The sequence below is a fragment of the Ursus americanus genome, chromosome 11, assembly GCF_024610735.1.
Source record: "Ursus americanus isolate L20-20 chromosome 11, mUrsAme1.1.p, whole genome shotgun sequence".
In the NCBI taxonomy this organism is placed as follows: domain Eukaryota; kingdom Metazoa; phylum Chordata; class Mammalia; order Carnivora; family Ursidae; genus Ursus; species Ursus americanus.
Genome location: NC_142137.1, coordinates 40,930,030 through 41,002,118, shown reverse-complemented (window position 1 = coordinate 41,002,118; position 72,089 = coordinate 40,930,030). Strand labels below are relative to the sequence as shown.

Below are 72,089 nucleotides of genomic sequence, written 5' to 3'. Positions count from 1 at the left end.
ATGGCAGCATGTTATCAGCTTCTAACATTCTTGGACTAGAATAAAAATGATGTAAGCCTGCAGGGAAAGTTCAGGACTGCTTTTTGCAGGTATGTAGCTGCTGCCTGGTGACTATAGGACATTGTAAGAATAACTCGGTGGTTCTTCGCTAGGGGCAGTATCACCCCCAGAGGGGTTTGTATTTGTGTGGGGGCCTTTTGGCACCATTGATATTTACTGGGTGGTAGCCAAGGATGCAAATGTCTTGCAGTGACTGGGACGATTTAGCTCTATAAGTATTGGTTTCGCCTCAAATATCTATTTTCCACTGAGAAGCAGGTTAGGTTTATAATTGTCCCAATGTTGCCTGAATAGGTGGGTCACAATCTAAAGTCTCTGACTCTTTGCTCAAGGAGATTCCATGTGAGAAAGATGGTTCTGTATTATTTGCTTGAGACTCCAGATCCTTATTATAAAAGGTGACAGTTGATTTCATTTAGGAATTTCAAATCTTAACAGCAAGAACCAGTCTGTTTAGGGCTTTGAACATTTCTACAAATCTAGTCAAAATAGAAAAAAAAAAGTATATTTGAGAGGTAATATACATTTAGTCAAAATCTCCTATATCCTAATAGATTTAGAAAGCCCTATCTCTGAATACCTCTTCAGCGCTTACTATCTGTGTGACCTTAACCAACATACTTACTCCTATACCTGCATTTTCCTATCTGTAGGAGGACTACTATAGTACCATGTAGTTGATGAGAAAATTAGTTTAATGCTTAAGTCTTACCACAATATCTTGGTGCTTAAAAAGTGGTAGCTAATAGGGGCGCCTGGGTGGCACAGCGGTTAAGCATCTGCCTTCGGCTCAGGGTGTGATCCCGGCGTTAAAGGATTGAGCCCCACATCAGGCTCCTCCAGTATGAGCCTGCTTCTTCCTCTCCCACTCCCCCTGCTTGTGTTCCCTCTCTCGCTGGCTGTCTCTATTTTGTCAAATAAATAAATAAAATCTTTTAAAAAAAAAAGTGGTAGCTAATAATAATAAATAATTACTAATATCAGTAATAGTGTAATTATTCAGAGTATGAAAAAAAATGAACTCTATTACCTGAGTCCAATTGAATTCCATTCAGCATCTTCAATAAAATAAATAAAATATGTCTTGATGAGTTGGTAAACAAGTTAATCCTCTTTGTTAATAAATGTATGAAATGTGTGTGGAGGAAGAAATGTGGTAAAAAGGAAATTATTTTTGTTTCTGGTCCTATTTCTTCTCCTTATTGACTGTATGGCTCTTTTCCATCCAGGTCTCATTGCCTTAACTTTAAAAGCGGTATTCACCACTTCAAGGGCTTAAGAGTCAATTATTCAATATTATACTATCCATTAAAACCCCCTACTGTGAGTTTTGTTGCTGTGAGCTTTCATTTAGAAGAACTATTGTGTAATTAGCAGCATCTTGGTATAATTCAGTTTTGGAGGGTGAGAACATTGAAACCAAGGGGCTTTGCTCTATTCATTCATCATGTACATCTGTGTACAAGAAAGAGCTATACTATGTTGAAGTACAAATATCCCTAGGAAAAAAATACAGTGCTTGACAAGATGACTTTTTGAATTCATATAAGACAAATAATGGCCCTATGTCATTTCTTCCTATCAATTCCAGATGCATGCAAAAATTTACCAGACTTTCCAGTAGTTGCTTTGTTGCTCTTGTCTCCAGTGAATCTATAAGATCTATTGTTCTCTTAAAACAATACTCTGTTGCCCAATCTCCCTTGTACAGTTGAAATTTTCAGGTGCAGTGGTTATTGGTGTGTTGGGGGGGGTTTCTCAGCCCCTGTTAAATGGTAATGTATTTTTAAATTCTCAAAGGGAAAATTAGCAGATGCAGATTTAGTTTTTAGTTGTACTTAAAGAGATTAGCTAGAAACTTCTTTAAATAAACATGGAGAATGACTGAGAAAGGGCAGCTTTCAATTTACATTCTAAAAGCCTTTTCTCATTGGGGCCTTGGACTTGAGAGTTCGCCCCCTTCTACCACTGCCTCATTTATAGCTTGTGTTCTTGATTCATTGGAATAGTATGTATGTTCTTTTCTCCATAAATATAAATGTAGGACTCCAATTGATTTAATAAACCATTTGTAAAGCAATGAAAAGCTGAAAAATTGGGAAATATTTTGGGGGAATATTGTCTGATTAAATGAATTATCCAAAAAGATACATAAACTATTAATGTTTATAGTAGTTAATTATACATAGTATTAAACGTTATTATAAATATCACATTATAATTATGTATTATACTTATATATTTAGACTTAATAATTTTGCATGATTAATCATTTAAATAATTTTACATTAAGGGGAAAAGTTATCAGTCAATGAATTCAAGTGATCAGAAAATAGAACTTTATTGTCTATATGAACATGATTCCTCTGGAAGTAGAAAAGTATAGGACAATGTTCTCAATACACTCCACTTCTGTTCCTAGAGTCGTATTTGCATTCTGAAACACTGGGGCAAACAGCCAAGGCATTGGGGAAGTGGGGTCAGCAATTTGGTCCTTATCATTGTTTGCCTGTTTGTGCAAGCATAAACCCACTGTCCCCTCTGGTATTTAGTGCTTGCAGTCATCTCTGAGCTATCTTTACTTCTATCTTCAGGGTCCCTTCAGGCCCTGGCACAAATGAGATTTGAGCAGTCTGATTAAAGTGCTAAAACTCTTAATCAGTTCATTATTAAGTAACTCTGTGATCATCGTGGTATAGCTGCCACTTTTGATGTTAAAGGTGACTGAAGAAATTGTGACTGTGAGCAAGAATGAAACGGCCTGATTGTAGTAGGTGCCGAAGCGTAAGACCGCTGAGAAGACTCAGAACCATTTGGGAAGAGTATTTTAAAGTTAGATTGTGCAGAAATAGAGCCAGAACAGACTGATCATTATTGTTGTGATTACCTTATCTTACATAGAGGCTAGTGTAGTCCGGGAAATAGGAGTTTCATTCATTTTTCTAAAAGTTCCCAAGACAATAAAAATGATACATATACAATTGGTAAGAAGAGGTTTTCATCAAACTTCCAGATCCCAACTCATATTTAAAAAAACTTGTGCAATTCCTGTGATCCTTGTGTTTTCAATCCCTGGGAACAGCCCTTCAGAAACTCATAGAGATGTAAAATGCTTCAAAAGGGCAGAACATTCAGAACATGAGCAGGGAAATTATGACTTGACAGGTGACAAGGATTGTGAGAAACAAGTTTGCCTTTTTTCATTCCCTTCCTGGTTATCTCTCCTGTCACATGAGAAAGAAATGAAACACCAGAAAGAATCACGTTATCATCAATTCATTGGTTACTGTCATTGGTTAAGCATTAATTTAATAGTCCATCTTTCATATAAGAGGTACTCCGCATTCATGGTGCTTGCATTTTGAGCTGTTTCCCACGCATGTCACGTTGCAGGAGGTTTCTTGGTCACTATGGGGGTCTGCTCCTCTAACGCAGGAGTTTTCAATCTTCATATTCTTATTGTAGAACCCTTTGTTTAAAAGCCCAAGATGTAAACCAGATGAAACCAGAGCTGGTCTGTAGTGGGCTCATGAAAGGGCTCATCATATTGCTCTTTTGATTCTCCGAGAGCTCTAAAGACCCTTGCTCTATAGCAATTCTAACTTCTTTATTAAAACAAAATATAGGAACAACACAGGTTTTCCCTGGAAGGAGAATCTCCAAGTGAGGAGGCAAAGCTGATTGAGTTGCTCAGCATCTGCTTCCTTTGTTTTCATATTTGTCTTAGGACTTGCACACTCCAGACCCGCTCCTATCTTCATGGTGTGCTCCTAATAAGCAGCTGGCCCTGGGCTCCTCAACACAGTCATGATAAGGTGGTAGTGATTTCCTACTGTTAAACAGCAAGGAGTTACTCTATCACACTGTAAGTCCAAGAAGGATAGAAACAGGTCTGTTTTGTTAAGGGTTGCATACCCTGGGTATAATGCTGTGCCTGGCACATACTGGGCATTCAGTAAGTATTTGTGGATTAAATGAATGAGGGGATGAATAAGTAACCAGGGGAAGCACAGAGAGTTCAGAAAATATAAAGAGTGCAATCAAAGAAGTCTATAACTTTCTAAAGCTGTGATAGCAGTTTTGCTAGTAGGCTAATGAACTTGTCTCATCTCATTCTCCATTTTGAGTCAAATGGCCCCAAGGGGCCAGTAAAACTTTCCCTGAGCTCTCATGACTCATGTCTTAGCCTCTTTCACTAAGTATCTTCTTAAAACTATCTTGTGGGTATATTTTATATACTCTTCCTTATGGTGTGCCTGGATATGCCCATGATTAAGGCAAAGGGAACCTGATGGTTTACCTCAGCTAATGGAGGGCTGTCCTTTGTCCTTTTATTTGTTTGTTCTGCCTAAGAATTACTCGAAATGATCTCATCTATCAGATTAAGTTCATCCCTTATACATAGTGGATGAGCTTTACTCTTGTAGTCTTTAGTATATAACCATATCTAAATACAATTCATATAACAAAGAATGGTATATAGAAAGTAGTAGGAACAAAATGATGCCCTGATACCACAGAAAGGACTCCAAATGAGACAAGGGTGTTTGGAGGGTAGAGTAAGTTAAGTAATGGCCACCAAAGATGTTAGGTCCTAATCCCTGGAACCTATAAATGTTTTACCTTCTAAGGGAAAAAAAAGGTCTTTATAGATGTGATTAAGTTGAGGATTTTGAGGTAGGGAGATTATCCCAACTAATCAGGGTGGACCCTAAATGTAATCACATGTGCTCTTCTAAGAGAGAGGCAGAAGGAGATTTGACACAGATGGTAGAGAAGAAGATGAACATACAGAAGAGAAGGTAATGTGAAGACAGAGGCAGAGACTGGAGTGATGAGACCACAAGCCAAGGAGTACTGGCAGCCACCAGAAACTGGAAGAGTCAAGGAACCAGTTCTTTCTTCAGAGGCAGTGCATGGCCCTGCTTAAACCTTGCTCTTGGCCCAAAGACACTGATATTAGAGTTCTGGGTCGAAGAACTGTGACAGAATAAATTTTTATTGTTTAAAGCCACCAAGTTTGTGGTAATTTGTTACAGTTGTTGCATGAAACAAAGAGGGAAATGCATCCTTTTATGATTGAGTATTATATGTTCTTCAAGCCACTCAATGTAAGTGTTCTGGGCTTAGGAACATCTGATGCAGGGATCAGAATTGCCAGCTATTTCTTGTGTTTGAAAAATGTAGGCATTTTCTAAACCTTAGAGGATTAAGAGAAACTTTTGAGAGGCCAGACTACCCTAAAGAGCAATTCTAGCCTGTAAAAGTTGAAAGAAGAAAGGATGAGAGTAAATCTGAGGAGATTACTCTGAGGGCAAACTATGGGATTGAGGGCACATAGCTGGGATTATTCAGTGGACACACTTCATAATGAGTTAGGCAATTAGGTACCATTAGGGTAGTGGGGAAATAGATGAGGAGACTTAGATGTTAAATGAATTATGATATTTATAAATTAATTCTAGGGTTAGTGTTACCTTGCTACACAAGGCTTCTAACATTCACATGCAATGAGCCCTCATTGTCCTCACATAGGTAAGTACCCAGTGAATCTGTGAGAACCAAGAGCCAGTGCAGGAGGCACTTGTTAGTAAAGGGTAGTAAGTGAAAGACTCCAAAGATTGAAACCCCTGGTTGAAGAGCTCCTCTGTTGGTGAACCTGGAGGCATTAGCCCTTAAAGACCTCAGTTTGACTCAAGCCAGCCTTTTCTACTCTGAGCGAAGCGTGAGCAATTTCTGCTGCTTGTTAAATGTGCCCCGTTAGTTTGTAGACAGGAGTGGATAACTCCTCCCCTCACCAAATGTACCCCTCTACTTGGCCACAGGCCTTTGTGGCCCCTTTACCATGAGCTATTCCAATAGTATGTTCATGCATACATCTTCTTTCCAGTCTTTCTATGACTGGGAACCTTCTTTCCAAGACACCCAGCCTTAGCCTCAAAGCAGAACAAAGACATTGGGCTTTCTTTAGAATTGTGTTCTAGCCAGGCTTTTTGTATAAGTTATAGATATGGAAACTCCTCTAGAAGTTCTGGGTAGTGAGAAGTGCAGAATAGCTATCTTGACATTTTAAAGCCATCTGTGCATAAGCTTTAAATTCTCATTATGTCATGTAAAAAGGAGATTGTTCACACATAGGCAGTTATGATTTCTAACTGCTTTATGGTTCTGGAGTTCTGAAAAATTTGTATAAGCTTTTGAGATGGAAGCTCAATATTATTAGACTTCCCGAAAGACTGCACTTTTTTATAATTTCTATAGGGCCCTTCTGAATTTGTGGTAAGTTAGGACCCTCCAACTTGCTGTGTAACTTGCTAATTTTCTCACACAGTTGATCCTAAGTTTCTTATGCTTCTACTTTCCAGAAAAATGATTGTGGTGTTGTCACTGCAGTGCCGATGAGTGGGGCTTAGTCTTACCATGATCCTGTATATAATGTTTGATTTCCTCTTGCTTTTGAAGTGCATAAAATTACAGCTTCCAGCAATGTTTTAATATTTCTCTAAAGAAACAGTAAGGACATAAAACTAGTTAAACACACTAAAGCACTTATTTCCTCATTCATTCATTAGAGAAATATTTTCTTAGTGGCTACTCTTTGTTTGTCAGCCTGAGATATTTTTGCAGAAAAATGCAGTGAAACAATATGTCTATGTCAACCTGTGCTGTTAAGGAATTTATAGAATTTAAGATGTACTGTAAGATACTAGTATAAGTACCAAAACAGTAATAATTATTTATTGGGCTCTATATGTCAGGCAGAAGAATTAACACTAATGTATCTGTTCCTCACAGTAATCATCTAAGAGAGAGAGTAGTTTTCTGGTTTTAAAGGTGAGAAATCTCAACCCCAAGGCTCTTGGGTGAGTAAGTTCTGGAGCTGAAATTAAAACTAGGTGCTTTTTCTCTAGTGCATGGTCTATGCTCCATCACTGTGATAGAACACTCCTCACTGCACTCGGTAATCAAATACGAATGAAAACCATCAAGTTAATTAAGCTTCATTGTATGAGGGAGATATTGCTTTGGATGGAATTAGTCATTAATAATTTTGAGGAAGAGGTTAGCCTATAGCTTGGATAAGGTTAGGTTTGAGTGTGAAAGAAGGTGAGGGGGGTTCATAGGTTAAAGGTTACAGAGGTGAGAAAGAATGAGGATGGTCACGTAGGACTCAGTTACACTTGCTAGAACAGAGTGTGTATATTGGAAGTAGTGGGAAGTCAGGTCCCCTTTCCTACTAACATTTTATTATAAAACCTTCCTAATGCACAGAAATTGAAATAGTTGTACAGCAAACACTCATATACCACTACCTAAATTGTATGGTTAACATTTTGAGTATATTTGCTTTATCACACATGTGTCCATCTATATATCCCTCTTCCTACAAGTCAATCCATCTCATTTATTAATTCATTTCAAAGTAAGTTACAGATATCGGTATACTTCACCCCTAAACACTTCATCATGTATATCAGTAAAGTGGGTTCAATATTTATTTACTGTTATTTTTTGAAAGTAAAATTGATATATAATAAATGTCCAAATCTTAAGTGTACCATTAAATGTGTTTGACACATACATTTATAAAACAAACCTCTACCAAGATATATGACATTACTATCACTCCAAAAAGTTATCTTGTTTCTGTTGTTTGTTGGTTTTTCTAATTGCTGCCTCAGAGGCAACCCATATTCTGATACTTCTTGACCATAGATCGGTTTTTCTTTAATTTAGTATACTATCTTTGAGATTCATTTATTCTGTTGCATCAGTAGTTCCTTCCTTTTTATAGCTGAGTAGTATTCCATTGTATGAATTTACTGTAGCTTGTTTATCTTTTTGTCTATTGATGAACACCTGGGCTGTTTCTAGTCTGGGACTATTATGAATAAAAGATTCTATGAATATTCCTGTATACATTTTTCCTTCCTGAGAAGGAAATACTTAATAGTGAAATTGCTGGATCGTAAGGTAGATGTGAGTTTAGTCTTATGAGAAATTTACATAGCTCTTCACAATTTCCATTAAAAAATACATGAGAGCTCTGCTTACTCCATATTCTTGCTAACATTCAATATGGCAGGCAGAAACTAAACGGCAAAAATAAACAATGCCTCATAATTTAGGCATAATGTAATGATGACTTAGACTGAAACAAAGTCAGTGGGCATGGTAAATAAGAAAAGGTAAAAAACTTTATGAACAAGTAATTTAAAATATTTGGCATCTGGGGAGGGGTAAATGAAGAGACAAAATTATTCTGAAGTCGGTGTAGGGAAAATGGATTTACCATGAATTTGTATAGGTAAAGGGAGAATTTGTTTTGTGGTTATCTGTTTATTGGTTATTTGTGCTCACAGACCAGTAAAATAGCAATCTTCATTGGAAGATTGAAGGAATAACATTGGAATTAGATCATCTTCCCATATATTGTGCTATTTTTTGAAACTGACTTGTCGGACCAAGTAGACTTTGAGGGCAAGATGTCTGATTTTTCTTTCCTATTTCTCCTAGTATACTGCTTTGCACACAGTGGGTCAGAGGAAGTATTGTATAATACAATGTTCTTCAACTTTGTACATCATAAATATTTGCAGAATTTTAAACAAATATGTAGATACTAATGAACTTATAGATGAGGAGCTCAGATATTTATAATTTTAAAAGCCCACTGGATGATTATGAATCTCAGCCGGGATTGGAACAGTGGAAATAGCAGGATGTAATTTTTGGTTTAGACAAATTGGTTCACCTCTTTTGAGTCTCTGTTACCTCTTCTGAAAAATGGAAGCCTCTCTACATTATTGTAAAATTTAAAAAAGCTAATACATGAAAGCATTTGCATAGTTTCTAGCATGTGGTAGGCATCTAATAGATGTTAATTTCTTTTCCCATCTTTTAACTCCTAAAAATATAGTTATTATTAATATAATATCAACATATATATTATTATATTATTATGTTAATATTTAATTATATGTAGTTATGTGCTGTACCATGTTGTTTATTACACTATAATATGTTACTATATAGTACAACTATTGATGTACAGGCTTTTACATTTTTTGTACATTTATGTATACATTTCCATCTCTTTTTTATTCTGCTTATTCCTCTGTCATGCAGTCTCTGAGACCCAAACCACTAAAGTGACCTGTATCATTGTTACTCCTTCCCATTGTCAATCCTACCTCCTTTCTCCAGCTCTGTAGCTCTGTGTCTTTTCACAGAGATTCTAAGCCTCCTGACTATATCCCTCCCTCTCTGTGGAGTTAGAAGCAGGATATAAAGGCTGTTGTAGCCATATATTAGAGCAGTTCTTCAGTTCCCAACACAAATGCTATTTTCCAAAAGCACAAGAAGCAAACCCAGTTTAAAAATACTTAAGCTATCTAGAAAATATTTTGAAAAAAAATCACATTTTATTAAGATAGTTTTATATTTTGTTTAATTATAGGCACAGCAGAAGGAGAGTAACCTACTCCCTGCCTAACATCCCCTGATATATGTAGCAAATACAAAGAACATCTTATTTATATACAGTGTTGGTCAAATACTTGTTTTATATATTGCAATTAACCAAAGAAGTAAACATGTATTAGGCAGTTACTAGCACCAAGTCTTGTACCACTGATGGGAACAGTTTTAGACTTTACCCTTGAGGAGCTTAGAGTCTAGAAGGGGTGGCTAAATATGAGCATGTGTACTCTTTGTGTTCTGCTATTTTCTTTAATAAATGTTGATATCATATCAGGCTGATGTATTATATAGCAGTGTTTTTCAAACATTTATGTGCTTATGAATCTTCTGAGGATCTTGTGAAAAATGCTCATTCTTTTGACAGTGTAGTCCTGGATTCTTTGTATCTACCAAGTTTCTAGGTGGTGCCCATGCCACTTGTCTGAAGAGTGAGAACTGACTGGCAAAGGTCTAGGATAATCCATCAGGCTGTCATTTGAATGCAAGTTCTGCGACTCTTCAGTTGTGTCATTTTAGGCAAATTACTCATCCTCTCTGAAACTGTCCATCGAAGATAGAGAAAATAGTAGCTACTTCACAAGATTTTGGCAAATACTATTTAAATAACATATAAGTCTCTTACTGCAGAGCTTATGCTAGAGACTGTAATTATGAGCTCCCCTCCCTCAGTCTTTTTCAGATTCTTCAGGAATATTTAGAAAAAATATATTGGACTCGTAATCAGAATACCTGGGTTCAAATATTAGCTTTGCCATTTATCAGTTATGCAACTTGAGGCAAGTTAAATCACTCTTCAGAACTTCAATTTTGTTTTTCAAATATAAGGTTAATAACACCTTAATACAAGGGTGTAGAAAGGATTAAATGAGTGAAAGAATAAAGTTAATTTATAAAGTATATGTATAAGATATATTATTTCATGAAAGTTGAAAAGTATCTTTTTTCTTTTAAAATTCCGGCAACGTGGACTGAAAAAAAATTAGAAGAATTGGGCAATATTCTAGTGATATGATTCAATGGGGAAAGCCAAGGTGTTTGATTCTGACACAATTCCCTGATGTCTTCCTCAACAGCAAATATATTTTGGTTTGAAATAGCTACGTGATTTCCTCCATATTGCACTTTGTAGTGTAAACACAGGCTCAAGATGCAATGAGAGCATTAAACAATTCTAGCCTCATATAAAGTGACAACTTGTTAATTAGTACCAATATTGGGAACCATGTTTACAGGCCAAATTTCATGAATAACAAAAACACTGAATGTACTTTTAATTTAGTTTCACAGCTGTACAGTATTTTAAAAATGTAGATGTAAGTGAAGGCTCTCTCTAACTTTATATCTTAATTAAATAGCACAGTTGATTTAATTTATCAAAAAATTGTAGAGCTGCCCATTAGGAATATGGAAAATAAAGAATTTGTATTTTAAAGGGAATGCAACTGAATATTCACTACTTGCATATTTATTTTTCAGAACTAGTATGGTGGCATTAACTCAAAATATAACAAAACCAAACCTTGTTTTAAGAAAATTGTTGAATTCATGTTAGTTTGATAAAAAAATAATATCTCAAACTACTTTTTATTAAAAACTTGTGTATATAAGTTGTGTAAGAAAACTGTGTTTAAGGTATTTTGGGTTTAAATTCATGTTTACGAGCTGCTGTAATGCATTATTTTAAAATAATGCGTTAGTATTTAGAACTTCACAGTGAACACGTAACACACAGATTTTGCTCTTCAATGACATTTGGCGATCTCTATGAGAATTACCTTAACATATTGTGTTCTGCCTTTGCCCTGGTATGCCTAGAGCAGGTGCTGTTAATCTAAATTCTTTGGAAGGGAAAACTGTCCTTATTGATTACATGTGGCTAAAAATGTGATCTGGGAAGCTTTGTCATTCAAGGGGTGCCTGTCTCCACCCTAATCTGTGTCTTGATTATGTGGTTCTCTTCCCAGCAGCTCCCTTCCTTGGCTGGTCTGCTTCACACTGCACAGATGTTTCTCCTATTGCTGCTACATAGTGATTTTTCAAGCAGCTTCATAGACAGATATTTCCAGATGTGTCCCCCCACTTCTCTGGATAGACCTTTTCTCCTTACAAAGAGCAGATCGCACTGCTGCTCAGGCTTTTGATCTGTTGACTATAGAAAAAACAAACAGCACTCTATTGATGTTGTGTTTTGGGGAGCTTTGGCAATAGCACACACAATAAGTGTCCTCTTCACTCTTTGAAACACTACTGGCAGATGTTTTCCATGGACTTCTCCACCCAGCAGTTTTTATTCTCACACCAGCTCCTCCTTCCAGGGGGAGAATGGATTAATGTGGTTCAGTCTCTGTTTTCTATTTTTATTTACTTTAATACTATCTATACCTGCACTTTAACAGCCAAATTTAGTTCTTACCAAGTAAAGATGTAGTTAGTATCTCATATCAATAATTAGGTAAGTAATTTTAGGAAATATGTACTTACCAACAAAGAGAAATTTCAATTTCAGTTACTTAACACTTTTATTTGCCCTTAGAAGAAAATTTTTATTTGAGATTGTCTTAGTGCGTGAATATTTGTTTCTTCATTCATTTACCCTGCTATCTGCTCATCCATTCATATGTGACTATTCAGTACCTGATAGTTGAAGACCTGATAGCTAACAGACATTGAGGATACAGAGAGAGAAGAGATACAGTCCTTGAGCTCAGGAAGCTCATGCCCCAGTTGTGGAGGCCAATATGAGACATGTAATATAAGTTGTTTGAGAGCAATCTAAATGGAATTCTGAAAGGATAAAAGGAAGGTAGATGAGGCACCTTTAGGACTTCAACCAAATTTAGGACAAAGAATGAACTGTTGGTGATTCAGAAGGGCTGTTCTGTGTCATATGAACAATAGACATTTTACAAAACAATAGTAGGCAAGGGCATGTTTTCATTAACACTTTGAAATAGATAGTTAAGAAACATTGGGGAACACAATGTTTTACAGGGACAATAAAAATAAAAATGTGGGTATTATCCAATTACCCACAGAGATTGTTTGATTCTAAATATTAGGTAAGCAGAAACACTACCTTCCTGTTGCAAATTCCATTAAACGTTGGGTAATAAATAGGACAACTAATAAAAGTAAAATCTTTGGGGGAAAATGGTTCTGTACTCATCAAGGAAATTGCACCTGCATTTTTTGTTTTTGTTTTTGTCTGTTTGAGATATTTTATAAATGTGTACATGTACATTTACTGACAAAAGAGCAATTTTAATTTCAATTACAGTTGACCCTTGAGCACTCAACACAGGCTTGAATGGCACAGGTCCACTTATACAAGGATTTTTTACAGTATGGTATTATAAATGTATTTTCTCTTCTTTATGATTTTCCTAACACTTTCTTTTCTCTAGCTTACTTTATTATAAGAATACAGTATATAACATATATGTGTTAATCGACTATTTGTGTTATCAGTAAAGCTTCCGGTCAAGAGTAGGCTATTAGTAGTTAAGTTTTGGGGCAGTCCAAAGTTACACACCAATTTTTGACTATATAGGGTTTGTCACTCCTAATACCTACGTTGTTTAAGGGTCATATATACTGACTTAATAGTTTTGTTTTGTCTTATTAACTTTTTAATTATCTGTTTAAGATTTTTGATAAAATAAAGCTATGCCACTAAATTCTGTCAGATCACTTCCTATGATGAGGATTAACAGTATTGCATTTAAATGAAGAGGAAGAATAGACTCAGCAAAATGATAAGATCTAGTAATGTGAGGAGAGAAAAAATTAAATTTAATTGAGTTTGGCCTTTTAATCTGGTCTGCAAATGAATTTAAAACTAGAGGGTATTCTCACACTGGAAGCAGGCAATTAATGGGAAGTCCAAGAGGAAAAAATTTTGTTGGGTGTTTGGAAGGAACTGGAAGGTTCTTGAAATTATGACAGTAACCTCTGAAGCTACCACATAGGCCCTGCTGTGAGCCTGGTTCAGACAAAATTTTGGACCAGTAAGTAAAGACATGGGGCTTTAACTAAGGGTGGAACAAAATTTAACAGCTGAGCATTAATTAGGGCATAAGCCAAACTGCTGTAACAAAGACATATCAACAACACCGGTCAAAAGAAGTAGTTTATTCTCTTACACTTAAAGATCAGTGTAGATGGGTGATTAAACTAGTGGGTGGGGTCTGCCTTCTTTGACTTGTGTGCTCATGACTTACAACAAGTGCCCCTGGCAGTTCTTCAAATTTGCCTATCTAGGAAAAGTCATTTTATCTTTAAGGAAATTTCTCAAAAACTGTATATGTTATTTCCACTTACAACCTACTGGCATGTAATTGACTATGAGGACACATCTAGTTGCAAAGGAGATTATAAATCAAGGGTATAGCAGGGCATAAATGTTCTCAGCTCATATGACAAGAATTCTACTATAAAACTGATAAAGGAGAGAAAGAATGCTAGGAGATGGTCTTTGCTACAAAATAGTTAATATCCTCGTTATTAACACTGAAAGAAATGGCTTAAGAGTAAAGATAAAGTTTTCATCAGTCAAAGACTAGTATAGGAGTATTTTTAAAGGTTTCCTTTAACCTTCTGACTCTTGTATTATTTTATTTCCTTTCTTGGTTCCCTTTAGATAGTGAAAAATTATGAAATAAAACAAGGCAGGTTATAGGTCATCTCAGTTTCTGCTGAGTGGATATTAAGGAGGAAAGGGAAATTTTGTTGAGTGCCTACTGTGTTAGACTGTGTTACTGTTCCTCAATATTTTTTTCCTCATTGGTGAAAGATTATATTTCCCAATGTAATTGAAGTTAGGCTTTACCAAGTGATTTGTGTTGGCTAATAAATATTGAGTTATTATGTTCTTTGTAACTTACAGGCTGCAGCTTTCTGAGGCTGTTCTCCTATACTGTATTTTCTCTTTCCCCTCTGCCACTGCAACTGAAAATGCTATAGATAGGAGTTACTTTTCCAGCCTGGGTTCTAGAGTGAGAACAGTGACAATGCAAGCTACGGTGGATGTGTAACAAGAACAAGAAGTAAACCTTTGGTGTTTTAACCTACTGAGATTGTGGCTGCCTTACAGCATTACTTAGCTTGTCCTGATACAGCAGATTGGAAAGGCAGGAAGACTACACAAACCCCTGGGCACTGAGGAAGACAAATGGGAAAATAGGTATTTGATTTAGGAAGAGATATACTTCCCCAAGTTTAACCATCAGAAAACTCTTTTACTCCATTCTGACTTTTCTTCTCCAATCAGAAGTCTTTTTGTCTATAAAACATCAGATTTGAATGACCCAATATTTAATACCTGGAAGCTCCCCCTTAAACATGACTTCTATATTTTATCTCTGTAATATGTGAAACCATCCCCTTTAACAAAAAATATATATCCTGCCTCCTACTGTTCTGTTAATGCTATTTCTTCTTTTCTATTTCCTTGGTATCCACTTTCTATTTTCAACCAACAGAAATTATACCCATTCCCTCCTAGGTCCAGTTCAGTCTCTCTTCCCATCAGAGATGTTCCACACATCTTATCAACTAGATATGCTACCTTATTTATCTAAACTCAGTTTCATTTAGTGCTTTTGTCTGTGTTGGGATTCCCTAGTATAAAAGCCTGAGGCTAAAGAACTAATATTTTATTGGGAGGTGAAATTCCAGGTCAATAAAATGAGGGAATGTGGACCTGAGATAAGAAAAGATGGGAAAGGAGTCTAAGGTAATAGCTTATTGAGCTGTCTCCTGCTTTGTGAATATATAGAGGTGCCTGGTTGCTTGGTAAGTGAGGCATCTCCAGAAAATCCTTATAGGAAACCATGCTTTGTAACAGAAAGAGTGAGATGGCTTTTAGCTCTCCTTCTATCCCATCTCCTGTCTCTTATTAGTTGAAGTTTGCCCTCTTGGTAGTTGATTGCCCTACATTTGCAAACTGTGTCACTGGCCCTTTTGGGATTATGTTGGGACGGCCAATTTCATGCCCTTCAGTGTGGCCATTCTTCTAAATCTGATAAATGTGCATGAAGCATTTATAAATACAATATATGTTTGGCTTTAAACAAAATCCTGCAAAGTTCAAAAGACTGAAATAATTTAGGCTATGTTCTTTAACTCACTGTATGTGAATACTGTAAAATATTTGCCCCAATTATTAAAGTTCTAGGTTATTTTCTTATTTCATGAGCAATTTTTGCTGCATGTCCTTGTACATCTCAATTATCTAATAGTTTTCAGCTCACCTGTATTTCTTTAATGTAAGACCATTATGACCAAGAATGCTTCATATATATATTTTATACTACAATATAGTACTATTTGTATAGTATTTATATAGTATATATAATATATAATATTGAGAGTATTGTATATAATATTGAGATTTCTGTGGTTTGCATTTTATTATACTGTAATATATGTTTATATTATCTGTATGTAGTATATATAGCATGTACATGTATAAATATTTTATGTATATACATATATGTTATATATAAAATGATATTCTATTGAGATTTCTGAGGTTGTTTGTTGTCAATAACCTAGTCATGAACTAGCCTCTCCTGATTGATAGAGCTAGTATTCCAAATTTTGTTAATCTCTGTAAGAATTAATTTTTCTTTGATATAATTTTGCCTGTATGAACCAAGAGTTCTCTTTGTGGGAAGGTTTTAATTTAAAGATTCAATCAGTTCACTGAAGATCTACTAACAATTACTAAAGATTGCTTTAGGCCTTGTCAGTTTTCTATTTCTTCCTCTGTCAGTTTTTATAGGTTGTTTTTACCTAAGATTTTGTCCATCTCATCTAAATTTTCAAAATTGTTGGCCTAAAGTTGTTCATAATATCTGGAAAATCTGATATTAGTTCTTTGTTTTTTTTTTCTTTCTCTTTTTAAAAATTAATCTCAGTAGAAGTTTATCAGTTTTATTGTTTTCAAATAACCAGCTTTGACTTTGTTGATTTTTTTTATTGATTTCTCCTTTATTAATTTCTCCTATTATTTTTGCATTTGTTTTGCTGCTATTTTTCTAATCTCTTGGGAGAAAGTATTGGCTTATTCATTTTCAGTATCTTCTATAAACGACACACTTGGGGCTATATATTTCTCTAGAAGCAATGCTTTAGCTGCATTTCATAAGTTAATGAGACTTTTATTGAATGTCAAAAATAAACCATAATACTGACCTTCATAGTGTTGAGTCATTGAGCAAACACTAGCAACTACATCTCTTCCCAAATCATTTTTTAAAAGTTATAATTGTACACAATAAAACTCATCCTGTTTAGATGTACAGTTCTGTGTTTTTTCTCAAATGTATATAGTCACATAAGCATCACTCCAATAAAGATTTAGAACATTTCCATTACTTCAAAAAGTTTTTGGAGCCATTTGACATAGTTTCAGTCCCTATACTAAATTATATTTTATCTTGATATTCAGGTTCCCTTCACAATCTTGCTCCTCTTATTTTGTCACAGTTTGAGTGCAAATCAATTAGAGATTAGCCCTTCTACCCTTTCTAGGTATTGTTGATTTAAATGGTAGATCTTGCTAGAAAACAATGTTATTTCACTCATGTATTTTCAACAGATTTTTCTATCAAGATGCTGATGCAAAAAGAATTGAGACCTCATTGTCAATATTAAGAACAGAACTAATGATAATGTATTTTCCAAATCACAAAGGAAACTTTCTTTCCTAAAATTAAAATATGGTAAATTTGCATTATTGTGGGCCGCAATTTCCTCCAAGGCAACATGTCTCTTCAATATTTCAAAGTACACTGGGAAATCATAACGTAGGCTAAAGATTTTATGCCACTTATGAAAGAAGAGGAAGACACAAAGAAATGGAAAAACATTCCATGCTCATGGATTAGAAGAACAAATATTGCTAAAATGTCTGTGCTACCAAAAGCAATCTACACATTCAGTGCAATCCCTATCAAAATAACACCAGCATTTTTTACAGAGCTGGAACAAACAGTACCGCATTTCTTTTAATGGGTGAATCATATTTCGTTATTTGAATACACTATATTTTGCTTATCCATTATCAGTTGTTCATCAGTCGGACATTTGGTTTTATTTTCCATTTTGGCTATTATGAATAATTATGCTATGAACATTCATGCACAAGTTTTTGTATGAAGGTAAGTGTACAGTTTTCTTGACAAGAATTCTGGGGCCAGAATTGCTAGATCATATGGTAATTCTAAATTTAACTTTTAGAAGAAATGTTAAATTGTTTTCCATAACAACTGCAACATTTTGCGTTACTACTAGCAGTGTATAGAGTTCCAGTTTCTCCACAGTCTCACCAAGACTTCTTATATTCCCTCCCTCCCCCCTCCCTCCCTCCCTCCCTCCCTCCCTCCCTTCCTTCCTTCCTTCCTTCCTTCCTTCCTTCCTTCCTTCTTTCCTCCCTCCCTCCCTCCCTTCCTCGCTCCCTCCCTCTCTTCCTTCCTTCCTTCTTTCTTTCCTTCCTTCCTTCCTTCCTTCCTTCCTTCCTTCCTTCCTTCCTCTCTTCCTTTCTCCCTCCCATCCTTCCTCCCTCCCTTTCTTTCTTCCTTCCTTCCTTCCTTCCTTCCTTCCTTCCTTCCTTCCTTCCTTCCTCCTTTCCTCCCTCCCTTCCTTCCTTCCTTCCTTCCTTCCTTCCTTCCTTCCTTCCTTGTATGAAGTGGTATCTCTTGTAGTTTTGATTTGCATTTCCCTAATGACTAATGATGTTGAACATCTTATCATATGCTTGTTAGCCATTTATCTATCTTTGGAGAAATGTCTATTCAAGTGTTTTGCCTTTTTTAAAAAATGGGTTATTTGACATTTTATTGTTGACTTCTAATAGTTCTTTATATACCCCGATTAGTAAGTCTTTTCAGATACATAATCAGCAAGTGTAGTCTCCCAAATTGTGGGTTGTATTTTTACTTTCCTTATAGTATCCTTTAATACAAAGAGTTTCAATTTTGCTGAAGTCTAATTTATCTATTTTGTGTTTGGTTGCTTGTTTTTTCTTTTTAATTTTTGGTATCATAGCTAAGAAACTTTACTAATCCCAGGTTGCAAAGATTTTTATCTATGTTTTATTCTAGAAGTTTTATACTTTTAGCTCTTACACTTAGGTCTTTGATAGATTTTGAGTTAATTTTTGCATATGATTGGAGATAACCAAATCCATTCTTCTGCATGGGGACATGTAGTTGTTACAGCATCATTTGTTGAAAAGACTATTCTTTTCCCCCATTAAATAGTTTTGACATCCTCCTGGCAAATCAGTTAGCCATAGACACCAGGGTTTATTTCTGGACTCTCAATTCTATTCCAGTGGCCTATAGTCTAGCCTTATGGCAGTCAGTGCCACACTTTCTTGATTGGTGTAGCTTTGTAATAGATTTGAAATTAAAAATTATGAGTTCTTCAATTTTATTCTTTTCCAAGATTATTTTGGCTATTCTGGGTCCCTTGTATGTCTATATGAATTTTAGGATCAGCTAGTCCGTGTCTGAAGAAAAGCAATTGGAATTTGGTAAAGGATAGCTATGAATCTGAAGATCTATTTGAGGAGTATTGTAGTTTTAACAATATTAAGTCTTCAATCTAAGAACACAAGATGTCTTTCTATTTATTTAAGATTGTCTTTAATTTCTTTTTTGTTATTTGATTCAAGTATTTGCAGTAATTTTTTAAAATTTTTTATTATGTTATGTTAGTCACCATACAGTACATCCTTAGTTTTTGATGTAGTGTTCCATGATTCATTGTTTGCATATAACACCCAGTGCTCCATGCAATATGTGCCCTCCTTAATACCCATCACTGTCCTATCCCAATCCCCCATCCCCCTCCCCTCTGAAGCCCTCAGTTTGTTTCCCAGAGTCCATAGTCTCTCGTGCTTCATTCCCCCTTCTGTTACCCCCCCTTCATTCTTCCCTTCCTTCTTCTACCGATCTCCCTGCTATTTCTTATGTTCCATAAAGGAGTGAAACCATATGATAACTGTCTTTCTCTGCTTGGCTTATTTCACTTAGCATAATCTCCTCCAGTCCCGTCCATGTTGCTGCAAATGTTCGGTAATCGTTCTTTCTGATGGCTGAGAAATATTCCATTGTATATATGGACCACATCTTCTTTATCCATTCATCTGTTGAAGGGCATCTTGGCTTCTTCCACATTTTAGCTATTGTGGACAGTGCTGCTATGAACATTGGGGTGCATATGGCCCTTCTCTTCACTACATCTGTATCTTTGGGGTAAATACCCAGTAGTGCAATTGCTGGATCATAGGGCAGCTCTATTTTTAACTTTTTGAGGGACCTCCACACTGTTTTCCAAAGTAGCTGTACCAACTTGCATTCCCACCAACAGTGTAAGAGAGTTCCCCTTTCTCTGCATCCTCTCCAACATTTGTTGTTTCTTGCCTTGTGAATTTTTGCCATTCTAACTGACGTAAGGTGGTATCTCAAGGTGGTTTTGATTTGAATTTCCCAGATGGCTAATGATTTTGAAATGTTTTCATGTGTTAGCCATTTGTATGTCTTCATTGGAAAAGTGTCTGTTCATATCTTCTGCCCATTTTTTTGATTTGATTATTTGTTTCTCGTATATTGAGTTTGAGAAGTTCTTTATAGATCTTGGATACCAGTCTTTTTTCTGTAGTGTCATTTGCAAATATATTCTCCCATTCCGTGGGTTGCCTCTTAGTTTTTTTGACTGTTTCCTTGGCTGTGCAGAAGCTTTTTATCTTGATGAAGTACCACAAGTTCATTTTTTCTTTTGTCTCCCTTGCCTTTGGAGATGTGTCATGAAAGACACATGACAGCTGTGTGTCATGTGGCCGATGTCAAAGAGCTTGCAGCCTATGTTCTCCTCTATGATTTTGTTGGATTCCTGTCTCACATCAAGGTCTTCCATCCATTTGGAGTTGATCTTTGTGTATGGTGTGAGAGAGTGGTCAAGTTTCATTCTTTTGCATATAGCTGTCCAATTTTTCCAGCACCATTTATTGAAGAGACTGTCTTTTTTCCACTGCATTTTTTTTTTCTGCTTTGTCAAAGATTAGTTGCCCATAGAGCCAAGGGTCCATTTCTGGGGTCTCTATTCTGTTCCATTGATCTATGTGTCTGTTTTTCTGCCAGTACCATGCTCTCTTTGTGATCACAGCGCTGTAGTATAGCTCGAAATCCGGCAACGTGATGCCCCCAGTTTTGTTTTCCCTTTTCAACATTTCCTCAGTGATTCAGGGCCTTTTCTGGTTCCACACAAATTTAAGGGCTGTTTGTTCCAGCTCTTTGAAAAATGTCATTGGTATTTTGATCGGGATGGCATTGAAAGTGTAGATTGCTCTGGGTAACATAGACATTTTAACTATGTTAATTCTTCCGTTCCATGAGCATTGAATGTTTTTCCATCTTTTTGTGTCTTCTTCAATGTCTTCCAAGAGTGATCTGTAGTTTCTAGAATATAGATCCTTTACCTCTCTGGTCAAGTTAATTTTGGATATCGTATGATTTTTTGGTGCTATTGTAAATGGAATGGATACCCTAATTTCTCTTTCTTCATTCTCATTGTTCATGTATAGAAATGCAACTGATTTCTGAGCAGTGATTTTGTATCCTGCCACATTACTGAATTGCTCTATAAGTTCTAGTAATTTGGGGGTGGAGTCTTTTGGGTTTTCCATACAGAGTATCATGCCATCTGTGAAGAGAGACAGTTTGACTTCTTCTCTGCCAATTTGAATACCTTTGATCCCTTTTTGTTGTTTGATTGCTGGTGCAAGGACTTCTAGTACTATGTTGAATAATAATGGCAAGAGTGGGCATCCTTGTTGTGTTCCTGATCTTAAGGGAAGGGCTTTGAGCTTTTCCCCATTGAGAATGATATTCGCTGTAGGCTTTTCATAGATGGTTTTTATGAAATTGAGGAATGTACCCTCTATCCCTACACTCTGAAGGGTTTTTATCAGGAAAGGATGCTGTATTTTGTCAGATGCTTTTCCTGCATCAATTGAGAGGATCATATGGTTCTTGAGTCTTTTCTTGTTGATGTGATCTATCACACTGTTCGATTTGCAAATGTTGAACCACCCTTGCACCCCAGGGATGAATCCCACTTGGTCGTGATGGATAAGCCTTTTAATGTACTGTTGGATCCTATTAGCTAGGATCTTGTTGAGAATTTTGGCATCCATATTCATCAGGGAAATCAGTCTGTAATTCTCCTTTTTGATGGGGTCTTTGCCTGGTTTGGGGATCAAGGTAATACTGGCCTCACAGAATGAGTTTGGTAGTTGCAAAAAGTAGAAACAGAAGGAAAAATACCACACTCTTTAATTTCTTTTAATAACATAGTGTAGTTTTCAGTGTACAAGTTTTTAATTGCTTCTCTTAAATTTATCCCTAAGTGTTTTATTCTTTTGATGCTATTGTAAATGAAATTGTTTTCTTAATTTCATTTTTGGAATATTCATTGAAGTGTATAGAAATACAACTTATTTATGTGTGTTGATCTTATATATGTGTGTGTGTATTGGCTTGCAAAAAGCCATGTTGAACTCTTCTATCTATTTAACACTTGCTGTGTTGTGTATCTGTTTGTGGATTCTTTAGAGCTTTTAATGTATGAGATTATGTCATTAACAAATAGAAATAGCTTTACTTCTTTTTTCCAATCTGGATGCCTTTATTTGTTTTTCTTCCTAATTGCCCTGGTTACAACATCCTATACAATGTTGAATGAAAGTGGGGAGAGTGGACATCCATGTCTTGTTCTTGATATTGGGGGAAAGATTTCAGTCTTTTACTGGTAAGTATGAGTTTATCTGTAGTTTCTTGATGGATGCCTTTTATCAGGGTGAGGAAGTTCCCTTCTATTTGTAGCTTATTTAGTGTTTTTATTATGAAACACTGTTAGGTTTTGTCAAATGCTTTTTATGCATCTATTGAAATGATTATGCATTTTCTACTTTTATTCTATTAATATGGCATATCACATTAATTTTTAATATATGAACCAACCTTGCATTCCTAGGATAAACCCAACCTGGTTATGTTACATAATCCTTTTTAGATGTTGCTGGGTTAGTTTGCTAGTGGTTTTTTTTTTTTTTTTTTTTTTTTTTTTTTTTTTGTACCTACATTCATAAGGATTTTAGTCTGTAATTTTCTTTCCTTGTTCATACCTTCATCTGATTTTTGTGGCTTTGTAGAATGAGTTAGCTAGTATTTCTGCCTTCTATTTTTGGGAGGATCTTGTGCAGGATTGGTGTTGATCCTCTAAGTATTTGGCAGACTTCACCAATGAAACCATCTTGTTTTTTGTTTTTTGGCTTTTGTGTGTGTGTGTGAAGTTTTTTGGTTACTGACTCACTCTCCTTACTTGTTATAGGTCCATTTTTCTAATTCTTATTCAATAAGTTTTGGTAGTTTATGTTTGCCTAAAATTTTCTCATTTCATTTAGGTAATCTAACTTACTGGCATATAATTGTTCTTAATATTCAGTTATAATCCCCTTTATCTCTGTAGGGTTAGTGGAAATGTACTCTCCTTAATACCTAATTTTAGTAATTTGAATCTTCTTTCTTTTTTCCTGGTTAATTTATTGAACAGTTTATCAATTTTTTTGATCTCATCAAAGAATCATGTTTTTGTTTTATTGATTTTCTCTATTGTTTTTCTGTTCTCTGTTTTGTTTATTTCTACTCTTTTTCCTTTATGATTTTCTTCCATATGCTTGCTTTGGGTTTAATTTGCTTTTTCTTTTTTTTCTTATTTCTTAAGGGTTAGTTTATTTATTTGAATCTTTCTTCCTTTTTGATGTAGACATTACAGCTATGAATTTCCCTCTGAGCATTGGTTTCCTATAAATCATAAGTTTTGGTAGGCATTTGCAGTCATCATCAAGTATTTTATACTCCCCTTATGGTTTTTCTTTTGACCCACTGGTTACTTAGAAGTATGTTTAATTTCCACATATTTGTGAATTTCCCAAGTTTCTGTCTGTTATTGATTTCTAATTTCATTTCATTATGGTCAGAGAACACATTTTGTATGCTTTCATCCTTTCATATTTATTGAGACTTGGTATGTGAACTAGCATATCATCTATTCTAGATAATATTCCATGTGCTTAAAAATAATGAGTATTCTGCTGTTATGGGTGATGTATTCTATAGATGTCTGTTAGGTTAGTTGAGTTCTAGTGTTGTTCAAGTTTTATATTTCTTTCTAATCCTTTGCCTAGTCATTCTGTTCATTACTGAAAGTAGCACATTTAAGTCTCCAACTATTATTGTTGAATTTTCTATTTCTCCTTTCAATTCAGTTACTTTTTCCTTCAGGTATGTTGGGTGTCTGCTGTTAGGTACATGTGTGCTTGTAATTGTTACATATATATCTTCTTGGTTGACCCTTTTATCATGATAAAATGTCTTTCTCTGTCCCTGTTAATTCTTGATTTAAAATCTATTTCATCTGCTGTAAGTATAGTTAGTCACCCCAGTTTTCTTTTGGTTGTTGTTTGCTTGGTACAGTAGTCCCCCCTTATCCTTGCGGAATATGTTCCAAGACCCCTAGTGAATACCTGAAACCATGAATAGTAGTACCAAGTCCTATATGTACTATGTTTTTTCCCTACACAAACATACCTATGATAAAATTTAACTTAGAAATTAGGCACAGTAAGAGACTAACAACAATAACTAATAATAAAATAGAATAATTATAACAGTATACTGTAATAAAAGTTATGTGAATGTGGGCTTTCACTCAAAATATCTCACTACACTATGCTCACCCTTCTTTTTCTTGTAATGATATGAGCTAACAAAATGTCTATGTGATGAGATGAAGTGAGGTGAGTGATGTAGGCACTGTGACACAGTGTTAGGCTACTGTTGACCTTCTGATGATATATCAGAAGGAAAATCATCTACTTCTGGATCACGTTGGTTGTGGGTAACTAAAACTGTGGAAGGTGACACTGCAGATAAGGGGGTCTACTATATGTCTTTTTTGCATTCTTTTACTTTCTTTGTGTCTTTGTGTGGTTTTGAATCCAGAGTGAGTCTCTTGTTGACAGAATAGAATTAGATCATCCCCTCTACCCCCATTTTGCCAATCTCTACCTTTTGATTAAAGAGTTTAATCCACTTACATTTAATCTAATTATCGATAAGGTAAAATTTACATCTGTCATTTTGCTATTTATTTTCTATGTATATTGTCTCCCTCCTCATTTCTTCCATAACTGTCTTCTTTTGTGTCAAGTAGATAAATGTTTTCTAGTATGAGATTTTAATTATTTTGTTGCTTCTTTGACAATATATTTTTGAATTATTTTCTTAGCGGCTTAGATGTTACTATAACTTTTAATTTATTATAATCTAGTTCAGATTAATTCCAATATAATTTTGATAGTGTTTCAAAAACTTTGTTCCTATATAGTTCTGTTTCCCCACTTTTTAATGCTGTATAGTCATGTATCTCTACATTGTGTGTTTATCAACTTAGGTTTATAATTATTCCATTTTTCAGGTTTTTTTAGACCACAGGAAAAAAAGGAGTTACAAACAAAAATACATTTATACTATCTCTTATATTTATCTATGTAGTTAACTTTATTTGTGTTTTTTATTTCTTCATGTGAATTTGACTTGTAGTTTAATGTCCTTCACAACTTGAAGTGGAATTAATAACAAAAATCATGTGGTCATTATGTCTGACTTCATAATGCCAAAAACTCAAATTTAACCATGTTGGAAAATATTCATAATGTATTATTAACTGAGAAAAAGTTAATTATAAATTGGCATGTGTGTCATGATCTTATTTATGTAAAAAGTATATATATTCTGCACACACACAGAATAATTAAAAACAGACAAGAAATCTGTGTGCCAAATTGTTAACAATATTTATCTCTGCATAGTGGAATTAGTAATGATTTTTAAATTTTAAATGGTGATTTTTATTTTTTCTAAAATTTTTTCTATAAATATATATAATATGTAAAAAGAAAACAGTACTGTTGAATATTCCTTGATAATTTCTTATTCCTCAGTAAGACATTCATAGGGAGTTAAGTAAGCATAATGTTGAAAAGAATTTGTTCTGGCAATTTAGAGTAGGATCTTAAACAATTGATTTCCTAACCAGGACCCAACTAGAGTGTAAGCTCTTTAATAGTTCTCTATAGAGCCTGAAATCTACACAGTGTTAAATATACATGAACATGACATAAATACTTGCTCAGGATATGTATCAATGACTCAATAACTCAGTGATTGAATGTATGAATAAACAAATGAAAATGATTGTAGTCTTTATATGCCTTTCTTTTTCTGGAGCTACCTGGGAGAAATTACTTATTAGAACTTTATTTGAGACTCCTTAGTTGCAATTCTGGAATGAATGATTTACTGTTTATAAAACCATATGAGATACTAGGTGAAAAGTCCCACATAAATGTGATATATTATTTTATTCATTGTAACTTTTAGAATAATCTGAAAGACTCATAACATATCATTATTGCCAAAAGCAGCTGACAAACCTTGTTAGCTTGGTGTATTTGCTTTTAACAAATCAAAGTGAAATTGGGAGAAAAAAATCATATCCAAAATTATTACATATAAACTGAGACTTACCAGACTTACCAGGCCCAATGAATAATATTTGCTTTCATTTAAAAATTATATAATCCAACCATAGAATGTTTACATAGGAAAATTAAATATAGTTATTATTAATTTATATCATGGGGCCATGATTAATGTTTTTTCTGCCCCAAGACTTTATTTTTTTTCCTTCTTTTCTCAAACATGTTTGGCATTTAGAAGTTTTAAAGTAATTTCCCCCTTTGGCTTCACCTGGGGTCTCTGCTGTCCCAGAACCTCCTCCTGACCTCAGTGTTGTGTTTTCATTTAAAATAGGGCATGTCTATAAATGTCAGCAATACAGAGCAATTAGAAGTTTGAAAAGGGCTGTAACATAAACCAGCATTATAGTGAAATGGATATTGCCTTAAGCTGCCTGCAATTCGCTTGCTGTTGGAAAGACAATATCCTGCCATTCTCCCATGGTGGCCTTCAATTGAACACATTTGGCTGAGGATTGACCCATTATTAAGATAAGTCTCTGCCTGGTTTGAAACAATGAAGAAACACAGAGAGAGTGAAGCCAGCAAATTGGGCTAGTAGTCAGCCAGCACTGGGCAGAAATGTGACACCGAATTAGAGCTTAATAGCTGTCTCTGGTGCTATCTGTGAAATCCAATGCTGTCCTGGTTCCCCCTGAATTGGATGGTAGGTGCATGCTGTTTGGGCTTGCCCAAAGTTTTCAGGGTTTTGAAGGAATTGCTGTCTATATATTTAGGCATGTGCTTTTGTTATTTTCATTTTTAATACCACTGTGAGCAGCAACTACAAAAATCCAGCACTTCTGACATTAAATTAATTTTATTCATTTTCATTTCCTCTGCTGCTAAGAATCCAGATCACAAACTGCTTTTTGCAGTTAGAAAATGGGATATGTTTTTAGATAAGGCATATCATATTGTTCCAATTTACCCACTTCCAAAGATGCTCGACCTTTGTGCACTCATAGTGCTTTCTTTTGCTAGCTTGAGGCCTTTTGACACACTGTCAACTGGGCTCTGGCTCGCCCCATGTGACCTCAGAGCAAACTTTCCAACAAGATAAGGTTGCTGTTGAATGTGTCTCTTGGGCTTCCAAACTTGGTCCTGCCTGTTCTGGTGTTTAGAGGGATAACAAAATGCAAAAGAGCACCAAGCTAACATGTATTCCTTTCAAGACTCGATCTACCCTTTGTTGGGATTTTTTTTTTTTAAGACCACATGAGGTTTGGTGGTAAGGTAAGGAGAAAGTTGGGGAGACAACCTACAAAATTGCCTATTCTTTTGCTGTTATGGTGAGTCATTTTAATTAAATGTATCTCTGGTGAGGTGTTTCCATGATCCTGCCTTTTAGTTCCTAACAACATTTCATCTCGTCAAACTCAGCTTTGTAAAACTCATATGCAAAGCTGAACTGAAATGAGGGAATGTAATTGAGTGGGAGGGAAACCTATATCACTGGTCTGCTTGTAAAAAATCATTTCTGTGCTGGCTATGAGCTATAGTTTTGGCTGTCTTAGGAAAGACTTTTAAAAATCCTTGCTGTCAACAGGCTTTTGAGGTTTTCCAGACTCCAGGGAAAGTTAAATAGACCATGAAACATGTAAGAAAGTATGCCCAGGACATGAGAATTGGGAGAAACTAGAATGGTCCACAAAGGAAGTTGGCTGGGTCTCTCTTGCTGGAAGTTTAGTAACATTTGAGGACCTGCATCATTTTGCTTGAGATGGCTTTAGGGGACATGGATGCTAGAGTGCCTAAAATATTAAATGCCAACTGTTTCTAGGAAAGTATGTGGATTAAACACCATTCCACGGGCAAGGTCACCACTCTAGTCCACATTCAATGTAAATAAATGCTTTGTTTTCACTCTCTTGGCATGTTTTTCTGTATAACTACGTACAATTGTTTCTGAACAGATGTATAATGCTCCTTTATAGTGAGTACAGTATTTCTACTTCTCACTAAATGAAGAAATTGACTTCAGAGACACCTAGAATGATACTTATGACAGACTTCATAAACCAAGATAGTCCCTGCCTCACTGAGACCATAGAAATCACTAAAATGCTAAAATTGGAATCACCCACATTGCATTGCTTTCATTATACACCTAGTTCTCAGTAGTCTGTTATTTTTTTACATATGCCTTGTCAACTCCAACTTCAACATGACAGCCTTTCTAAAATTCTCTGCAACATTTGAAAACTCTCTAACCCAGCTTTACTTTCCTCCCTTGAATCAATGGCCTCAATTTCATGGACAAAGAACATAGAATACACTCAGAACTTCCTCAAAATTTTGGCTCCAAAACAATCTATATCTCTATCCATCCTTTCTTCCTCTCAAAAGAAAGGTAGATTTCTCCTCTGATAATTTACAAGTAAACTTCCACTTGGGTATTTGCTTCTTTCCAATTCCTAGGTCTTGTTCATCAATGGCTTCCTTTTTTCCTTACATGTCTAGAAGGGTATGTGAATTCTTCTTACTTCACATTCTTGCCACACTTGGTACTTTTGTCTTTTAAAGTTTTAGTCATTTTGGTATCTAATGGTTATCTCATTGTATTTTCAGTTTGCATTTTCCTGAATATTAGTAAAGTTAAACACTTTAACAATGTCTATTGGTCACTTGGATGTTATCTTTTTGAAGTACCTGTTCTTTGAAGTAACTTTCTTTTCTCTGGTATTCCAAAACATTATATGTAGTCCTTACCATTGTTTCCTCTATACTTTTTTGTATCTTACACATCTTAAGCTCTTATTCTGGCTGTTCTTTTCCTGATCTTTCTTTCAGGCTATTAATTGTCTCTTTAATTGTGTCAATCTGTTGGCAAAGCCACCTATTATATTCTTAATTTTGTTTATTGAGTTTCTGAGTTTTAGAATTTCTATCTGGATGCTTTTAATATTTTCAAGTTCTTTCATCAATTTCTATTTTGTCTTTTATCTCTTAGACAGCATTTGAAGTTATTTTAAAATGTCTGTCCGTGAGTGCCATTTTCTGAATCCCCTGTGGGTCTTTTTCTGTTGTTTGCTTTTTCTTTTTTATTGCTGTTTTGCTTTTGATCATATTGCCTTGTCTTCTAGTATGACTGGTTATTTTGATTATGTGGAGGATCTCAAATTTAAGTATTTTGTAGATATAACCTGAAGGCTAGGACAATGTTATCATGTCACAAAAAGGATCTAAATTTGCATGTGTTTTTGCCAAGAGCTTATGCTCTGGAGGATGCCTGGTGATATTAAGGGTGAAACACCATTAATAAATTTCTTTAATCTAATTTAAGAGACAGGTGATTCAGAGAAACTGCAGTGCTCTGAGAATGGTCAATTTTTGGTTTACTCTTATACCTAGAGGGCAGCTTTGTAAGGTCCCAGACTGAAGTGTAAAGGATCACTGAAGCCATTTCCATTGGTAGACTCTGGACTCAACTTTAGTTCTTTTAGACCTGTGAGGTTGTCAAAAGCACAGCCCAAACTCTCAGAAGCTTTCTTTGTAATTGTCAAACTCTCCCAGGATAAAGTAACCCTAAATTCTGTGCTTACTTTCATGGGCCTCTCTCCTTATTTTAGATCTGTTACTGTCATGTTGGTTCTCTGATTTATTTAAGGATGTGATTCTTTGGTTTTTAAAATACTTTATGTAGATTTTCTGATTTTTTTAGTGAAATACAAATGGCTTCATCTCCCATTAGTGGGAATACCTTACTGTTACCTTACTGCTTTTGATATTGCTATTTCTTGGTTTTATCATCTAAAAATTTCTTGGAAGGCTCCTTTTCTTCTGCACCACCTCTGTGCCTCTCCAGAACTATGTCTATGGTCTTCCTTTTGAAATCTTTCCAAGTCTTTTCATCTAGTCATAGGCTTTCAATTACCAGACCAACTGTATGGAGCCCAAATCTGTATCTTTTTTTTTTTTTAAGATTTTATTTATTTATTTGACAGAGATAGAGACAGCCAGCGAGAGAGGAAACACAAGCAGGGGGAGTGGGAGAGGAAGAAGCAGGCTCATAGTGGAGGAGCCTGATGTGGGGCTCGATCCCATAATGTCGGGATCATGCCCTGAGCCGAAGGCAGACGCTTAACCGCTGTGCCACCCAGGCGCCCCCCCAATCTGTATCCTTATCTCAAAAGAAAAAGAGTGAAACACTCTATCTCCACTAGCTCACTAGACGTGTCCACCTAAATAACTTGAAGACAGCTCAGTCTTTAATGTGTAATCAACATTTTTATTAGGCCTATTCCTATCCCTGTCTAGGACTTAATCATGCTGCTATATTACTTAATTTTTGGATAGCGTCATCAACAAATGCTATCATCTCTTAATAATATCACCATTTTTCCAAATTTGGATCCTCTCTTATTCTTTCTCTGACTTTCTGCTCCCAATGTAATTAATCATTAAATCATACTGATTTTTCTTCCTAATACTTCTCTAGTCATCCACCCTTTTTTTAAAACCTTACAGACACATAGGTCAGTTCCTCTGACAACAGTGATGCTGCACTGTTTAGTGAATGATCTAAGGTAAATTAATTAACAACTCTGTGTTTCTGTTTCACTATCTACAAAATAGGCAAGATAATAGTAATACCTACCCTTCCCTTTGCAATGTAACTTTGCAGTATCTATCAGCAACAGATGAGATTAATTTTCCCATCTTGAAATCAGGGCTGGACTGTGACCTGCTTGGTCAATAGAGTGAAGAAGATATTGTGTGTATCAGGTCTTAAGAGGCACTTAATGCTACTGGTCTCTGAAAACTTGCCCAACTATTATGTGAACAAGACTGAGCCAGTCTTCTGGGAACAGAGACACAATGTAAGTTAGAGACAAACCTTCCTGACTGAGGCCATCATAGATCAGCCAGTCCCCAGCCAACCTGGCAATTGACTAAAGAGTATGTGTAATGCTAGCCAAATCAGAAGAACTACCAATTTAGTGACTTGTGTGCTAAACAAATGATTGTTATTTTAAAGTACAGAAAAAGTCAATTGATAACACTATTTCATAGGGTTATAGTGAAGATTAAATGAGTTAATATGTATAAAGTGCTTAAAACTTTGTCTACTACACAGTAAGCATTATTAATTTTATTTATTTATTTATTTATTTATTTATTTGGCTCCATGCCCAGTGTGGACCCCAACACAGGGCCTGAACTCATGACCCTGAGATCAAGACCTGAGCTGAGATCAAGAGTTGGATGCTTAACCAACTGAGACATCCAGGTGCCCCCACAGTAAGCATTATTTAATGCTAGTTATTATTATTTCTTTGCCTCTCTATCCCCTCTGCTATGACTTTTGATTCCCGTCACCTATTACTTATTGTTTCTTTTGCTGCTAATCTCTTTCCCCTCAAGTCCACCCTCCACAATTGCCTCTTGAATGCTCTTCTAAAACACAAGTTCAATCATGCCCATTTCCTCTCTAAAACTGAACTTAACCTTTGGTAGTTCCATTTAAGCCCAAACTTCTCTGTTTAGTTATATGAAGCCTGTCCAATTTTATCTTTTTATATATTACCTTGATTCATTTATGTTTTTATCAATGCCTGTATTGTTATATTGATTACTAGTAAAATAACTAAAAGTAAGGCAGAAAATGTTTTTTACAGCATAAAGATAATTACTTTGTAGTTGAGTCAGTGTGGTGTTTGTGGTGAATTTGGCTAATACCAGATGGAAGATCCAGAATAAAACAATAATCCCAATATTTATCATGTTAAAATAAGATTTGCATTATCACACATAAACTAATCCACCATAAACTAATCCACCATAAAATTCTATCCGTAAATTGTTGATGTTAGATTTATTTGCACTATAAATATAACACCTAGTTCATCAGCATGGTCAGGTAATGAAATGTTCTACTTCAGGAGTTTACAGATGCAGCTCCCCTCACTGATACCAGATTGTTACATAGGATAAAAGCTGGGGAGTTTTAAAAAATATGAATATTCCAGTGCCATCCCAAACTACTGAATATGAATTTTTATTGGTACAATTAAGGAATTTGTGTGATTTTGAGGAACTTTTGGCTCATAGACCTCTGTTATAGCTAAGGAAAATTTTTAGTTATTTTGGAGTTAATTGAAAACTCTTTAGGGCACAAGAAGGTTAAAGAATATGTGAGACTGGAATATATATGGGACTTGAATTCTCTTTCAAGAATGAGAGATTGTATGTTGATTATTTTTGTATTTTACCTACTGTAGATATGATAGTTGTTAATTAACCACAGTACTGTTTGTTAGAAGAGTAGAAACACAATGTTTTCCATAGTGAATTTTATTTTGATTAGACTAAGCAAGATTTTGAATATGGTTCCTGATTTTTTTAAAAATTTGGATTCCTTTTAGAAATTCATAGTTGATAAAATTAGAAAGTGTTCTCCAACCATTATAAAATCATTTGAAACCTAGAGCCTTATTTTGTTATCTTACTAGAGGTCAATCTGGTTTTGCTTTATCTAACTTAGAATTAAAAAATACCTGCAAACTCTGTGTATAACTGAAATCCTTATTTTCTAAAGCTTTTCCAATATTTTATATGAACATGATTTCTTTTATTTTGAGGTCAAATGGTAAAGTGATTATAGGCTAACTTCGATATGTAGCAAGCTATCAAGTTATACTACAGAATAATGTTAGAAATAGGTTCAAAATTGAATCTAATATATAGTTGTCAAATTTTTGTTATGAATTGCCTCTGCCTATTAATATAAGCCAACATGCCCAAAACATGCATAGGTGATTACAGAGGAAGCCTCTGGACCCTGCATAGGCCAAGGCTAAAATTTTGACTCTAACTTAGTTCTTCCATATTTTAACTGGAGATATTGAAAGTGCCCAACAGGGGGGACCAATTTGTTGGTGGAGGAGATCCTGAACTCACCTTCTCTCACAGACACCAAATCCATAGCTATAGGTAGATCATTTCCCTCTGAAAAAGATCTGAAAACTAGATGAACTGCCCTACACAACAAAGGCTAAAAGGGCCACATTGTGATGGGAGGAGAAGCAGAGATGTGGTCTCACAAAAAAATCCCAATCCCCATGTAGCAATACACAGTAGAGAGGGATTTCACCAAATATACCTCTCCTGGTGGAGTGAAAGGTTAGTACAACAGATCAGGCACCCTGGCCCCAGGGATCTGCCCCAAAAAGATGAGCTGCCAGAATGTCATTGGAAGGTCAATGGAGCTGATGTCCAGGGGTCCCAAAGTGCCATAGGAAACTGGGATTCTCCTCTTGGAAGATTCATGTATGGTCTTACTCACCCCAAGACCCAGAAAAAAACAGCACTTTGAAAAGTGCCTGTATTATATGTGAAGGCGATTCATTTGCTGATCTGGGGGCATTGACTAAAGGGAAGATGGACTTTGGAGATGTTCCCTGGAGATAGAGTCAAGGGGGGATGCCATTGTTGCATTCTCCACACAGTTTGCTAACACAGGTGTGCAAGCTTGGACACAGTGCCTTTCACTGCCTTGCTGGGATGGGCAAAGGTGAGTGGTGGTGGCACTTGCTGAGAACAGAGAGCATGGGTGGTTTCAGTACTTCTCTGCTCCCTGGCTTGGATGGACAACTGCAAATGGTCATGAGGTTCTTCTAATCCCTAGCTAAGTCTGTGAGAATGGGTGGTTGAAAACTCCTTGGGCCCCTGGCTGGGGCTGACAAGTGCAAGCAGTCATGTCATTCTTCTATTTCCAGGCTAAAGCTGGCACACATGCACACATAAGGCATTCTCCCACTGAATTGCTAAAGCCCATGGGCATGCGCAGAAAAGATATTTTCCTGATGCCCTTTTGAAACTGGTGAACATGTCCCAGCTGCCTTGCTAAAGCCAGTGGGAGTACACGATTAAGACAGGTGATACCTCTGTTGAAGGGCATCTCGGCTGCTTCCACAATTTAGACTGGATTAAGAAGATGTGGTCCATATATACAATGGAATATTACTCAGCCATCAAAAAGAATGATTTTACATTTGCAGCAACATGGATGGGACTGGAGGAGATAAAGCTAAGCAAAATAAGTCAAGCAGAGAAAGACAGTTATCATATGGTTTCACTCATTTATGGAACATAAGAAGTAGGAAGATCGGTAAGAGAAGAAAGGGAAGAAGGGAGGGAAGAAGGAAGAACAGAAGGGGGAATGAACCATGAGAGACTATGGACTCTGGGAAACAAACTGTGGGCTTTAGAAGGGGGGGGGGATTGGGATAGGCCAGTGATGGGTATTAAGGAGGGCACGTATTGCATGGTGCCCTGGGTGTTATACGCAAGTAATGAATCATGGAACTTTACATGAAAAACTTGGGATGTACTGTATGTTGACTAACATAACATAATACAAAATTATAATTAAAAGAAAAAAAGATGGGGATACCTCTTTGCTTGGCTCTGGTGGTCAAGAGGGCTGGCATTCTAGAGCTCCACAGGACTGAAAAAATTAGAAAGACAGCTCTTGGCAGGCTACCACTCCCAGGGCACTGCAAAAATATCAGACTAAAACACAACCCAAGTTTTCCTATGAAAAAGACCTATTTACTTAGCCTGGAGCTTTGCCCTGAGGAACAGGCTTCAGGTTTCCCACATATTTAAAAGCTAGGGAGGTGCTTCCAGAAAACAAGCAGGGAGATAGCATCCTTGTACACTTCCTTGGCCTCAGTACAGCTTGATGACACTTCCTAGAAAAGAGCTCCATTTTTTTTTTTTTTTTGCAACAATTCTCCAGGGGATTCCTTCAGATCTTTGGTCTAGAGGCCAGCAGGGATTATGATTGTGGACCACAAGACTAAATATATTTACATACTTGAAACACTGCTGCCTGAGGATCTGACTTCCAGTCATTCTGAACTAGGTGCTAAATAAGAATGCTCCCTTTGGATCACCAACACGTCTTGACATTTCCCAACAATGGGGAATGTCAAGAATAAATGAGGCAGTTTAGACAATCACAAAGGTTTGAGAGGTGACCAAAAGCTAGGACAATGTAGAATGAGGATTTTTACCTACACAAGGCCACTCCTTCAAGACTAGGAGAGGTAGCTGTTTCACCTAATACATAGAAACAAACACAGAATCTAGCAAAATGAGAAAACAGGGAAATATGTACCAAATGAAAGAACATTACAAAGCCTCAGAAAAAGACTTAATAATATGGAGATAAGTAAACTACCTGATAAAGAATTCAAAGCAATGGTCATAAAGATCCTCACTAAACTCAGGAGAAGAATGGATGAACACAGTGAGGATTTCAGCAAAGATTTGGAAACATAAAAAAGTGACAAACAGAAGTAACAAACATACAAAAGTGACAAAGAGAGATAAAGAATACAATAACTGAACTGAAAGTACAGTGGAGGGGTTCAACAATGGACTGAATAAAGTAGAAGTATGGATGAACAAGCTGGAATATAAAGCAATAACATCTAGACAAAGCAACAAAGAAAAAAAGATTAAAATGAAGATCACTTAAGGGACCTCTACAACAACATCAAGTGGAATATTATTTGCATTTTAGGTGTCCTAGAGGAGAAGAGAGAGAGAGAGAAAGGGGCAGAATACTTATTTGATGAAATAACAGCTGAAAACTTTCCTAACGTAGGGAAGATATTCACACTGAGGAAGCCCAGAAAATTCCAAATAAAGTGAAGCCAAAGAGAGTCACACCAAGACACAATATATTTAAATTGTCAAAAAGGATAAAGAGAGAATCTTAAAAGTAGCAAGAGAAAAACAAATTGTTATATATAAAGGAAAACATATATGGGTATCAGGTTTCTCAGCAGAAACTACAAACCAGAAGGGAGGGGCATGATTTATCTGAAGTACTGAAAGGGAAAAAAAAAAAAAAATCCAAGCAAGAATACTCTACGATAGCAAGATTATCATTCAAATTTGAAGGAGAAATACCAAATTTTCCAGTTAAACAAAAGCTAAAGGAGCTCCTCACTACTAAAGTGATCTTACAAGACATTTAAAGGGACTTTTTTAAGCTGAAAAGAAATGGCACTAATTAATAACAAGAAAACATACAAAAGTTAAAAAGTCTCATTGGAAAATGTAAATATATAGTAAAGGTAGTGTATCAATTACTTATAAAGCTACTAAGAAGTTTAAAAGAAAAAGGTAGTAAAATTAACTAAAACTACAATAATTAAAGGATACATAAAATAAAAAGATGTGAAAAGTGATATCAGAAGTATAAAATGGGGGTGAGGAAGTAAATGTGTAGCGTTTTGGAACGTGTTCAAAGTTAAGTTGCTACCAACTTAAAATAGACTGTTATTTATGAAGGATGGTATATGTGACCCTCACGGTAACCATAAAGCAAACACTTATAGTAAATACACAAAAGGAAATGAGAAGAGAATCTAAACATAACACTAAAGGAAATCATCAAACCGAAAGAGAGAAAGAGAAAAAAGGAACAGAGATCTACCAAAACAGCCAAAAAACAATTAACGAAATGGCATAAGTACATATCTATCAATAATTACTTTAAATGTAAATGGACCAAATAATCCAATCAAAAGACATAGAATGGCTGAATGGATTTAAAAAAAAAAGACATATCCATATGCTGCTTACAAGATACTCATTTCAGAAGTAAGGGCACAAACAGACTGAAAGTGAAGGAATGGAAAAAGATATTTCATGCAAATTGCAACAAAGAGAAAGCTGACAGAGCTGTACTTATGTCAGACAAAACAGACTTTAAAACAAAGATTGTAATAAAAGACAAAGAGGGGCACTACATAATGATAGAAGAGTCAATTCAAAAAAAACATAACATTTATAAATATATATGCACCCAACGTAGGGGGACCAAAATATAAAAGCAAATATTATGATATCTAAAGGGAGAAATTGACAGTAATATAATAATAGTAGGGAATTTTAACACCCCACTTACATCAATAGGTGATCCAGACAGAAAATCAATGAAGAAACATTGGCGTTAAATGACACATTAGCCCATATGGACTTAATAGGTATATACAGAACGTTTTATTCAAAAACAGCAGAATACACTCTTTTCTCAAGTGCACATGGAACATTCTCCAGGATAGATCACACAAAACAAGTCTCAATAAATTAAAGAAAATTGAAATCATATCAAGCATCTTTTCTGACCACAATGATATGAAACTAGAAATCAATAACAAGAACACTGGAAAAACTACAAATACATGGAGATTAAGCAACATGTTACTGAAAAACTACTGAGTCATAGAAAAAAATCAGTGGAGAAATTTAAAAAAATACCTACGGACAAATAAAAACAGAAATATGACATACCAAAATCTACGGGATGCAGCAAAAGTGGTTCTAAAAAGGAAATTCATAACAATTTAGGCTTACCTCAAGAACAAAACATTTCTCAAACAATTTAAATTTACACCTGTTGAAACTAAAACAAGAAAAACAAAGTCCAAAGTTAGTAGAAAAAAGAAAACAATAGATATTGGAGCAGAAATAAATGAAATAGAAACTAAAAAGATAATAGAGAAGATCAATAAAACTAAGAGCTGGTTCTTCAAAAAGATAAACAAAATTGACCAACCTTTAACTAGACTGACCAAGAGAAAAAGAGAGATCAAATAAATAGAATCAGAAATGAAAGAAGAGTGGTTAAAAATAATGCCAAAGAAATACACAGGATCATAAGAGATTACTATTAACAATTATATGCCAATAAATTGGACAACCTAGAAGAAATGGATAAATTTCTGGAGATTTACAATCTTCAAAGACTATAAAATCTGAATAGACCAATTACTAGTAAGGAGATTGAATCAGTAATCAAAAACCTCAGAACAAACAAATGTCGAGGACCAGATGGCTTCCCTGATGAGTTCTACCAAACATTTAAAGAAGCTTTAATAGCTATCCTTCTCAAACTCTTCCAAAATATTGAGAAGAGGGGAAAGCTTCCAGACAATTTTTTACGACTGATACCAGAACCAGACAAAGACACCACACACACAAAAAAGTTACAGGCCAATATACCTGATGGATATAGATGCAAAAATTCTCAACAAAATATGAGCAAACCAAATTCAACAATACATTAAAAAGATCATATACCATGATCAAGTGGGATTTATTCCAGGGATGCAAGGATGATTCAACATCTGCAAAATAATTAACATGATACACCACATTAATGCAGTGAAGTATATAAATCATATTATCTCCTCAATAGATGCAGAAAAAGCACTTGACAAAATTCAACATCCATTTTTGATGAAAACTCTCCACAAAGTGGGTATAAAAGGAGCATACCTCAACATAATAGGTGCCATATATAACAAACCCACAGCTAACATCATATTTAATAATGACAAGCTGAAAATATTTCCTCTAAGATCAGGAATAAGACAAGGATGCCACTCTGGCCACTTTCATTCAACATAGTATTGGAAGTCCTTGCCAGAGCAGTTAGGCAAGAAAAAGAAAAAAAAGGCATCTGGATTGGGAAGGAAGAAGTAAAGCTGTCACTATTTGGAGATGACATGATACTATACAATAAAAACTCCAAAGGCTCTATGAAAAACTGTTAGAACTTGTATATGAATCCAACTGTCAAAAGAATAGAATCTTGTCATTTATCTACATAGGTAGAACTAGAGTGAAATAAGTCAGTTAGAGAAAGACAAATACCATATGATTTCACTCATATGTGGAATTTAAGAAACAAAAGAAACAGATGAACATAGGGGTAGGGAAGGAAAAATAAAATAAGATAGAAACAGAGTGGAAGACAAAGCATAAGAGACTATTAACTATAGGGAACAAACTGAGGGTTGCTGGAGGGGAGGCGGGTGGAGGGATGGGCTAAATGGGTGATAGACATTAAGGAGGGCACTTGTTTTGATGAGCACCGAATGTTATATGTAAGTGATCAATCACTAAATTCTACTCCAAAATCAATACTAAACTATATGTTAACTAACTTCAATTTAAATTTAAAAAACCTGCAAAAACTAATTTATACCCTAGATCACCCCATTTGGAACAACAGTTGATTTGCTTTAGCTTAGTTCTCTCTGTTACTATAATAATTGTGAAATTCCCTTAGCAAGCACCTGCTTATATACCATTTTTTCTTTAACTGAATAATTTTGAGAAATGCATAGGATATATTTTAGTTCAAGATCAGAAGATCTATTTCCATACAGCAATTTACATATACAGAATTGGGCTTGAGAATCTTAAAATGAGACAATCATGCATATTTGCTTTCTTGTATTAAGGTATCAAGGTATAAAGTAAACATGAAAAGAAAGCAACTTATAATCATATAGCCTTTCCCTTTTACAGAGGTAGCATTTTAAAATTTACAAAGCCCTTCTCCTTACATCATCAGGATGAACCTAAGAATAATGTACAAATAGCATATATGCCAAACTACGATAGAGAGCTTAATTCTACATTAAGTGCAAGAGAAGTAGATGGTGCTGAATATTCTTATCAAAGCTCATGATTTCTTGAAGATTTCTGGTCCTCATTGGAGAAGACAACGATAATTTAAAAAAAAAATCATACGTACAGTGGTCTGTGGGAGTAGTAATCTCAGAATTTGTGCCTTGAATATTTTTCTTTCTTTGGATACATAAAGTAGCAGAGCATGACTCCATGTGGGTTGGTTCCACTTTGTGTTTTGGCTTTTGTATTCCAAAATGGAATAGTTTTCCTTGGCAGACTCAGCAGTAGAGTAAGTCTAAAGTAGGTGGAGTGCATATGTTTTTTTTTTTTTAAAGGAGAGTGGGGATTTGCACAGTGACCCAGATGTGTGCTCTCTGAACTCCAACTGTCTGTGTTCAAATATGCAATGTGAGGTGAACAGGATTTAAAGAGACCCTTTGGATACCTTGGGGGTATTTCTTGCACAGTGTTTTGGCAGCATGCTCTTCTAGCTGAATTATATTTATTGCTGAAGCACTAAATCTTCATTATATGTGACAACCTTACTCCCCTGCCGCCCTGGTCCCTTTCCATTCACAGTCCTTTTTTATTTTTTTTAATTCCAACATCTTTTTCTTCCCCTTCCTTAGCCCCAAGATCCCAAAATATTCTACATTCCAGTCTATCTGAGAGTTAAAATTGCATTAAATTTTTGAATGTGTCATTCACAGATGTCAGAAAGTAGAAAGAATGGTAAAGGTTAAAGATGTCTCATCCAATCCATCAGTATTTAGCCAGGAGTGCACTGGAGCTTTTAAAAGTGATCTATATGGCTAGATGCTTGACATAACTCTATCAACGAGAAGCAGTCACAAACATTCTGGCTAGGCATAGTTACAGGTGAGTATTGAAAAAGAATACTATCTCAGGTGTGTGGTCCTGAAGCCGTCACTTTTCTATCCAGCATTGTAGGCCAGGGTAAGCAGTCAGTACACATGTTCAATGGACTTAATCTCCTGTTGAACTACTCTGGAATGTTTAATAACTTAAGAAAGACTAGACCAGATGCACTTTAGAATAATTGGATAAATTTAGAAATATCAGGAAGGCTAATGTTAAGAATCCCACCTGTTTAGGTAATTCCACCAAGGCCCAAATTGCTTACCAATTATCTGGCTTGTTCAAAAGTTGTGATATTGTTGTATATTATTTGTCTGCTTACCACAATGATAACAGATTTAAGGAATATCAATCATTATATATGAAGTTAGCAAATATACCTTGCCATACCTCATATAGGTACTGCATGAAAGTCATTCATTCATTCACTTACTCATTTATTCATTTAGTAAATATTGATTACCTGATATATGCCAGACACTGTGAGATGTATAATTGTGAACAAGACCAACAAAATGTGCCTCTCTCAGTGAGCTTACATTGAGAGGTAAGATTCAGAGAAGTAAGCGGGCAATTTTAAGTGCTGAAGAAGGATAGTATGTAAGGTACAGTAGTGCAAAGGGCTTTTAACTGAGCCTCTTGGGAGGCATGGGGAAAAGGAGTAGGGAAGAGGAGGATGATGGTTAGACTGAAATCTGAATGGTTAGTAGTAGAGTTAGCCATTTGAAATAAGTGGTGTCTGAGTAAAGGCACATAAAAAGGATTAAAGGTGAGAATGGAAATGACTGATAGGAACTGAAGGCAGTTCTGTTTGTCTGGATCATTTAGAGTAAGGAGAGAAGAGCAAGAGTTGAGGTCCCCAAAGGAACAGGATGCTTGTAGATGTGAATTTGGTCAGGAACTTCCGTTGCGCATCTACTGTTCATAGATATATTTATGGAGCTTCCCGATTCCTACAGAAATGCACTTCACCTGCCCAGTGTGCTTTAAAACATTAAATGTTGCGCTCAGCTGCCACTGTGTTCAGCTTCCAGATATATGAAAGTGGCAGAAATAGACAAAGAAACAAGCAATAAGTACGTGTTATCTTATCCCATTGAAAGTCTGTATATCTTCTTTTGCAGTTAAGAAAGAGGTAATGCCATTGCTACATCAATGAAAATATATTTATAAAAGCAAGTAACACATGAGGAACATAAATGACAAAACTAAACAAAAAAGAAAGCTACCCTGGAAAAAGTTAAAATATAGTTTAGTCTAAACCTAAAACAGTTAGGAAATTATGATTTTTTTTAAAAAAAGTTAAATAGAAGATATCATTCCGTAACAAGAAGTATCTCACCATGCTCTAGACTTCTTTGGAGAGTACTGTGGTTCCTGTCATGAGAAGTAATCCAAGCAGATGGCAGTACTTCCACTAACTCATGTTGTTCTGGACAGATTCCTACAGATGCAGAATATTATTTATTCATGGTGGTGAAACATGACTTTGCTTTCTTCTGTGGGTTAAGTTCACTTCAAATGAATTTAATAGTGGATTTGGGGACAAGTGCTGCTCCAAATCATTCAAGGTCACCTTCCGCTGAAGTCTGATTCCTTTCTCTGATGTCAGTGGCAGTTGTGTGTAAGAATTTGGCCCACTCTCCTAAAGATTACCCATTTTGGGGGTCTTTTGAGTCCAATCCTAACCCCAAACCTCAACACAGTTGAATTTTAGATGGCTGGTGCAATTTCCCAAGAACACATGTCAACATGCTTTCCAGTTGTTAAATATATACACTTTGTAATATATACCTTAGACCTCTAATTGACATACCTTTCTGCTAAATTCTTGTTCATGATCGGTGGTTTGTTGAATCCTTTCTTGGTGTGTTCTTTTATAAATGAGAACAGATTTGTTACTTTAAATTTGGCTAATAAACAAATATGATAAACTCATTTTAAAAAAAGCCTCCAAATTTTTCCCAGACATCTTTTCAGTGTAGATGTAATGAATCTTACCTGCAATAATTTCTTATCTGCCAAAGACTGCTTTCAGAAACACACTGGGTAAAATGGCCACGTATCTACAAAAGAAAGTAAAGAGCACATTCAACTTCATACAGTTTATAAGATATGCTTAATGATGCAGTTTTTCTTTATAATTTTTTGCAATCCTTTAAAAACTATTTGAAATGTCATCTTTGTGATGAGCTCTTTTCTGAATTTTGTAAGTCAGATTTGATATTGATTTTATTTCAGTCCCTTACTACTGTCTTAAACCTCTCCTCATATTTTGTCTTGCATATACTTGTGAACTCGAATCTGTTAATTTTAAAGATAATTAGTGTAATAGACCCTGCATTATCTGTTTTAAGTACACTACATTGCATAATTTGGTACCTCTTATGTAATATGCCCTAGAGAAAATAGCGTGATACACTGGAGAAAAGAAAAGGGAGGGCTTTGGAATCAGACACACCCTGGCTTGATTCCTATATTTGCAGTTCCTGAGCTAAATGGCTATAGGAAACATACCTTTCTGTTCCTCAGTTTTCTCACTTCTAAGATAAGAACATTAACGCATTCTGTGCAAGCTTGCTGTAAGGATACAAAAAGAGAGCATTGAAGTGCACTTAGAAGGCACTAAATAATTGCTACTTTCTTTCTACCCTTGAGTAGAATTTAAATTTTTAATTCAATAGAAGTATCTTGTGTTTTCCAAGGTATATGTTTTTCTTGTACACATATTAATTTAGAGATATAATAACTTTTCCAATTATTATAGACAATTAGTTTAATTTACCTCTAAAAGCTATAATATCTAAAAGAAGAATGCAGCTTTACATTTAATGTACAGCGAGGTGTGCTTAAAGAGACTTATAACCTTTTTCTTTATGCCTGTGGAGATCCCCTGTGTCATGAAATGGAGTGTTAGAAACAGTGAGAAGTTAATGAATCTACAACAGCCCAGTGGGCTGTTATTTACAGTAACATTACAGAGATGATTTATGCCCATGAGGTTCCTAGGTGACAAGGGAACTGAGATTGTAAATTAATGTAGGTTTAGATTGTTGCACAGGAGGTGCCGGTGGCCTTTGTTTTCTATTTTGAGGCACAACAAAGGACAGAGGGATGACGTACTAGCCCAGACACCAGCTAAGCTCACATTACATTTCACACTCTGACCCATCTTCTCATTTCTTTATTGTGTGAGGAACATTTGCTATTTTATTTTCATGTTGTCATACATGTAGCCTCTTCCTGCAGCCTCATGACTAATTCTAAATGATGGAGGACCTCCCACCCTATTTCTTTCCAGGTCTACAGCCACCTGCCACCATTGCATAACAGACTCAATAATGTGTTCTCATCATGGTGATCATCAGGTGCCTCTGTCATTTGTACTTAAAAGTCACACCAGAAGCATTTATGTGGATTACATGCACCATTAGGGTGACTTCTGAATGGGCAAATGTCAAAATCATTGCAGAAGGTCACTAATCTTATAAAATACAGTGGGGTTATGGAATGTTTGTGTTTCTGAACTTGTGTCTATGGAGATTTCCAAATCACATTCACTTGCAATGTCAAGGTTAAAGTTTTGACTTTTCATTTTGTTGTTTTGGGTGATTATTTGAGAAATATTAAAAAAATAAAGACAGAGCTGGTAATTCTAAAAGTACATTTAAAAATACTTTACCTTTTAAAGAATTTCACCGTAAGAGAAATATTATCTTAACATTATAGAGAAACTTAATAATATCCCTAAAGTATTCTGGCTAGTACAAGAAGGACCCAGAAGAAGAAGCCAGGTTTTTTTAGTCTTATTTGAGTGTTCTTTCTATTGTAGAATTGTTCTTCTGGCCATTTGTGATATGAGCAATGTAAAATTTTTCATTTGACAGAGAAATTTATAAATGGATACATGTACATAAATATGTATATATTCTGTGTGCACACATCTACCTATGTAAATATTTATTTTTCTCTACCTTATACCACAATGTATTTTAAGCAGTGTTTAACAATGTACCCAAAAACATACCAGAGCCGAAGAAAATACAACTAATAAAACATTGGGAAGTTTAAAATATATTATAAAACAGAAAACAGAATGTAAAGTATGATGACACAGCTAAGAATAAACATAAAAGTCATATTAACAAATGCAAACGAACTGGAGTCAATTAAGAGAAAAGCATTCTCAAATTGGATTACAAAGCAAAACCAGCAAAAACAAGAGATCTATGCAACACAATGTGACTCAGAAAGATCAAAAATTTAATGATAAAAAAGAACATACCAAACAAATGAAAATAAAATACAAGGACATATATCATTATATCAGACATGGTTGAAATTGGCACACAAACACTAAATGAAACTTAGAAGAGTCCTTAATGATGACAGTGTGCACTCTGCAGTGAAAATATGACATCTGTGAATATCTTTTTGCCAAAAACATAGCATCGACATTCTTAAAGCAAAAACAAACTCAAACACATACGAAAACAAACAGACAACATTGATACCTTATTTTTATTCATTCCTCTTAGTCCTTGATGCATTTATTAGAGAAAGATTTTTAAGGGTACTGAAGCCCTAAATAAAACAAAACAAGGGATGAGATAATGCTAACATGACAAACTCTGGATTACCTTGGAAACAAACTATGTGCCTTTATTACAAGTACAGTGACCATTTACAGGATTTAATTATATGTAGGACATTGAAAATATGTCAATACATGCAAAATAGGAGAAATAATACAGACAACATTCTCTGATCACAGCGTACCACAAACAGAAATAATAACCAAGTTGGAAAATGACAAATGCTTCCACTTACAAATTAAAAACAAAAAAAGCACCTTTTTTTAAAAAAAGATTTTATTTATTTATTTGAGAGAGAGGGTGTGTGAGAGAGAGTATGAGCCACTACAGGGTGAGGTGGGGAGGAGGGGATGATGCAGTTGGAGAGGGAGAAGCAGACTCCCTGCTGAGCAGGGAGCCCAATGCAGGGCTCGATTGCAGGACCCTAGGATCATGACCTGAGCCGAAGGCAGATGATTAACTGACTGAGCCACCCAGGTGCCCCAACCAAAACCTTTTTTGAATGAGAAAAATCAAAACCAAAATGAAAAATACCTGGAAAATGACATGAAAGCACTTATATCAGAAAGTATGAAGTACAGCTAAACTCTGGAAAATTCTCAGCCTTTATACTAATAAAGAAGAAATAATAATAATAAAAGAAGTGAGTATCTTAGGGAGTTAGAATGGAACAACTATCAATAATATTGTAATAACTTGGTATGGTGACAGATGGTAACTACACTTATCATGGTGAGCATTGCGTCATGCATAGAATTGTCAAATCAATATGTTGTACACCTAAAACTAATACAGCAATGTATGTCAATTACACATCAATAATAAAAATTAAAAACAGCATCTGAAACAGCATCAGATGTAACGACAGAAATGGCCAGTCCCAGGGTAACCAGCAGCTCCTGCAAGCTGAGAAGCAGGCAGCTGAGAAGGTGGCAGATGCCAGAAAGAAGAAGGCCCACCATCTGAAGCAGGCAACAGAGGAGGCACAGATGGAGGCGGAGCGAGAGCAGGGATTCCAGAGCAAGCAGTGGGCGAGATTTTATGATCCCTGAAAAGGAAATGAAGACCTCATTTAGCCTCTCTACTGTGGTTCCAGGAAGATGTTCCATTTCTTAGCCTCTTTTTGTCTCTAAGTTGGTCTTTCTCTTTATTGGTTTCCCCCTTTTCCGATTTCCCCAAAGAACCATCAGAGAGGTGCTCACTGCTTTCTGAAATCTAAAGTGATGCTGTGTTGTGTTCCCTTGTATGCACAGCCTTTCTTTCTATATCCTCAACACCTTTCCTTTTGTAACAATGAAAAAGTGTCAACTAAAAAACTATGGGCAAATTTTAAAAAATTAAAAACAAGGACAAATTTTTTTTTTTTTTTTGGAGAGAGAACATGCATGTGGGGAGGGGGATGGTGAGAGGGAGAGAGAGAATCTTAAGCAGGCTCCACGCTCAACGTGGAACCCCACAAGGGGCTTGATCTCATGACCCTGAGACCGTGACCTGAGCTGAAATCAGGAGTCAGAGGCTTAACCGACTGAGCCACTCAGGTGCCCCAGCAACAAAATAATTCTAAGAAAAGTAGAAGGAGTATAGTAGTAAGAGAAAAGCAAAAATTAATAAACAAGAAAGTAGAAAAAGTATAGAACTACTGAATAAATCCAAGAACAAGGTATTTAAAAATTGGGTAAGCAATTTTTCAAGGAAAAATAAAAAGAGAAAGCACAAATACATAATTAAGAATCGAGAAGGGGGAAATAACTATAGATTGGGAGAAGTGTAAAAGGACAACATGATGTTACTTAACTTTATTCAAGTAACTTTGTAAATCTTGATAAAATGGGAGATTTTCTAGGAAAAGATATGTTTACAAAGCAACCCCACCCCCAAAATAAGTAGTTCAATTGTCATAAAAGCTAAGGAAGAATTTATATTGTTTAACTACCCTCTCTACCTGAAAGCATTAGGCCAAGATTATTTCTTCGTGTATGGAACAGAAAACTCTAATATATTTGAGTGCTCTAGAGCATAAAAAAAGAAACTAAATTTCTGAATTGTTTAATCAACTTAGCATCACTTTTATAACCAAACCTGATAGCAAATAGCCCTCAAAGTGAATTAAAAATTACTAAATATAAAGTAAATAAATTCTACAATAAAAAGGAAAAAATCTTAAACCAATGGAGAAACGCTAAAAGGGGAACTCTCAAAACATTCCCACTTACGTTGGGACAAGAAAAATATGCTATCGTAGCTATTATTTAAGATTGTTCTAGAAGTACTCGCTAACTTAAATAAGAGAATAGGAATATAAGTGTTAAGATCAGAGTAAAATTATAATTATTATAGAAGATTTTATAACCCTGTATACTTGTAAAACCTGAGGTTCAGCTGAAAACTAGTAGCATTCACCTATCATATAATAAACAATTAAAATATGTAATAGAGAAAAGGCCCCATGACCCCATTTAAAACAAAAGAGAAAATAATTAGGAATAAAATTAACAAGAAACATGTAAGATGTGCGTGTTTAGATAGAGGAAACACATGTTTTAGGAAAATGATAAAAAAAAACCTGCATGTGATTATAGATGCAGGAAATAGCTCTGGAAGGGTCCTAAAGAACCTTATAAAAGTTGTTGGCTCTGGGAAGAGGTGCCCAAATGTTGACATCATTTTGTCCTTTTGAGTGCTTTACCATGTTCATATAATACCTATACAATAAATGCATGAATTTTATTTTTCTTTTATGCAAGTCATAAGATCCTGCACAGTTATTAAATTTTAACCACAATTTGATTTAAGTTTCCCTTACATCAAAGCAAACAGAAAATTAAGGAAATAATAATTGAACAACCAACCAACAAAATCATGATCATTTACATGATTATATCATTCAAAAAGAAAGGTATACCAGTTTCTTAAGGAAAGAAAATTTTACTCTGGCGTATGTTTGAAAGAAACTTAACACGTTTATTTTTTTAGTCATGATCAATGTCCTCTACACATTGCTGTGATTAGAACAGATAACAGTGTGGCAGAGAGTGTACCTTTGTCCACCAAATTTTATCCTGCTTTTCCAAAATATATAATCATCAATAGGAAGATGCTGCCTAGCTAGGAACCACATATCCCAGCACTCCTTGCAAAAGACGTATGACTGTTTATCTAATTCCCACCAACGGAAAGTGAGCATAAGTTTATGAGTGCTATTTTTGGCTAAGGCTTTTAACCAGACTTTCCATCATCTTCTACCAGTTGGATGCACATGATGATGACTAACTAGGGCATGACAGAGCCACAAAATATTCCCAAATCATGGCATGGATGAAAATTGTGCACCTGCCAGGAGCACCCATTTTTGGACTGCTGTGTGAATGGGAAATAAGCTTCTGCTGTGTTTGAGACGCTTATAGATGTTTGAATCTATTTGTTAAAGCAGTTTAGCCTACCCTAATCAAAAAGGTTTTCATTTTGTTTTTCTTATAGCAGTCCTCAGTACAGGTCTAGTGTACAACACCAATGTACAATTCAGTAAAGGTAGGTCTGTAGGGAGCTATGATAATGTACTCTGGTGTTTACGGCTTTCAAATGGTGCAGGGTGAATTAAGTAAACCACTTAGACTAGAGAATTATTTCTCTTTGATGTTTCCCTCCATAAATATGTTTTCTCTCAATACGGTTTTTGATAAATATAGGATGAAAAATAGTTGAATATTTATTCTCTGACACAGGCTTGCAATCCAGATATTCTGTATTGTTGATCCATAGAAATGCAATTTATTTACAAAAGTGAAGTAAATGATAGAGCTAATACATTTATTGTGAAAATTGAGGATGCAAACCAGGACGCTTGTGTAAAAAGATAGTTAAGCCTCTGGGAACAGAAGCTGGCCACACTAGTATCATCAGACAGTTCCAGGACTGCCTTTAGGCATAAATAAATGAGTAGATCGATCGATCGATCAATCGATCGATCGATCTATCATCCTCTACAGTATATGAATAAACAGTAAATCCTCAAAGGTTGGCAACTTGAGATATAGCTGAGTTGATTTCCACTTGCACATATTTTAAAACAAAAGCCATGACATGTCACCCATGGCCATTTAAAATCTGAAAAATGTACTCCCACCACATTTGGTTTGGTTAAGTAAGAGAGCCCACCAATATGAGTTGGTTCTTCTCAGTTCCCAATGAATTGACCTGCTGTATGGTAATATCAGAAGGAGAGAAATGATAATATGCTAAATTTGTTTGGATCCCCCCACTAGAGTGGCATAAAACGTAGTCATTATATTTGTTTATAATATGTATTTGATAATTCTGATATTTCAAGATTTGAGGGGAATGAGGTATATATCTATTATTTCTACCAATTATTATTTTTCATAACCATCAGTTCTAGTTTCACAATCTGTTCCTATAATTTTCTCTTTTTAGTTGATCTTATTTGTTATTTATTTCTTTAATGATCTTAATTTTATAGATTTATAATAGCTTATTTGAGATTGTTCTATTTGCTCCCCATTTTATCTATAGTGTATTAACATCCTGAAAGTTCAGGCAGCCTCTCTTAGGGTTATTTAATTCTAATCAGTTTGAAATTTTAGTTTTGATTCTCATCCGGATAAGGTTGTTTCTCTCTTCTTTTCTCTCTCTCTGTCTATCTGTCTCTCTCTGTTTATCCATTTCTTGCTTACAGTTTTCTCCTCTGAGTCTGTCCTCCATCCTAGGACATCTGCTCCAGCACCATGTCTTACATCATTGTAGCTGCTGTTATCAGAGACTAGCCACCAGTGCCACTGGACAGAAACCAGAACCACCCTGGGTGGGGGGTAGGTGGGACCATGGGAGGAATGGGTCTGGCAAGACCATGAACCACTAGAGAGACACAGTCACTGCCAGATGCCAGGGAGGCAGAGATAGGAGGCCAGATAACCTAGCTTTTCCTTTTTTTCCTGTTCTCCAATTTCTTGTTATTGCTTCTCATTGGCCCAACCTAGCCAAAGCCGGCTGTCAAGAGAGCCTGGGAAATGTGGATACCTGCGATATAGACAGAAGAAAGGCAGGGAATAGATTTGAGCAGAAACAAATGACCATCATACCTACCCTACCCCCACCCCCACGTACAAACACACATACCCACTAGTCCTTGGTGATTTCTCTTCCACTTCAGGTCCACAGAGATCTCTGTCTGAATTTTCTTTAATTTGGTTTTATTATTTAATTGTTTTCCCTGAAAATGCTTTTTTATAACTGCTGTGTTTGGAGTGGGATGGGAATGAGAGAATATGACCTCAAAGCATGAAATCACAACATGGGCTTGACCAGAGATATCATATTCTCTCTTTAGCCCTGGTGTTTCACTTTATTATTATTTTTTTAGGCAGGATTGCTGAGTGAAAAGTCCATAGGCTTTTAGTACAGTCAGATCTGGATCTTGGTTTCGACTTCATATTAATTGTGTGATTTTTTTGGACAGGCTGCTTAACAAGTTTCCTTATTTATAAGATGGGAATGATAATACTAGCCTTAAGATTTGTTTAATAATTAAATAGAAGAGAATATCCAAATTGCCAGTATTGTGAGCCAGATATTGAGTGGGTTCTCCATACGTGGTTATTATTATTATCATCATAATTACATTCCACCTCATTCCCAGTTAAATGGAAGTGCTGTTAGCTTTGATATGTGTTTTCTGATATATAACTTTCACCTTGTTTTATCAGGAGGTATTGATTAGTAGAACTTAACAATAGAATGAGTTATAGCCAGCCATGTATCAAACATAATGTATTTGTCTGTTTGTTTTCAATATAATGGATATGTTTACAAATTAGCAGGGTACCTATACCTGCCATGGTTTTATCAACTGAATTTATATATCTCACAACATGTTGGTAATTATAACCCAGAGAAAGTCTCAAGAGAAAAACAAGCTTCGTTTCAATGCAGATGAATTCCCAAAACCAAAATTTCAGTGCATAACATTTCACAACTATATGGATCCTCATTGTGAAAATAAAGTGTTAATATTTTAGTCTTTTAAAGGCCTTTTGCAGATGTTTGGCTAATACATTTATGTTTTACAGCTTTTGAGCACCAAAATTTGGTGAGGAAAATTTTCTTACCCTACAAATCGTAACTAATGCTGACATATGCAATCTAAAGGGAAGCATAATTTTTATATACTTCTCCCTTCCATCTCATTTTGAACCCTCATCAAAATGTTTCAGCCTCTTTCTGTGACTTCTAACAAAGAATGGCTCAGTTGACATTTTGACCTCTGTTGCTCAACTGTTCTCCTTCAGAGGGTGTCTTCTTTAATGGGTTGGTTTTACATAAAAAGGATTTGACTATATTCAATATTAAAACAAACATCAATTAACATATTTGTTGGGTTTTTATGCTGCCAAATCCTTGGTTAAACTGTTTCCCTTTCCAAGCTTGTTTTGGCATTGTCAAAACTATGTCTGAGCTACCCAGACTCTTTCCTAACTTCAGGACCCAAGTGCTTGGTTCCAATATCAGAAGGCAATGAATCATTAGAATCCATCAGACTTCATAGGGCCACATAAGTGGTGTGGAAGTTAGAAAGCTGTTTCATTGCCCAATATCTATCCTGTCCCATTTGATTCACATTTTCAATTTGATTACAAGCAACTTATACCATCTTCTACATTGCTAATGGAAATATTCAATACAAAGGCTGAAATGAGACTATGTGGTAACTGTCTTTCTACTGTTTCCAACATGAGAGGTCCTTTATTACTAAATGTTCTGCAGGGCTGAAATATTTACCAGTGCAAATATAAATAATTGTGATGGTTGCAAGTGTATTAATGAGAAATTCAGTTTGTCCTTGTCAAAATAAAACAAAAGAACAAAACATCAGTTGATTGGAACCTTTGAATTAGTGGAAAGCATTCATCAGAGATTAATTGGAAAGGGAACTAATTAGAAAATGGTTTAACTGCATCAGTTTTGCATTGATCTGACTGTAATAAATGTCTTTTTGTGTAGCTATAAGAATGGTGGCAGTTGTCTTAAGGTCAAAATATCCACAGGGAGTTCATTGCAAGTGGTATGAAGGGACATCATAGAGCTGGGAAACAAACGAAAATGATTGATGATGTGTTGAGGGCTTCATTCTGTAAGAATGATCTAAAAGTTTTCGTATCGTTTTCAGCACCGTTTTTAAATGTTTTTCTTATAAAGTAGAACTAAGTATAGAACAGTTTAATTTTCTATGATCCAAATATATGGACCCCATAATATTTGGTTCATTGTTTGAAATGAAACAAGAGTCTTAGTTGCTACGTCAAAACCCACATAAATTCTTATTATCAAGGTATATTCTCAAAATACTGAGAAATTGACCCATATAAGACATGATGAACATTAAAACATAAAAACTTCAGAAAAGCCACATTATTTCAAAACACAAATTTCATGTTATACTATCAATCACAAAGAAGAGTTGAAAGTCTAGTGTGCAGCTATGGTAATAACATTGGAGAATTACTGAATATACTTCACATTTATTATACCAGAAAAACAAATCAAAATCATGTGAGTATATAAAAAAATCAGAGGCTCTATTTTTCTTTAATCTTAAGAAGTATCTTATGTTTAGATGTCTTATTAATATCTACAAGGTACTGTGCATATCATATGTGCCACACACTGTGTTTTCCAAGCTACATTATGTCATTATCCGATGTAACCAAATTAGGGAGAAATTGATGGGAAAAACTACAAAGGAAAAAAACCCATGCTTATAAATGATTACCTATACATTAGGAAATCACATAAGCAATAAACGTGATTATTAGGTGGGCCAACAAAGTAATGTTCTATGGAATAAATATCCACACTTGTCTTAGTACTTTTTGATCATTTCTGAAGTTAAGGGATCACCCAATTATTTTAAATTCAATAACAGGCAAAAATACCCAATTAAGAAATAAGAAGGAAGGGGGAAAAGCAAGTCCCACTGTGTATTAGTGCTTTCCACACAAAGCTATTGTGGAAATGTGAGGGAAAGGTCTTTTATAATTGCTTTTATTTTGAGTGGGCTCAAAAGATCCAATTGTGAGAACTTGCTCTGAAGTCTCAGCTTGTTGATGGACAGGCATCCTCTCCCAAGGTAATAGGGAAGCTATTTTAGCAACTCTTATATTTTTGGAAAACTCCGTATTTGTTGTAATTTGATCCTAACTGCAACCTATATCTCACCTACATTTATCAACGCCAAGCCACAGAAATGCCTGGAAGGGCCAGAATACTTGCAGCTCGTGCTATGCATTTGTGGTATTTTGGCTGCTTCACTATAAAAATATTATGCCACAGAAAATACATTCTGATTCCATGTAGCAACTCAACCCACAAACATGAAGCTGAATGTTGGTTTTATGATCCTTAACTAATTTGTATTTCCTTGAGAGTAGAAAGCAACGGTAAATTCATGGATTTGTGTTAACTGTGCTTGGGAAAAAAAGCAACTTCAGTATCAAGTTTCAACATTTTGTTCCCTTTTCTATTATACCAATGCTTTCTTCCTCATATCCTAATCATCTAAAATAATTTTAAGCAGTTGTATTTTATTTTATCAACTACTTATGATGTTTCTAAGTAATGGTGGCAACTCTTCTCTATATTAGATAAAAGAGTAAAAAATTCCAAAAACTTCAGAAATGCTAAATAATTTTCACCAAAGGAGAAAAAATACTTCTTTGACTTACAGATGCAGGTATTCCTTCATTTACTCATTTAGTACATTTTTGTGGTTACAAATTTGAGGGCAAACAACTTAGATTGGAAATTGAGACAACAAAGATAAAAAAGCCGTTATCCAAGCCATTAGAAAGGCCCCTGGAGAGAGACAGACATTGATGCAAACACAGTTACAATAAAGGAGATGAGTGCTTTAAAATAGTATAAAGTTATGTCTGTCCTTTTAAAGTCGGATATTCTTATATTACACTACAGATTTTGAGCTATTGAGTTATCTTTCCCCTATACTGTCTAGGTTCTTTGCGTATTCTCCCACATCATTTTCACTCTCAATATCTCCAATAACTATCAGAGAGTGTCTAATGATGTGTAAAACAAGCCTTTTGAGGAGAATCATACCTGTCTCAGTGGTAACTTTATTTTGGCAAAAGGGGAAAGGATTCTTTCCAGCACCTCTTCTCTGCCCTGTGTTGTGAACTGACTCTATTTTCATGGTAAAAGGACTGAATTAAATTAAACCTTTAGCAGCCAAAGGAGGCTCAAGTGTGTGTATTTATCTTTGTTGTTGCTGCTAACCATCGTTGAGAAATATTACTTATGGGCCCTGTTTCTCCTTTACAATTCTATAGGAGACCTACCAGGCTCTCAAAATACTTTGGATCTTTGCCCTCATTTAGGAACTGTTTTAATGTGATATTTTAGGCATGGTTATTTATATAAATAAATATATATGTTTATTCATTCAAATTACATTTTGTGAAATAATTAAGTAATTTGCCCTTAATTATAGAATTTAGCCATGTATTCCACACCTTTCTTTGCATCCCCAATGAATATGTTGATGAATCTGGTAGTTGGGGGTTTTCCAATGGTGTCTGTGTTTATGAAATAGGTGAGAAACATGCCTGAGGTGTGAGATACTTAAACTTTGCCTCCAAGTGCCCTAATTCATCTTGTACCTATCAGTAGGAGATAAATCCTGTGGGGAAGCAATTAAGAAAGGTATATTTCTGAATCGATTTTCACGGAAGAAACAAGACTATTAATGTTCAGATGTTCAGATTTATTATAGTATATAGCAGGTGATCAAAGGGTGACCTTGGATGGTTACTCAATTTTCCTATGTCCAGGTTTCTTTACCCATATTACTGGGATTACAAATAGCCTGATTTTATGTTCAATAAATCTCTCACTTAGGGGCGCCTGGGTAGTCGTTAAGCGTCTGCCTTCGGCTGAGGGCGTGATCCCGGCGTTCTGGGATCGAGCCCCACATCGGGCTCCTTGGCTAGGAGCCTGCTTCTTCCTCTCCCACTCCCCTGCTTGTGTTCCCTCTCTCGCTGGCTGTCTCTCTGTCACATAAAAATAAATAAATAAATAAATAAATAAATAAATAAATAAATAAATAAATAAATAAATAAATCTCTCACTTAAACCATGCTAAGTGCTATGTAAATATCATTGTAATATTTTGCAAGTCCCCTGCTCAAATATATGATTACAGAATTTAAATCTCCTTTAGAAGATCCTCTGTATGCCCAATATTTCTACAGCTGGAGTTAAATACCAGTTCAGTGCAATCCTTTTAACGCTTTTGTTTTTTTCAATGGTTAATAACATTTTTCTACTACAATGCTTTCTCTTACTTTATAAGTTGTACAAAGAACTTAAAAGAAATTCAGATTTGGAAAAAGCTACCTCTACACACATCCAACAAAGAGGGATTCCAATTTCCAGTCCAGCATGTAAGGGGCACAGAATTTGCCACTCATCTTAACAAGTCAAAAGCTGAACAAACTGAAAAACCAATGACACAGATCTGTCCAAGAAATGAGATCATAGGACAAATTGCTGCTCCCAAAATTGAAGAGACAGATGGAGGATACAGAGACTCTCAATATACCAGAGCAGAAACCTCCCCATGAACACGTGCCAGGATAGGAAAAATTGAATTGTAATTGACAAATTGTTGGAAGCTTAGGGTGGATGAGTCTAGGAGTTAAAAAATCAGGAGTACCCAGTCATCAGAGGACTCCCACACTTTTGTTACTTTTGGCTCCAGGAGAAACACCAGGTCCTCACAGTGAATATCAGAGAAAAAGCCCATCATGCTTCCAGCAGAAAAAGGGGGAAAGGAACCATTTTGAAATATGCTACAGGGCTGTGTTCTTCTTAAGAAGGCAATCCCTCTGGAAAAACTATTTTACTACAGTCTAATCTGCTGGGGTTTTATCTGAGCCTGACCTCTCTAGGGGAAGAGAAATACCCAACTCTAGTCAGCAATAGCCTTCTACATGGTAGAAGGAAAATACACAATCCACCTTCCTCCAGTCTTCCTTGTTGGGAAAGGGATACGCACAACTCCAGCTCCCTCCAGCTATCCTGCTCTGCCTAACGGGAGAAGGGAAAATGAGAAGCAAAGGTGATGTTCAAAGTCCAGGAGCACAAGCTCACCAAAAGATTGAGACCTAATCATAGAATGAAAGAATACTTCCTCTCCCCTCACATTTTAACACATCCACAATAAAAAATAGTTTAGCATGTTTTGAAGACAACCACTGGTAAGAAGATCCTGTGCATGGAGTGTACAGGACTTGATAGGGAATGAGGTTGGGATGACACGGGGGCCAGTGTATGCAGCCTTTAAGGTCAGGGTAAAGAATTTGGATTTTATTCTAATTTTTATTGGAAGAACCAAGCAATTTTTAGCAGGGAGATAATTTGATCTGATTTGTCTTTTAGAGAGGAGATACTGGCTGCTGGGCAGAGGACAGAATGAAGTGGAATATGAGTAGGGCCAGAGAGATCATCTAAGAGTCCATGGCAGTAGTCGAGAAGATAGTGCTGTGGACTTGGACAGCAATAATAGAAGTAGTGAGAAGCTCTCCAATTTAGAAGATATTTAAATTGACAGATGATAAGATGTACTGAAGAATTAGATGTGAAAGATGATGGAAAGAGAGGAATCAATGATAGCTAGTAGTTTTTTGGACCAAGTAACTTTGTGAAAATGTAGTATTTTTTACTTAGGAGAAGATTATAGAAGAAGGAGCAGATTTGGAGGATCGTAGTAGATCAGAATTCTGTGTTGCACCTCTTAAGTTTGAGGTGCTTATTAAACAATCAGTGGATAAAGAAATCACTAACAATTTCTACACACAAAGCATTTTTAAGTGCTCTTAATATACTAGCTCATTTAATCTTCATAGCAACTTTGCAATAAAAGTACTATTATCATCATCATCCCCATTTTAAGATTTAATACTTTAACAAGGTTTAATACTTAACTAACTGACCATAATAAATGGAAGAGGTCTGGTTTGGGGATTCTGTGTTGTTAAACACTGTAGCATGTTAGATAGATGTGCCAACCAGTCATTAAGAAAGGCAAAGGCTATTCTTATTAAAAAAAATAGTTGAATAAATGTGACAATTTTATAACTAGAACAGATCCTTTAAAGAATATCAAATTACCAGGGCACCTGTGTGGCTCAGTCAGTTCAGCATCTGCCTTCAATTCAGCATGATCTCAGGGTCCCGAGATTGAGCCCCACCTCAGGCTCCTCACAGGAGTCTCCTTCTCCTCTCCCTCTGCCCCTCTCCTGCTTGTTCTCTCTCTTTCTCTCTCTCTCTCTGAAATAAATAAATAAAATCTTTAAAAAAAAGAATATCAAATTACCAAATTGATGCATGAAAAAGAAATTGAATTATCTCTAAAATTATTATTTTAACTTGATTTCCTAAAGACTTTGCTCCAAAACCTGTCATGGGATAAATGTTCCTTACATTACATGGGCTTGAAAAAATAGAAAAGTGAAATATGTTACTATCCCTTCCACATTATGAAATATATTTAGCTTTAGTACCAAAAGTCAAAAAGGTCAAAAAATTATATAATTCAACTTTCTTTATGAATATTTTAATGAAAACTATAAGGTTTTAAAACAGAATATATCACATTGAAATAATTATTTGCTGTGACCTTGTGGGGTTTATTCTAAAAAACAAGCTTGTATAACATAGGAAAACTATTAGCAGAATCCCACTCATTAGTAGGAAAAATCAAAAATATTTTATTAGGCAACAATCACTAAAAAGTTAAAATGATCACATATTTGTGTATGATTTTATATAAATTAAGAATCTCCTCAACATTTAAAACCAGGAATATGGAAGTCTGAGTGGGTGGTAAATATAGATAGTTCAATCTAATAAAACCAGAATTCAAGATGATGGAGGTTTTCATATATTATGTTAAAGAGTTTGGATTTTGCTCTGGGAGGTAAAGCAGAGCCAGTGATGGGCCTATTATAAGCGGGGAAGCCTAGGAAAAGAACAAATAGTCCTCAGTGAGTAGTCAAACCAAACAGGTAACAACTCATGGCACTGGAACAGACCTCCTTACCCGGGAAGGGGAAGGGTTTTTATCCCAAAGAATGGTTAGTACCACAGATTAGGCTAAAGTCAACAATCTTCCAGAGATTAATATCCAGGCAGTTAAAAATGCCTAAAGTAAGTAAATAACTTTGTATTTTACCCTAAATGCCTTATATCTACTTTAGATTGGCTAAAAGGAATTAATGAAATGGGGTGCCAGAAAGCAGAAGGGGTATTGGAGAAGACACAAATTCATTGTTCCTGATACCTCAGTACTTTGATATATCTTTTAAAAAACAAAAAATAATAAAAAAATTTTTTAAATTAAAAAAAACAGCTAAACTAAATAGATATGTTGAATCAGAATGCATACTGGACTGAGAGCCAACTATTGATTAGCTAAGCCAATTTCCATATTGCTGCCAGGTTCCTAGAGGCAGGTAGTGCATTAATCCTCGCTGACCGTGAAAAGAAGTCCATGTTATTTGGTAGTATATAAATGTGAAACATAGACTGGAGTCTTTTGGAACAGAAATAATTTTTTCTGATACCCAAACTGGGATTCCATTTCTTATTCACCAACTTCATTCTCCTTCAAGGGAGAGATACCAAGATAATACAATGGTTCTTGCCTTCCCTCTTTTGCCTTCACCAGGCACACACACACACACACACACACACACACACACACACACACACATGCATCACACCAGCAAAATGTTAATAATTATGAGATTCAAATTCTGATTTACTGAAGTATTTAGACTTTAGACAAATATTCTCCACGTAAAGTAAGAGAATTTGGAAATCTTTCAAATTTAACATAATTATGTCTTTAACTCAATGATAAAGATTTCTCAACAAATACCATCTGTTCTAGAGTAGTATAGTGATCTCTCAACTTTTCCTTCCACCACTGGTTTATTTCTTTTATTTTTTAAGGATTTATTTATTTATTTGAGAGAGAGAGTTGGGGGGGAAGGGCAGAGGGAGAGGGAGAGAAGCACACTCCCTGATGAACATGGAGCCCAACAAGAGACTCGACCTCACCACCCAGAGATCATGACCTGAACCGATATCAAGAGTGGGCTGCTTAACTGACTGAGCCACGCAGGCACCCCTCCATTGGTATATTTCTAATATAAACCACTCTTCCTTCATTAATGGAGATGAGTATACGTGTATCAAGAAAGGTCATAAATGAATTTGGAAAAATGTAAATAGATTTTGTGTTCTTTCTTTTTTTTTGAAGATTTTATTTATTTATTTGAGAGGGTGCGAAAGCCCTCACAGAGGGAGAGGGATCACAGAGGCAGAGGGAGAAGTAGACTTGGCACTGAGCAGAGAGCCCAAATTGGGGCTCGGTCCCAGGACCCTGATATCATCACCTGAGTCAAAGGCAGATGCTTAACCGACTGAGCCACCCAAGCTCCCCTTTTGTGTTCTTTATAATCCTTGCTTAAAGTTGCCTAAATTAAAGATGTCACTGGAAGAACCAGCCTCCTGCCCTATCTCTGTCTCATTCCTTTACCTGAGGAATTGGATCAGGAAAATAAATTCTATACCAGAACTACTGGTTATAGAGATGTAGAGTGAGATGGGGTGGGGGGGATGCCTGACTATTAAATTGCCTTTGAATTTCAAATATTTTAATTTCAATTCCAGATGTTTAAATAACTAATGAAATATGTAGTTTTGCTATTTATCATGGAAATCTAATGGAGCTGTTTTCTCTTGCTTCACTAAGATTTAGGATTATTGTCTAGAAAGAGATGGACACTAAAACTTTGTACATAATAACAAAGTATTATAGTTATTGTTCACAAAGCTATCTGTATAGATTTTATTATATTTGCCCCAAAAAAAGTGCTTCCCACTTTTACTGTGGATTTAGACTGCAATATTTTTTAAATTATTGTTTATCCTTGGGAGGGATAAATGTGTATATGTGTGTGTGTGTGTGTGTGTGTGTGTGTGTTTATTCTGGTATCCATGGGAGACCTGGTGCCATAGGAAAAATTCAAGAATATATTATTCAAGAACCTTTGGATTGTGACAGGAAATCAACTCAAATTGGCTTAAGTTAAAACAAAAATCTTGGTTTCCATACTGAAAATTCCAGCACTACCAACTTTAATCATGTCTGGATCCAAGAGTCTCAAATGCCATCATTAGAGGCAATCTATCTTTATATCTCTGCCCTGCTTTCCCCTTGATTGGCCTTATTTTTATGATTTTATGGTGCCTGATGGAAGTTCAGACTTACTTCATCCTCTCTGCTAGCACTCTTAGAAAAAACTCCCAAAAACAAAACGTCTTTCTGAGTTGCTCCAGAAAAATTCCTAGGATTACTTTGATTAGAGCGAAGAGTGATTAATCAATCACCATGGCCAGACCACAATACCAATTGACCAGATCTGGGTCATGAGCTCACCTCTGATTTCAGGGGTTGGGCTAGCCCCACCTAAACCACATGGAATGAAAGTGGGTGGAGGTCGATCCCCAAGGAAAGTCAGAACACTATTACAAGAATAAGGAGAGTGATACTAGGTATGCAGGAACAACACAGGTCCACCCAGCAGCCTGCGGTGGTTTCACTGCACACTGGCTGCAAGGCCTGAATGGTAACCAGACTGTAGAAGTTACCATAGACTATTTTCTGTGTGCCCTTCTCCCCCCAAATGCAACTCCCACTTACTGTTGTCATGGTCTTACTTTGAACTCCCTATCTCAGGCTTTGGGAAATGCCCTGTGGGATGATTATTGCAGCCCCGGAGTGCCCAGGTTAAGAACAAGCCATGGGTAAAACCAATCCACATAGGTATCAGGCAATTTTTTATTTTTTATTTTTTTTTTTGAGAGAGAACTAGAGAGTTTTACTTGGAACAATCCCCAAACCTGCAGCAAAATCCTTAACAGCCATAAACTTTGTGGTGAGGTATTAATGGGAGCAAAGTGACAGATTAGTGATGGAAAGTGTGGCCCTCTGGAATCGGCACCATACCACCAAGGAAGACCCAAGTTCCAGTTAGTAAACAGCAGTGAACAGAGCAGTGACCAACGGCCATGCAGAAAGCAAGGCTGAGAGGAGCACATGATATAGACAACAACTGCCAAGTGGATGACTCAGGAGTTGACATGGGACAAACCCTCTTGTTCTTTTATTTTCCAAATAAACTAGAAGGTGACCCTTAGATGCAGGAGGATGACATTTCAGTTACACAATCATAAAAGCCCAAAAATTAGAAGCAACAGCAAAAGGTACAATGTGTTATTATTTTCAGATGGGAAAATGGGTTGGGATGACTATTTCACAGTGACTATTTTAAGCTGTGAAGACATAGCACAATATTGCAAAGTGATTTGGCATTTTAATAGGCCACAATCAAATGTTGATTAAAAATTGGAAGCTTGGGCTTCCTTGCATGAAAATTTTCTTCATCTGCTCCTCAGATGTAACTTTCTTATCCTTGCCACCTTCATTCAATATTGTACTCATCAGTTTTCTAGATTGTACTGGTCAAAACTAGATTGGGGCATGGGGCAATTCAAGAACTTGGTGGAAAAGTATAAAAGATGGGGACTTTCGAACCCAAACATTATAAAAAATTATGAATGTAATCATGAAATAGTCACTTGCATTCAGGAATGCACAGCGTTCTTTATCTGCATATGGGTGTGTGTGATAGGGGAAGAGCTTGGGAAATCAATTAAACATATCCTTGACCCTTTGGGAGCTTCCAAGACCCTAACGCAGATTTAACTGTAAAAGAACACATATGCAAATGTGTACTAATGAGAATAAGTGATGTACCAGAAAGAGAACAAATCTAATGAAATTTTTATGTTGCTGTGCAACTATCATTTGAATTTTAGGACAATGGCCTCAGTAGGTGTCTGTTCTTTGCTGCAACTTAAAGAGCTTATAGGTAATAGGATTATGGTTCTACTTTCATCTGTGTGAACTCCTTCTGCGGCAAATGAAGAGCCAAAGTCTTCTTTTCACCCTCTGGGCCTCTTGCACTGGAGTATCTGTACTGATCATAGGCTCTCTGCTGAACTTTGGACCTGGCGAATGTGAGCAAATAGGACCAAATCAAACTTCCAGAGAAATTGTCGACAATTTCCAGCCGTCATTAATGTTCAGTGCTCCCTTGGATTTTAGCCACGTTCTTACCTTTAATCACTGGACACCCTTAGGATAATGCACCACACCTGGGACTGGGGATAATTTACCACTTGCAGATGGGTTAGCACTGCAGTTCACTTAGACAGTGTTTTGCATTTATTCTGGGTCCCAGAGGCCCTTCTTTTATAGTGCAGTTATATCCACTAAAATTATAACTTCCAAAATTCTGTTCTATTTTATTGCTCTTGCAAAGTATTTATGACCTCTACTGCTTAAGTGGACATTTTTAGAGATTTACTGCCGAAAGCTTTCAGGAGAACTGCACAAAATTGGTGCTGCTGGTGCTGAACTATTAGACTGAGATTCTGTAAGAACTTTTTATAAGATGCCAATGGAAAGTGTATTCAGGTTTAGTTTCTGATACCTTAAGAGCAAATCATATTGAAATATGGGAAGTTTATTTTGTGGCGCATCACCATCAAGTAGATTTAATATGCACCGCATATTGTATAAATTAATGTGTTAATTTTTTTCCTCTTATTTTAATACGATTCCAGGTAGCCAGAGATTATTTCCTAACATGTTAGGAAACCAGTTAATTAATTGTGCCTTTTTACGTTTTTATGCTTATATTCAAGAGAGACCTCTTTTGGCAACTCCCTGTCCACTTTTCATATCAGTTTCCTTCCCTGCTAAGCTATTCAGTGTTCTCATATAGCCTTGGCAGGCAGAATTTCCAGGAAGTGTTACTGGGGAGAGTCCCAGGAAAACAGGGGCAAAGAATTCTCTGGGTTGAATTGCCTTTTTCTGCCAGACTGAGGGATTTTGCACTATCTAGACTAGAACACACAAGAGAAAGGAGTATTTGTTTCAACCATACCTAAAAGCCTGGGCCGGGAAGAGGATTGGCTGGAGAAAAGCGGAGCCCTTGCCACACTTTTGTCACCAGAGAAGAAACTACTGGACATGTCTCATTAGACTGTCAGCATCTCCTGGTCCCCTCATCCTTGTTATGACACTTCCATGGGCACAAAAAGCCCCTATTGTACATTTGTCTTGAATATACAGATATATGAGCAAATAAGAATACTAAGAGAGCATACTTGTTCTTTAGGACTCCTGGGGACTCCAGGCTATAAAAACTAACATACACAGCATGCACGTGTGCATGCACATGCACACACACACAGAGGGCTGGCTATCTGTACTGATGCGGCATACATGGATATTTTCAGCAAATCAACTACAGAAATTCCATCTGACAATAATTTCTAAGTAATGCTTTATGTTTTACTGATACTATTGGCTGTGACATGATAAAATTTAATAATAGCCCAATCCAGCTGAGTCACTTGCTGACACTACTAGCCACTCAACTGTCCCCGCTTTAAGACTGAAAATGGCCCTTCCAGATGCTCAGGTCACTCAGGGCCATTTTTCTCAGAGTTGCATGGATTCACTGCCTTCCCCAGAACCAGAAACAGAAACTTCCAAGCATCACTCATTTAGTCATACTAGGGAAGCTGGGGGTGGGGCGGTGGGAGGAAGAGATGAAAGAGACATATTAAACCTATTTGGGCACATGATTTCTCAACTACCCTCATCGCTTCCTCTACGTCTCTGCCTCCACCCATACACCCTCCCAGCCACAGTGAATGACTATTTCCCGAACACATTATGTTTCTGCATGCCTCATGCTCTACAAAATACGATTTATTTCAGGCCGGGGAGTACCTAGCTGTCCTTAGGAACTTACTCAAGTGTTAAATCCTCTGTGAAAATGTCCCTGACTCCCCAGGCAGAACTCATCATTCCTTCTTCTATGAGCCCCTAGTACTTATATTCATTAACTCAGGGCTCTATTGTAATGTTTCTGGGCCTTTTTCAGTTTCTTCCACAGACTAAAAACTCTTTGAGGTCAAGAATCATGACTTTTTTCTTCTTGGTAACCACCTTTCCATTTTCCTGGTCCTAATGTCTAATACAATGAAGATTTAGCCCAGAGAAGTGTTACAGTGTATTGGATGAATTGATGACTGAAAAATGACCAGAGAACTAAAGTAAGGGAAGGATAACACATACTCTCCAGCACCTAGCCATAAATCTGAATTTGCTTAGTCTGAGAATGTTTGGAGGCCGGTTGATCAGAAGTATCCAAAAGATGCCAGGGCTGGTAAGGCCCTTTCTTTTTCTTATTTTTCTTTTCCTCTTCTTAACTTTAGCTTTAAGTAATGCTGCCTTAATTCTAAGCATATTTTTCCTGTATTCTCTATTCTTTTTTCTCCATCTCAGATCTCTGCGCTTTTCCTTCTGTTTTCTCAGCATGTCTAAATTTGCAGACCATCCGTGGAAGGAAATTGATAGACTCAAAGTTCAGGGATTCCAAGAATCTGCTACCTTGAGCCCTCCTGTCCTCAAATACTTGATCCTGCAGCACTGAGCCCAAAGTACACACTCAGTAAATCTCTTTGGAGAAGAGAGGGTGGACAGAACTCAAACAAATGGTGCCCAGGGAGAGACAGTCATGGATCATGGAAATGACCAAAAGAAGTCACTTTAATTTTCAAGTAAGTTCCCAAACCACTGTGCCTTAACCCATTTTTTTTTTTTTGGTGTAAATTATGTGACTAAATAAAAAAATAAAGAATGAAAAAATGACAAATGAGAAATAAATATATTTCAATTTCACGCTGACAATTTTTGGGTGTTTACTATGGTGCCTGCCCCTATTCTAGGTGCTTTACATATACTATATAATTTAGTTCTTACCACAATACAATGAGGAGATTTAGCCATTTCTCCATTTTTCAATGAGGGAACTGAGGTAGACAGAAGGGTTAAGTAAGTTGCTTGAGCTCGTGCTAGTTGGTAGGTAATGGAGAATGGTTTCAAATGTCTGCTAGCTTAAATCCATGCAGTGCCACCAAATATTAACAAAAAGCTAAATTGTAATACAGCATTATAAAAGCAGTGTTAACAGATTAATGTATTATTTATGCATAACAACCTCACAGCATAACTACCCAGCAACTTGTCATTATGTAAGGATTAAATACGCTACTGTGATTTTAATTTTAAAGAATAACAAAATCTATGTATAAATGACCAGTGTTCATAATTTAAAGCTCATGCTGTATAGTTTCTCAATTTGGCTAGCCTCTATGTTTCATATTTTATAAATGCTGAAATTAAGGAATAAAAATGCTTGCTGAATGGGCACAACTTGTTTTTTTTTTTTTTAAGTTAAAACACCAGAATTTCTGATTCCAGATTTCTCTGTCTTCAGGGTCACAAAACCATGTTGCAGGACATTTGCTTTTATGTTGTTTGACTTCTATACAGGTGCTAACCTCTTTAATGTGAGTATTGAAGAATTTCTAACTCCGAATAACTGAGCAGAATTACCAAATGATGCCTGGGGAACTCACTCAGTGTAGATTTAAAGGAAGTGACTGAGATGTTCTTAAGAACAATAGATAGGGGCGCCTGGGTGGCACAGCGGTTAAGCGTCTGCCTTCGGCTCAGGGAGTGATCCCGGCGTTATGGGATCGAGCCCCACATCAGGCTCCTCCGCTGGGAGCCTGCTTCTTCCTCTCCCACTCCCCCTGCTTGTGTTCCCTCTCTCGCTGGCTGTCTCTCTCTCTGTCAAATAAATAAATAAAATATTTTTTAAAAAAAATAACAATAGATAAATTAATTATTGAGTGCTTCTTATGTACCAGGAACTGTTCTAAGTTGTGTTTATGTATTAACTCCTTAAATTCTCTAAAAATTCTAAGTACCTGCAACTGGTTATTTTTTAGATGAGGAAACTAAGGCTAAGATAAGTAACTTGTGCAAAGTCACAGAGCAGATAAATGAAGGGGTCAGAACCAAGATTGGAATGTTGGCAGCATTTGGTCCAATCACTGTACATACTTCTTCACTATGCTAGATTATCAACTTTTTGTAGTTGGATAAACTTAGCCAGTGTGAAATGTAACTATTAGTCCAACGTATTTTGTTAGTCAGACAAATGACCAAAGTTATATCTCAGAATCTGGGAGTCTCTATGGTCTAGAGTAACAGTCAATGTTCCAGTATCACTTATTGACAAGCAACCAAAGTTTTACACAGTCTTTCAGGAGATTCTGGATGTTAAAACATGAAGCATTTGAGTTTTGGTAAGAATAAGAGCTTTAAAAGTCTAATTTTTTTTTCATTTTATAGTAAGTCCCAGACCAAGAGACCACAGATTTTCTGAGTTATTTTTTCATCAATGTTATTGCAACTAAGCTGTCCATGGTAAAGTGTACATATTTAGGAAATGTTTTTAAACCAAATTATCACTTCTATGAAGAATATTCTCAAGTCACACATCTTTAATTGGGTTCAGAGGGGATGTGGGCTTTAGCATGGTGGCAGTGGGAATGGACATTCACCATTTATCTGTCAAGTCTTCTCTAATACCCTAGTAGACACCCTTTCCATGATGAGGGGCATCTCCCCCTTCTTTCTTACTTCATTCCCTCCTTCAGCCTCAACCGCTTATTCATCCTGCTCTACTCCTGGTCTTTAATCTTGCTCTAGCTAGGTAGGGCAGGTTGTCTTTATTAGTCCAAGTCTAAGAAACATTTGGAGCTTTGTGGGTCATGACAGCTAGAGGACTGAGTGGGCATTCTTGGAGTGATGGAAAAAGATGTAGGTCATTTATAGTAAGAATGGGATACAACCAGTTACATTTTTTTCTAACAGTGCAGGACACTTTGAAATTTGTGGATGAAGAGAAAGAAAAAAATGTTAAGCCAAAAAACTAGGTTAGTTAAAATGGATTGGAAAAAAAGAAAAAAATATATAGAAAGATCATGGGTAAGAAAGAGGAGAAATACTACAAGAGGCTTATTAAATATAGAACCATGGAAAAAAGAGAAGAGATGGAAATGAGGATAAGAAGTATAGCAAAGATTCAAGTAAAAAGGGCATATTTCTCAGTCATAGGCATCTAGGTTTATTTCCAAAGGTAAAGTTTATTTCCAAGTGTGAAGAGAGAAGGATGACTGAGGGCCAAGTGGTATAGAATGTACCCTCTGTCAGGAAGATCCCATTCTATTTGGTTGACCACAGAAGCAGAATTAATGGACTTGCTGTGCCTCTGGGACTTTATCTCTTTTATATCTGTGTGAAAACTAGAAAAAGAAAGAATGCTGGTAACAGCTTCTTGGAACTGTATTTTTACTGAGGGTTTGTATAGGTTAAGTGAGCCATTTCTAGGGTTTCATACAGAAGCTGGGTGAAAGGATCTACTGGGAATTTGGCCAAGAGCAGTTTATGAAGTTCTGGTATGTGACATGGGATCTATACTATCCCACTTGATTAGAGAAATCCAGAAGTTTACCAAAGAGCTTAGCATTTAAGGACCTGTCCTTGTATTTTCTGACACTATCCTATTGGGGCTTTTCCTGGTACCTGATGAGTTATAAAATATATTTGATATATGAGTATACATCTATATAAGCTCATCCCTATATACAAAAAGTAAGTTGACCCAGAACATTTCGCTCATCCTTTATTGGTTTATGATACTACCTGTCTTAGCACAAGATGCTAACAAAATATCATATACAGGGTGACTTAAACAATGCAAATTTATTTTTTCACAGCACTAGAGGCTAGAAGTCTGAGATCAGGGAACCAGAATGGTTGGGTTCTGATGAGATTCCTTTCCTTGCCTTGGAGACAGCCACCATCTCACTGTGTGTTCACATGGCCTTTCCTTGATGAGAGAGAGACAGAGAGAGAGGAGAGAACAGAAGTTCTTTTATGTCTCTCCTTATAAAGATACCTAATTTCATCATGAGAGCCTCATGACCTCATCAACCTAATACCTTCTTAAGGCCCCACTTCCAGATACCATCACATTGAAAGTGAGGGCTTCAACATACAAAAATCTTGGGGAAACATAATTCAGTCCATAGCACTACCCTTTGGAGTGAACTCTCTGCCTTATTATGTTCTTAGATCTTACTGAGGTGAGGTGCAGTCGTTATTTACTATTACATTATTTGGAAAGGCAGGACTAAGTAGACATGTCAGGACAATGCTTTCTTTTAATCAAGAAATGCTCATAGAATAAAAATGTACAGGTCGTGACCTTGAAGAGTGAGTTGTGCCATGTCAGCAAGGGTCTAGATGATACCATCAATATAACCACTTTGCAATTTCTGTCAAAAAGTTTTTCTTTTGTTCTGTATCTAGTTGCAATGATTTATATGGAAATTTGTATTTTCTCTCATTTGATTTGGAGCTTCACAATGCAAAATCATTGATAAATATTTGAGAACAGTTATATGATCACTGATGATAATATCCAATAAGCCAATAAATTAGTAGAGTTCCTGTTACAATGAGTTTGATACTATGGACTAAATCCTCTTCAATATCTTTACTGACACTTTGCTCAAAGTTTCTAATTTTGTTATTGTACACTAGAGCAGTTTTATCCACTAAATTGTCTTTTTAAAACTTTTTCTCATATCACAGGCTTAATAGCAAACACAGCTTTCATGTGTGATAACATACCATTCTGTAGTGTAAAGAATAGGCTCCATATGTTTTAGGTATTTGAGACCTATCAATTAAATTCAATAATTGCTTATTATTCATTGGGTATTGAATTCCACAAGCCTAATTAAGTATATATAATTTTATTTTGTACATGTTTATTTTGTGCATTACGTGTTTGTAATTAATGATGTTTGCACTTATTCGTCAAATTACTGTGCTTTCTCTTTCCCTCTCTTTTATTAAATGGATTACGTGTTTTTGCCACATGATTCTTTTTTCACTAGTGATTTTGGCAATTTATACAACTAATTTGTTTTTAATATTAATTATTCATAAAGTCTTAACTTATGTTGACCTTATGTCTGTTTTTGCTTGGGTGTATTATATAATTTTATCATTTACCATAATTTTATATATATAATCATATCTATATATCCATATATATTCATTTAGTTGAATTTATATAATCTCTGTGAAAAGGTAAGAAACTTAGGACATTATAAATTGACTCCCTCCCTCATGCTCATACTCCCAGCCCTCTACCAATGTTAAGTTAAAATCACCAGAAGGCTCCCTGCTCAGCGGGTAGTCTGCTTTTCCTTCTCCCTATGCTGCTCCCCCTGCTTGTGCTCTCTCTCAAATGAATAGATAAAATCTTTAAAAAAGAAGGAGGGGTGTGTGGGTGGCTCAGTCAGTTAAGTGACTGCCTTTAGCTCCTGTCCTGGTCTCAGGATCCTGGGATCAAGCCCTGCAGCAGGCTCCCTGCTCAGCAGGGAGTCTGCTTCTCCTTTTCCCTCTGCAGCTACCCCTACTTGTGCTCTCTCTCTCAAATGAATAAATAAAATCTTTAAAAAAAATCAAATCAAATCAAATCACCAGAGATTTTAGTTCCAAAAATTTGATCCTGTTTGATTTTTCACCTTATGCTTCAACAAATATTTAAACTTAACTAGGATTATTGGTTTCTTTGCTCACCACTTTTTCTGGTGGCCTAGTATTTCCCACTTCTTGGACTTCTCTTTCCTGTGTTATACTTAAGAGTGATTTTTTAGAAAATAACTGCGGTTGGTAAACTTCCTGAATCGTAGGACACCAGAAAATATCATTATATTGTCTACAATTTGAATATTAGTTTAAGTGTAGTATTTTAGGTTTAAAACCAGTGTTTTAGTGATAACATTAAAGATAGCCTCATTATCTTCTGGCTCTTAGTGTTGCCTAGATGATTTTTGTCCTTTTTGTTAATAGCCTATTTTTTTTCACTCTAAAATCCTGCAGGATTTTTCTTTTTATCTTTGGGATTCTGGAACCTCAGCATGATGGCCTAGATATATTTCTATTTTTATTCATCTTGGTTCTCCATAAGTTCTTTCCATTGTGCCGTTAGATCCAACATTTTCTTCTATAATTTATGTGATTTCTTTGTCATTTCTCCCATGCCAGCCTCTTCGTTCTTGTTGGAGCTCTTTCTTTCCTTTTCTTTTCTTTTCTTTTCTTTCCTTTTCTTTTCTTTTCTTTTCTTTCCTTTTCTTTTCTTTTCTTTTCTTTTCTTTTCTTTTCTTTTCTTTTCTTTTCTTTTCTTTTCTTTTCTTTTCTTTTCTTTTTAAGTAAGCTCCATGCCCAGTGCAGAGCCCAGTGTGGGGCCTGAACTCCCATGAGCTCAAGACCTGAGCCGAGATCAAGAATCAGATGCTCAACCAACTGAGCCACCCAGGTGCCCCGTTCTGGAGCTCTTAATAAATGGATGTTGGAATTTGTTTTTTCTCGTCTATTAACTTTTCTCTCATTCTTTCCATTTCTTTGTTCTTTAGTGCCGTGTTCTGGTAGATTTCCTTGACGCCATCCTCAGCTCATGGATTTATTATCTAGTTGTGCCCATTCTCTATTCAATCCATCTACAGAGTTTGGTGGGGTTTTTTTGCTTGCTTGCTTGCTTGTTTGTTTGTTTGTTTGCTTTAAACACTTCAACTTCCTTAGCTTTCATTTCCACAAAGACTATTTCCTTTTTTATGGATACAGAATTCTCAAAGAACTGAGGATACTTTTAAAAGTTTGTTTTATTTAACCTGTCTCTTTTTCATTGTTCTCTTTTTACAGTTATTGTTGTTTGCTTTCATGAAGTTTCTTGGTTTTGGTTTTCTGAAATTATTGGTAATCCTTTTGTTTTCTGAAAATTTTTTATTTAAGTATCCCTGTCTACTAGAATATGGCTTCTAGTTATGTTTATCATAAGCTCTATAGTGATTTGAGGTGAAAATACTTCAAATTATATAACTACTTATGGACCTCTTTCCTATTTTCATGAATCACTGTAGATTTATTATTTTAAATATAGATATTTTTAGATATGGTGATATTATTTTGTGATATTTTAGACAAAATAGCAGCTAGATCTATGTATTCCTTTCTCTGTATTGATCTAATCCTCTTTTAAGTACTTTGAAATTGTTAAAGATTATCATATTCCCTTTCTTATTGTACTCATAGGTAGATATAGGTGTAGATATAGTTAGACATATAAGTAAATATTATTTTTCTTTTCTTTTATGGTAACTTAGGTATATGAAGAGGTGGAAATGTATATTCATCCTGCCATATTGATCTAATGCTCTCACTATTTTGTTAACTGTTAAAATAATGATTACCCAGTTTACTCATCTGGATCACAAGCTCTTAAAAAGTACATGTTGAATCTTCTGTTTTCCATATTTTCTTTGTACATGACATGTTTGATAAACTTCTGCTGAATTAAAACGAGTTAAATTGAATATTAAAGTTCCCTAAGCACCAAAAATTTTGTTTATTACATCTAGACTAAGCATGAATCTCTGGAGAGAGATTCATAGAGAGAATCATAACTTTTCTTAAATAATAAGATGAAATCAATCAAATAATAGCTCACTGAATCAGGTAACTAATTTCAGTGATTTTTTTAAAAATGTGCAAATCAACAATTTGATCAGCTGAAATAATACCATGTTTTAGTTAAAGGGTAGTATTTTTATGCATGAATCAGATGGTCCTCAGTTCTTTAATTTTCCTCACAAGTCTTTCTCACTAAAAGAAAATATAAATCACTGAAGTTATGTCTCAGTTTTTAATTATTTGAACTACTTCCACTGGATCCAGGCAGTAGTGGTCTCTTTCATGGGTGAAAAGAGAAAAAATTAAAAATAAGACTTTCCTATTTTTTCCTATATGT

The 72,089-nt window shown here is 35.8% G+C and overlaps 1 long non-coding RNA gene across 1 annotated transcript; it reads left to right on the top strand.

Annotated features, from left to right (window-relative positions):
- The first annotated feature begins 27,290 nt into the window (after positions 1 to 27,290).
- On the top strand, positions 27,291 to 65,991 carry LOC148109273 (uncharacterized). Its single transcript, XR_015726011.1, has 4 exons — positions 27,291 to 27,430; positions 31,334 to 31,438; positions 64,667 to 64,911; positions 65,631 to 65,991. It is a non-coding gene; the product is annotated as an uncharacterized LOC148109273 (long non-coding RNA).
- Positions 65,992 to 72,089: the final 6,098 nt, after the last annotated feature.